The 72,089-nt window shown below is 38.8% G+C and overlaps 1 protein-coding gene and 1 long non-coding RNA gene across 2 annotated transcripts; one reads left to right on the forward strand and one right to left on the reverse strand.

Moving 5' to 3' along the window:
• The first annotated feature begins 6,970 nt into the window (after positions 1-6,970).
• LOC101151939 (uncharacterized) lies at positions 6,971-32,911 on the forward strand. Its single transcript, XR_008681248.2, has 3 exons — positions 6,971-7,251; positions 24,917-25,013; positions 32,593-32,911. It is a non-coding gene; the product is annotated as an uncharacterized lncRNA (long non-coding RNA).
• Positions 32,912-40,727: 7,816 nt separating this feature from the next.
• On the reverse strand, positions 40,728-44,490 carry TMEM229A (transmembrane protein 229A). Its single transcript, XM_019030623.4, has one exon. The coding sequence runs from the start codon at positions 44,480-44,482 to the stop codon at positions 43,352-43,354; it is 1,131 nt and encodes a 376-aa protein (XP_018886168.2). The 5' UTR covers positions 44,483-44,490; the 3' UTR covers positions 40,728-43,351.
• Between the last annotated feature and the right edge of the window lie 27,599 nt (positions 44,491-72,089).

Genomic DNA, 72,089 nt, shown 5'->3' on the forward strand with positions numbered 1-72,089 from the left:
AAAAACAATTTACCATTTGTTGCTTGTATATGACTAACTTAAGTTTGATTTAACATTAATTTAAAAATTAAGTATAAAAATAGTAGATACTGAAACAAATGTAAGCAGGGTGGAAGTACATAAGTAAATTAAAAAATTCTTTTGGACATTTTAAGCATATAAATAAACATATATAGTTTTATTTAGTTCACCAAAAATAGGGTAATATTTACAAATTGCTTTGCAATTGCCTTTGGTACACTGTTACATTTTAAAGGAAAAATTCCTTTGAGGACACAGATTTTTAAAAATTCTGTAAAAATTCTTGATATGCTTATATCATGTAAAGTTGTAGGGACTGCTTGCTTCAATGGAGCCTTGCTCTTTGGGGTCCATGGCTTCAGTCCAATCATGCCTACATATCACAGATCAATTCAACTTAAAAAAAAAATGAGTTACCCGCAGTCTTTCTAGAACAATTGTTTATAACACTTCTCCAGGAATGTATTTATTTATTTATTTCATTATGAATAATTTATTTATTAACAGTTCTTTATTGACCGTTTAGGTTGTTCCTTTTTTTTTTTTGAGACAGGGTCTCACTCCGTCACCCAGGCTGGAATGCAATGGCATGGTCTCAGCTCACTGCAGCCTCCACGTTTTGGTTCAAGCAATTCTCATGCCTCAGCCTCCTGAGTAGCTGGGATTACAGGCACGTGCCACCACGTCCTCTAAGTTTTGTATTTTTGGAGAGACAGGTTTTTGCCATGTTGCCCAGGCTTTTCTCAAACTCATGGCCTCAAGGGATCTGCTCACCTTGGCCTCCCAAAGTGCTGGGATTACAAGTGTGAGCCACCACAACTGGCCTTGTTTCATTTTTTATAGTTAAAAACAACACTTCATAGAGTGTTTAAAAAGTCAGAAACATAGGACTAATTTATTTTCAAACAATGTATTAGTAACATTTTGATACGATATGCTCAATATATTTTCCTTCAACTTCCACATACCATCTCAGGTAAGTGTCTCTAAAGCAATAAATCCAATAGTTAATCTAAAGTATGATATTAAAAATACACCATATTCTCTGTGTTTCCAGACTTTTTTTGGACAAGATTTGGGGTATTTTTACAATTACTTATTATTTCCTTGAATAGGCAGATATTTAAGCATTTAAAAATTGGGAAAAAATTCAGTGGAAAATAAATGCATGGCTTCCAGATCTTATGCCCTACATAGAAAGTAATACTTGGAAAGTGATACATTAGCTCAGAGCCATGATCAACCTTTTCCTGTGTAGTTTCTGGCTTTGGTGTTATGTTTATTTATTTATTTTTTAGAATTAACCATTTTTTATATATTTTTAATTTTTCCATAAGTTATTGGGGTACAGGTGATATTTGGTTACATGAGTAAGTTCTTTAGTGATTATTTGTGAGATTTTGGTGCATCCATCACCTGAGCAGTATAGAATGCATGATATTTGTAGTCTTATCCCTCACTCCCTCTGCCATTGTTCTCTCCAAGTCTGCAAAGTCCATTGTATCATTCTTATGCCTTTGCGTCCTCATAGCTTAGCTCCCACATATCAGTGAGAACATATGATGTTTGGTTTTCCATTCCTGAGTTACTTCACTTAGAATAATAGTCTCTAATCTCATCCAGGTCATCACAAATGCTGTTAATTCATTCCTTTTTATGGCTGAGTAGTATTCCATCATGTATATATACCACAGTTTCTTTATCCACTCATTTAGTAATGGGCTTTTGGGTTGGTTCCACAATTTTGCAATTGTGAATTGTGCTGCTATAAACATGTGTGTGGAAGTATCTTTTTTGAATAATGACTTCTTTTCCTCTGGATAGATACCCAGTAGTGGGATTGCTGGGTCAAATGGTAGTTCTACTTTTAGTTCTTTAAGGAATCTCCACACTGTTTTCCATAGTGGCTGTACTAGTTTACATTCCCACCAGCAGTGTAGAAGTGTTTCCTGATTACTGCATCCATGCCAACATCTACTATTTTTTGATTTTTTGATTATGGCCATTCTTGCAGGAGTCAGGTGGTATCACATTGTGGTTTTGATTTGCATTTCCCTGATCATTAGTGATGTTGAGCATTTTTTTCATATGTTTGTCGGCCACTTGTATATCTTCTTTTAAGAATTGTCTATTCATGCCCTTAGCCCACTTTTCAATGGGATTGTTTGTTTTTTTCTTCCCGATTTGTTTGAATTAAACCATCCCTGCATCCCTGGTATGAAACCCACTTGATGATGGTGGATTATCTTTTTGATATGTTGTTGGATTCGGTCAGCTAGTATTTTGTTAAGGATTTTAGCATCTATGTTCATCAAAGATCTCAGTCTGTAGTTTTCTTTTTTGGTTGTCTCTTTTCCTGGTTTTGGTATTAGGGTGATGCTGGCTTCATAGAATGAATTAGGGAGGGTTCCTTCTTTCTCTGTCTTGTGGAATAGCGTCAAAAGGATTGGTACCAATTCTTCTTTGAATGTCTGGTAGAATTCTGCTGTGAATCCGTCTGGTCCTGGACTTTTTTTTTTGTTGGTAATTTTTAAATTACCGTTTCGATCTTGCTGCTTGTTTTTGGTCTGTTCAGGGTATCTAATTCTTCCTGATTTAAGCTAGGAGGGTTGTATTTTTCCAGGAATTTATCCATCTCATCTAGATTTTCTAGTTTATGTCACTGAAGGTGTTCACAGTAGCCTTAAATGATCTTTTGCATTTCAGTGGTGTCAGTTGTAACATCTCCTGTTTCATTTCTTAGTGAGGTTATTTGGATTTTCTCTCTTCTTTTCTTGGTTAATCTTGCTAACGGTCTCCGCATGCAGCTCTGTCTGGAGCTCCAATCCAGTTCTGCCTCCCATCTGCCATGATCCCGAAATTGAAGTAGCATAAACACTTTTTATTTTAAGAATTGTGTATATATTTTAAATTATTAAATTTATATTATAACTAGGTCTCATGAAATGTGGGATATTGACCAAGAAAGAAAGGAATCCTGACATCTGGAAAGTGATATCTGGAAATGTTTGGAAGATTTGGAGAAAGCTAAACCTTAAAACTTAGAATCACTCACTTTTACTCCATGTCTTGAGGAAGTAATCCCTGCCTCTGACTTTCCTGAAAACAGTTGAACATTTCTCTTTAAGAAAGTGCTGCTTTTAATCAGTTATCAGAATGCAAATTTACAAGTTCTGAGGGATAACATGAAGATTTATATTATGAAAACAAAATGTTACAACCAGAATTGGCTAATTGATATATATATATATATATTTTAAAATTTCAGTATTGCATTTACTTATTCAGTGTAATAAATATTTATTAGTGGCTATGATGGCAAGGTATTGTGTTAGTTTCTGATCCTTAGACTTCAAGGAGAAAATGATATAGAAAGGCAGTCAGAAAATAATTCAATAATTTTCCAGCCAATATAAAACGGCATTTGTGACAAGTGCTTCCAAGGACTGGCCTGCTGATCCATGAGCAGCTATAATAGGAGGTTTGACTTATTGGGGGAAGGTTTCCCTGATGGGTTACAGTTAAAGTCGTCTCTTGATATTCATAAATGATCAGTTCCAAGACTCCCAAGGACACCAAAATCTGTGGATGCTCAAGTCCCATATATAAGATGGCATAATATTTGTATGTAAGCAACGCACACCCCCTCGTATACTTTAAAACATCTCTAGATTACTTAAAATATCAATACAATGCCTGTGTATTCGATGTAGTACTTGGTGTGCAGCACGTTCAAGTTTTGCTTATGGAACTTTGTGGGATTTTGTTTTCCAAATATTTTTGATCTGTGGTTACTTGAATCTGTGGATCCAGAATTCACAGATAAAGGGTCAAGTGTAATCAGGTTAAAAGACAGGCCGGGCACAGTGGCTCACGCCTGTAATCCCAGCACTTTGGGAGGCCGAGGTGGGCGGATCACGAGGTCAGGAGATCGAGACCATCCTGGCTAACACGGTGAAACCCCATCTCTACTAAAAGTACAAAAAATTATCAGGGCTTGGTGGCAGGTGCCTGTAATCCTAGCTACTCAGGAGGCTGAGGCAGGAGAATGGTGTGAACCTGGGAGTCGGAGCTTGCAGTGAGCGGAGATCCTGTCTCTGCACTCCAGCCTGGGTGACAGAGCGAGACTTCATCTCAAAAAAAAAAAAAAAAAAAAAAAGGCAAAGACAGCATTCCAGATAGGCAGGATAGTGTGTACGCACGTGCTATGATGGTGTTACTGGAAAGGGGTCCTGATTCAGACTCCAAGAGATGGTTCCTGAACCTCGCACAAGAAAGATTTCGGGGCAAGTTCATAAAGTAAAGTAAAAGCGAGTTTATTAGAGAAATAAAGAAACAAAAGAATGGTTACTCCACAGGCAAATCAGTGGTATGGGCTGCTTGACTGAGTATACTGTGAAAGGAAAATACATCTTGGGGCCCCCAAATTACTAAACTAAAGGGAAAAGTCAAGCTGGGAACTGCATAGGATAAACCTGACTCCCATTCTGTTCAAAGTCATCCCTCAGCTCACTGAGATAAATGCATATCTGATTGTCTCTTTTGGAGAGGCTAATCAGAAACTCAAAAAGAACGCAACCATTTGTCTCTTAACTACCTGTGACTTGGAAGGCCTCTTCCAGCTTTGAGTTGTCCCGCCTTTCTGGACCAAACCAGTGTTCATCTTACATATGTAGATTGATGTCTCATGTCTCCCTAAAATGTATAAAACCAAGTTGTGCTTTGGCCACCTTGGGCACCTGTCGTCAGGAACTCTAGAGGCTTTCACCGGCCTGCCTTCTCAACCTTAGCAAAACAAACCTCTAAATTAACTGAGACCTGTCTCAGGTATTCAAGGTTCACAACACTTGTAGTTATTCCTTGGTTATATGCTAAAAAAGGGGTGGATTATTCATGAGTTTTCCAAGAAAGGGAAGAGGATTTCCTGGAACTGAGGGTTCCTTCTCCTTTTAGATTATATAGAGTAATTTCTGGACTTAGCTATGGCCTTTATAAACTGTCGTGGTGCTGGTGGGAGTATTTTTGAGAAGGCTAATGCATTATAATTAGCATATAATGAGTAGTGAGGATGACCAGCAGTCACTTGCATAGGCATCTTGGTTTTGATGAATTTTGGCTAGCTTCTTTACATCATCCTGTTTTATCAGCAGGATCTTTGTGACCTATATCTTGTGCCAACCTCCTATCTCATCCTGTGACTAAGAATGCTTAACCTCCTGGGAGGGCAGCTCAGGAGGTGTCAGCCTCATTTTACCCAGCCCTATTCAAGATGGAGTCACTCTGGTTCCAATGCTTCTGACAGCGGTAGAAATAACACAGGTAGGAGGGATTTAAAGAACGTCACCGTAGCTAAGATACAGAGAACAGCATAGGGGTTGAGCAAGGTCCAATATGGGACTAGCTTTGTTAAGCAGCTTTGCTTGAAGTGATAAATCTTATTTCTTCTTCAAAAATTCTTTTGAGGAATTTTGTTTAATACCTAACAGAAAAATCAATAATTAAAAAATTATGGTAGATATCTTCAAGTCAACTTTATATTAAAAAATGTTCCTTCTTTGAAAGGAAACACCCTTTTCAACAGCCTTGGCTTTTTAAAATTTCATTTTTATACTTATCAGAGTTTTAAGAGTCAGATAGACAGTTCTAGAAGACTGAAAATACGGTAACTTGCTAGACTTCTCAACTGCTGCCTCCTAATTCCCACTTTCAGAGTCAATCATTTTAAATTATTTCAGAAGTTCCTTCAGGTATTTACCTCTGTTTTTCTATTATAATATGCTTATAGTGCTATTTCTTATTTTTTCATTTTAGAAACCATTCATTTTCTACTATTTTGTATACCATAAAAGATGAGGATTTAGCTCTCTCATATGCTGTGTATCATCTCTATACTTTCCTACTCCCATCCTCCCAATGTGGTTCTATCATATTATAATATAAGCACTTAATATTCTTCTGTAATATTGTTCTATAATAATTATATTAATATTATATTATATTATAAAATTATTCTATAATTATATTGTAAGCATTAATATTCTTCAAATTTTAATTAGCATTTTAATTGTGTTTTTTATGCAGTTTTTATACTTATCTTTTTATTAAAAGTAAACTAGCTTATGTTTTATATTAATAATTATATTTTTTATTTTAAAATGCATTTAAAAATAGAGTGAACTTAAATTTTATAATAAATAAGATTACATATGTTCGTAGATTTGGCAAAAACCATGAAAGTGTTATGGATATAATGCAAGTCTAAGAAACAGTATGTCGGGCCAGTGTTTGGCAAATTATGGACCTTGGGCCAAATCCAACTGGCTCCTGCTTTTGAAGTAATATATTATTGTAACATCCATTCAAACTATTTTCTGTGACTACTTTCTCCTACAGTGGCAGAGTGAAGTAGTTGAGACAGAGTCTGTATGGCTCCCAGAGCCTAAAATATTTACCATTTGGCCCTTTACAGAAAGTTTGCTGACCTCTCTCCCAGGCTATACTATGAAAGCATTTAAAAAAAACCTTAATCATCAGTATAATCATGACTCTATAAGGCAAAGATATATTTAACAAATTTGTCCTACATTGTCCCTTTTCTACATTCAAGATGGTTTAGTGCCTTTCTACAGATCTGGAGCATTCCAGGACACCTAAGGCTGGAGGCCATGTGACAACACTGGGCTATTATGAGAGTTTCTTTGTTTACTGTTTGACAGGACAGATTCTGTCTTCTCAAATTCTGTTTGATCAGAAATGCTGTAGCATAATAAAGGGAGCAGATGAATGACTGAAGCCCTACAGCTCCACTAAAGATTAGAGTAAAATCTGCACTTCAAAAGATCCTGGTAAAGCAGGGAAGGTCCTTAGCTTTCCATTTTAAGTGGGAATGAGACAAGGGGATGGGGATGAAAGAGCTGGGAGCCATCATTGCCAGATGCATGTTTGCAGAGCAGTGTGGGGATCACCTCATCTGTCCTTCAAGGTTCTGCAATGCTCTGCCTTCATTTTCCTTATCAAGTTAACAGATATATTCTGACTCTGTCTTTCGTGCTCAGTATTCTTGCAAGAGAACAGAGCTCCTGATCACCTGTGTGCATCCTTTGAGTGGATGGCAGCTGCATCTCTGCATTACAGCTAGTTAGAATGATGAGTCCTTGCTATGCCTCAAGCACTGTTTCGAGTGTTTGATGTCTATTATCTCACTTCATCCTCACCAGGACCCCATCCGAGGTAAGTTCTATTATTGCTATTTTACAAAAGAGGACACTAACACACAGAGAGATTTAGTAACTTGCCCCAAATCACATAGTTGTTACTTGGCAGAGTAAAGATTTGAATCCAGGATTTCACTCCATAACCTGTTTTAAAATTATTATATGAATTTACCTCTTTTCCAATCTGGATGCCCTGATGAAAGGAGAGTGTAAAGCCACACTCCGGTGCTTAGGGGATGGAATCTCCCTTGAAAGGGATAAACATGGTTAATGTTAATCCCTAAAGAGAACAGGGTTTATGCAGGAAACTGGGACTAGAAAGACTGGCCTTGGTCAGGCTGGAGAAGGAATTTCTGGCCCCCACACTTGGCCTTTTCCTCTCTAGGCTAGCCTTTTAGAGAGGCAAAGATTTAGACTTTAGTTCTTGAATGTGGGCTACCAGTCAGCCCCTTTACATGGAAATAAAGCCTTGAGCTCAAAGAGCATGTGGTATCCTGTATTTCAAATTAAATAGTTTCAAGTTACTTCGTGGATTAATTTCCCTTTTGTTACTCCCTGGCAAAGTCTTATTTAAATATCCTGGCCTCATTTCACTTGTGTTAAGGGGTATCAAAGGGAAGAGAAGATGGTGCATACTGAACCAGAATATCTAAAGGGAGAACTATATGCCCTGACTTTGAAACTAACATGTGGATGGCAACAGTGAGCTGAGAACTCTAAGGGGAAATGGGACTTTCCAGACATAAGTTGAAGTTACAAGCCAGAAACTCCTCCCACAGAAAAGCCCAATCGCTAGCATTAGATGATGAAATTGTGAGATGCAAAATGCAATAATGATGATGTTGTTCCCATTTAGGGACATGTTCACTATCTCCTAGAGAAACAAATATGAATCTATCCATCAAATAGTCACACACAATATATGTTAACCACAATACAATGCGATGTTTCATAACATCAGTATAAACAAAGAGGGTAGGGGAGGGGTGCTGTGAGTTATGCCATAGTGGTGAGGGGCAGGCAAGCTGGCTGAAGTGGGATAAAAGTTGCCGAGGTGGCTGCCTTGTCCGGGGTATGTACCCTGGGGTTCATTGTCGTGTGCTAGGAAACTTCAGGACACGGACACACATGAGGAGTTTAGGGGCAGAGGTTTAATAGGTAGAAGAAAAGAGAAAGAGAAATAGTTCTCTCTATAGAGGAAGGGGTCTCCGAGTGGAAAGGACCGGCCGGTGGCGAATGCACCGAATTTTATAGCCCACTTTGAAGAGGCGGTGTCTGATTTATGTAGGGCTCACAGATTGGTTCTATCAGGTATGACATTTACATAGTGCTCAGGGAAGGCTGGTTGCCCCACCCTAATCTTATTATGCAAATGGGCTTTCCAGTTGATCTGTGCCAACTTGTCTGCTTTGTACGGTACACGTGGCTGGCAGGGAAGAAACCGGGGAGCCGCCATCTTGGAAAGTCTAGTCCATAGTTCCTCTCGGCATTTGCCCCTGAAAGCTCCCAGCTTGTAGGCTGCTCTTTGTTAGAAAATGATTTGGGGCTGCTTTTCATTAAAAAGAAAAGCCTTACCGAGGACCCCCATACACTTGCTTCTGCCTAAGTGATTTCTTCTTAACTCCTATATCATTACTTTGCACAGAGACAACAGAAGACATACAGCCCAGACTGATCTTGTAGGACTGGGTAAGAAATTTTTAAGTGAACCAAAAAAAAAAAAAAAAAAAAAAAAAATGAAGGCGTTATTGCCAAAGTTTTAGTAAAGGAGTAATACGTGTGCTTTAAAAAGAAAAAAAAAAACCTGGAAGATCTTCTAGGACACATTGGAAAGAAAGTTGCAGTCAAGTACAAACTGTTGCAAATCTGCAAAAAGGAGGAACAGGAGAGCACAGTGCTGGGTGCCGCTGCTGGCCCTGTTGCAGGGAGGTCAGGGAAGATGAGACTGATTGACCACTGATTTGGCAACTGGAGGTCATTTGTGGCAGTGAAAAGAAAAATTTCCTTGAGTGGTAGAGACAAAACTTTTCTTCAAGAGAAAAAGAACAATGAGGAAGTAAAGACTGCATATATGGGAATCTTTTTCAGAGAGTTTTGCTATGAAGGCTAGCAGAGAAACAAAAGCTGTAGGAGATTTGTGAAGGCAGGGAAGTTTTATTTTGTTTTGTGTGTGTGTGTGTGTGTGTGTGTGTTTTAGAAGGGAGGGAGCTATTAAAATACATTTGTTGGCTGATAAGAATGATCCAATGGAGAAGGAAATTTGATGATGCAGGCAGTAGTGAGATTAATGTAGGTACAAAATCCTTTAGTATGCAAGAAGTGATTGGATGCAATGTGCAAGGAGAGGTTGGGCTTATATTGGAACCCTGATGTTTACTCTTTAAATAGGAGAAAAGCCAGAATACATGAATTTGTATTCATGATGCAGTGAGGTTGAAAGTTTGGTGGTAGATAGATGAGACATCTACTGTCATTCTTCTATTTACTATAAGCATCTAATTGCTTCTATTTTCTCAGTGCATAAGAAGTAGGTCTTCATTTGATGTGAGAAGGGGCTAGCAGTATCAGAGATCTGAGGGAAAAAGAGAAACTGTGAAATAGTAAGAGAACTACTTGACTAGGGAAAATTATTTGTATTGCCTGTCAGCGTTGAGGCCCAGTCTGGTTTTAAACTTAATATAAGGCCTCTTAGCTCCATTCTATCTCTCATTAGCTGCTCGAATGAAGGCATGAAATAAGCAGACAGTGGATTTCTCCACGTTTGAAATTTTGGAAATGATGTATAACAAGAGGGAGAGACAAATAAGAGTGGTGAGGGAATGTATACAAGGCACTAATTACGATGATGGATCGTGTCATCCAAGCTGAGTAGAATGGAGTGAGGACAAGAATTAGGTTGGAGGAGTGAGGTGCAAAAATAAGAGGTGATACCTCTCATGCTCACATGTATCAGGACCAGTCACCTAATTTGTGGGGCTTAGTGCAAAAGAAAAATTTAGGGCCACTCATTCAAACATTATTAGGAATTTCAAGAGCTGGGCATGTTGGAGTATGCCTGTGATCTCAGTTACTTAGGAGGCTGAGGCAGAAGGATTACTTGAGGCCAGGAGTTTGAGTCTGTAGTGTGTTGTGATTATGCTTGTGAATAGCCATTGCATTCTAGCCTGAGCAACATAGTGAGACCCCATCTCTAAAAAGAAAAAGAAATGAAATAAAATAATTTCAAGACAGTAACAACTGAGCATTAAATGAAGCATAGAGACTGTGTAAACATGGGACTGTGATTGCTGCAGAGGCCATAGACCCATGTAGCTGGCCCCGCATATGAGCATATCCATATATAAAAGTCTGTTTTTGAAAACCCATTTTTATTTTTTAGGCCCCAATAATAAATGATCAATTATTAGTAGTTAAAGAAAAAAAGAAGAAAAGAGGTGGTAACTAGAGAGAGGGGATGATGAAAATTAGTTTGGGAGAGACTAGCTGGTCTAAGATATAATCATGTTAGCGAGAGGACAGAATTACTGACATTAAAAGGCCAAAAGACAGAGAGGTGAGGATCTTGGTTGTATTAGTTATGGGGCTGTTACAACTCCTAGGATTTGTGACTTGAGTAGCATTGACAGTGGTGATGGGGAACCTGGCAAGATAGCAGATGTCTACAGCAAGAGGAGGGAATGGGAAGCTGCTCTGATGGCATAATCATCAAGGTTGCTGATAAAATGGGTAAGAAAAAGAAACAAAGGTTTGGAAATATGAACAAAGGGCTGGGAGGTTATTACCACACTTTCAGCCAAGAGGCACATGAAATGCTGCAGAAAAACTGCCACATCCTGAGATAGCTGCAGGGGAGGCTGTGTTTTTAGAAGAAAGTCAAGTTCAGTGGAGCAAGAAGGGGCATAGAATATTCAAAGAAGAGTTTGAGAATCTGTGAAGTTTTACTGATGACAAATTATGGCTTCCAAAGGGTACAGTGAAAGGGCTTGGGAGGTTAGGGATGGGTAGAAGGTGAAGTCAGACTAGCTTTATGAGGATAAGAATCCAGGAGATAAGGGAAGACCTAGAAACTTGGATTTCTTGTGAGTCACCAAGGAATATAGGAATCTAGGGGACAGTAAGATTTATCCTGATGGTTTCTTAGGTGTAGGTGATAATCAGGTATAAATTTTTAACTAAGTCTCCAAAAGCAACTGCAACAGAACCACAAATGAACAAGTGGGACCTAATTACACTAAAGAGCTTCTGCACAGCAAAACAAACTATTAACAGAGGAAACAGACAACCTATAGAATGGGAGAAAATATTTGTAAACCATGCACCCTAAAAAGGTCTGATATGCAGAATCTATAAGGAAATTAAATCAACAAGCAAAAAACAAACACATTAAAAAATGGGCAAAAGACACGTACAGGCAGTTCTCAAAAGAACACATGCGACTGGCCAACAAACATACGAAAAAATTCACATCAACACTAATCATCAAAGAATTGCAAATCCAAACCACAAAGAGACATCATCACACACTAGGCAGAATGATTATTATTAAAAAGTAAAAAATAAAACCAGATGTTGGTGAAGCTGTGGAGAAAAGGGAGTGCTTATACACTCTTGGTGAGAATATAAACTAGCTACTGTGGAAAACAGTTTGGAGATTTCTCAAAGAACTAAAAACAGAGCTACTATTCAACCCAGCAATTCCATTATTGGATATATACCCAAAGGAAAATAAATAATTCTACCAAATAAACATGCACTTATGTGCTCATTACCATGCTATTCACAATAGTGAAAACATAAAATCAACCTGGGTTCCCATAATTGGTGTATTGGATAAAGAAAATGTGGTACATATACACCATGAAATATGATGCAGCCATAAAAAGAATGCTATCATGTCCTTTGCAGTAACATGGATGCAGCTGGGGCCATAATCCTAAGTGAATTAATGCAGGAATGGAAAGCCAAATACTGTATGCTCTCACTTGTAAGTGGGAGCTAAATATTGAGCACACATAGACATAAACGTGGGAACGATGAGCATTGTGGACTACTAGAGAAGGGAGGGAGAGGGGTGTGGGTTGAAAAACTACCTGATTGGTACAATATTAATCAGTTTTTGCACTACTATAAAGAAATACCTGAGAATGGGTAATACATAAAGAAAAGAGGTTTAATTGGCTCATGGTTACCCAGACAGTACTAGAAACATGACTGGGGAGGCCTCAGATAATTTACAATCATGACAGAAGGTGATGGGGAAGCAGGCACATTTTACATGGCCAGGGCAGAAAGAAGAGAGGGAGAGAGGAGGCGCTACACACTTTTAACAACCAAATCTTGTGATCACTTACTGTCATGAGAATAGCACCAAAGAGGAAATCCATCCCCATGATTCAGTCACCTCCCACCAGGACCCACCTCCAACACTGGGGATTACAATTCGACATGAGATTTAGGTGGGGATAGAAATCGAAACCATGTCATTCCACCTCTGGCCCCTCCCGAATCTCATGTCCTTCTCACATTGCAAAATGCAATCATTCCTTCTCAACAGTCCCTCAAAGTCTGAACTAATTTTAGCATTAACTCAAAATTCTACAATCAAAATTCTTATCTGAGAAAAGGAAAGTCCCTTCCACCTATGAGCATGTAAAATAAAAAACAAGTTGGTTACTTGCAAGATACAATGGAGGTACAGGCATTGAGTAAAGACTCTCATTCCAAAAGAGAGAAATCAGTCAAAACAAAGGGGTTGTAGTCCCCATGCAGGTCTGAAAGCCAGCAGTGCAGTCATTAAATTTTAAATCTCCAAAATAATCTCTTTTGACTCTGTGTCTCACATCCAGGGCACGCCGGTGCAAGGGATGAGCTCCCAATGCCTTGGGCAGCTCTGTCCTTGAAGTTTTTCAGGGTACAGCTTCCACAGCTGCTCTCAAGTGCTAGTGCCTGTGGCTTTTCCAGGTTCATGGTACAGGCTGTCAGTGTATCTACCATTCTGGGGTCTGGAGGACTGCGGCCTTCTCACAGCTCCACTAGGCAGTGCTTCAGTGGGGACTCTGTGTGAGGGCTCCAAACCCACATTTCCCCTTCATACTCCCATAGTAGAGGTTCTCCATGAGGGCTCTGCCTCTGTAGCAGGCTTCTACCTGGACATCCAGGCTTTCACATACATCTTCTAGGGTTTTTATAGTTTGGGGTTTTACTTTTGGGTCTTTAATCTATCTGGAGTCAATTTTTGTATATAGTGTAAGGAAGGGGTCTAGCTTTAGTCTTCTGCATATGGCTTGCTAGTTATCCCAATACCATTTATTGAATAGGGAATACTTTCTCCATTGCTTTTTTTGTCAGCTTTATCAAAGATCAGATGGTTGTAGATGTGTGGCCTTATTTCTGGGCTCTCTATTCTGTTTCATTCGTCTATGTGTCTGTTTTTGTACCAGTACCATGCTGTTTTGGTCACTGTAGCCTTGTAGTATAGTTTGCAGTCAGGTAACATGATTCTTCCAGCTTTGCTCTTTTTGTTTAGGATTGCTTTGGCTATTGGGGCTCTTTCTTCATTCCATAAAAATTTTAAAATAATTTTTTCTAGTTGTGTGAAGAATGTCATTGGTAGTTTGATAGAAATAGCATTGAATCTGTAAATTGCTTTGGACAGTATAGCCATTTTAATGATATTGATTCTTCCTATTCATGAGCATAGGATGTTTTTCCATTTGTTTTTGTCTTCTCTTATTTCTTTGAGCAGTGTTCTGTAATTCTCATTGCAGAGATCAAAGAGAAAAAAATGTTCCTTGTCTTTTTTGATCTTTGTTGGTTTGAAATATGTTTTGTTTAAAATTAGGATTGTAATACCTAATTTTTTGTTTTCCATTTTTATCCATCCCTTTATTTTGAGCCTGTGAACATCACTATATGTGAGATGGGTTTCTTGAAGACCATTGGATCTTGCTTTTTCATCCAGCTTGCCACTCTGTCCCTTTTAAGTGGGTCATTTAGTCCATTTACATTCAAGTTTAGTATTGATATGTATGGATTTGATCCTGTCATTGTGCTGTTAGCTGGTTATATGTTGGCTTGTTTGTGTGGTTGCTTTACAGTGATAGTGGTCTGTGTGTTTAAGTGTGTTTTTGTATTGGTAGCAGCCTTTCGTTTCTATTTTTAGTGCCCCTTTCAAGATCTCTGGTAAGGCAGGTCTGGTGGTAATGAAATCCCTCAACATTTGCTTATCTGCAAAGGATCTTATATCTCCTTCACTTAGAAAGCTTAGTTTGGCTGGATATGAAATTCTTGGTTGAAGATTTTTTTTAAGACTGTTAAATATAATGTTTGTAATTCTCATTACAGAGATCTTTCACCTCCCTGGTTAGCTGTATTCCTGGGCATCTTATTTTTCTTGTGGCAATTCTGAATGGGATTGCCTTTCTGATTTGGCTCTCAGTTTGGTTGTTGTTGGTGTATAGGAATGCTAGTGATTTTTGTACATTGATTTTGTATCCTGCAACTTTGGTGAAGTTCTTTATCAGCTAAAGGAGCTTTGGGGCCAATAATATGGGGCCCCAATCTCTTCTACCTTATAGGGTTTCAGCTGAGAGTTTCACTGTTAGCCTGATGGGGATTCCTTTGTAGGTGATCTGCCTTTTCTTTCTGTAGCTGCCTTTAACATTCTTTCATTTTGACCTTGGAAAATCTGACAATTACATGTCTTGGGGATAATCTTCTTGTATTGAATCTTGCAGAATTTCTCTGTATTTCCTGAATTTGACTGTTGGCCTATCTAGCAAGGTTGGGGAAGTTGTCATGGGCTATATTCTGAAATATACTTTCCAAGTTGTTTCCTTTCCTCCTTTCCCTTTCAAGGATGCCATTGATTAGTAGATTTGGCCTCTTTACATGATCCTATACTTCTTGGAGGTTTTTGTTCATTCCTTTTTAACATTTTTTCTTTATTTTTGTCTGACCGTCTTATTTCAGAGAACCAGTCTTCAAGTTCTGAGATTCTGTCCTCAGCTTGGTTTATTCTGCCATTAATACTTGTGATTGCAGTGTGAAATTCTTGCATTGTGTTATTCAGCTCTGTAGATACATTAGATTCTTTTTTATACAGGCTATTTTGTCTTTCAGCTCCTGCATTGCTTTATTGTGATTTTTATTTTCCTTGGATTGGGTTTTGCCATCCTCCTCCTGAATCTTGATGATTTTTGTTCCTGTCCATATTCTAAATTCTATTTCTGCCATTCCAGCCAGTTTGGCCTGGTTAAGAACTCTTGCTGGAGAAGTGGTGTGGTCATTTGGAGGACATACGACACTCTGGCCATTTGAGTTATCTGAGTTCTGGCATTGATTCTTTCTCTGTGTGTGAGTGTTCATTTAACTGCAGTGTAGATTGAGTACAGTCAATAGACTTCTGGATCTTTTCACTGGGCTGAGGCTTTATGTAGGGTCTTTATTTGAAGCTGACTTCTTGTCTCTGGTTTCAGAGGTGGGTATGTTAGTGAGGTATTTTTGGTGTGGAAGCTTTGGGGTATGATCCAGCAGGTGACACTTAGGCCTATTGGTCAGTTGGTAGATTCTTGCTCTGTTGTGTGGCTCCCCTATATTTCCTCACAGTTGCAGCTGTGTTACCCCTCAGTGCTCTGAAAGTGTGGATTCCTCTCCCCATTGAGTGCTGGCTCTAGTTCATGACTTGGCACTCCTGAGCTGCCCACTGCAGCTCTAGGGCTATCGTAGTGTTTATATTCCTTCCCCAGCTTAGAGGCAGCAAAGCAAGGGACCTTAGTAGTGGCTGTGGCCAAGGGTCATTTCCTTGACTCCTGGGGGCCCCACCCCAGAGAGATGCAGGTCATCAATCACTCAGTGCAGTCAGTCCAGGATGGAGGGTTTGTGCTATGGACCCAAGCCAGGGTTTCCCTGTCTGGTGATGAGCCATGGGTGGTAGGGGGTGTGGCATCCATGGGAGATGAACTGGCCTCCTCTCTTTGGGTTGACTGCAGAATGTTGGAGGTGTGGATAAGACACTAAGGGCCTTTGCGCCTTTGTTAGTCCAAAGGTGGCAAGGGCAGTTCCTCTGCAGAGGCAGGGGCCAAGAAGCTTTCAGTTGCCCTTGGATGCTCTGTCCAGGGAGTTCCTGAGTTGGTGCTGGCTCAATAGCTCTGGTAGGTGGTGGCTGGAGGCCCAGGCCTAGAGGACCTGCCTGGTGAGGAGATATGGGAACATATCAGCTGACCACTTTTCTGTACGGCTGCTGCAGTATGCTTGGGGCCCACTCCAGTCTCTGGTCTCTGGTCACGTTGGATTTTCCAGAACCCAGAGGTGTCACCAGTGAAGTCTACAAAACAACAAAGAAGGCAGCCTGTCCCTTCCTCTGGGAGTTTTGTCCCAGGAAGGTATGAACCTGTTGCCAGCCCAAAGGCACCTGTAGGAAGTGTCTGGAGACCCTGGTTGGGAGGTCCCACCCAGTAAGGAGGACTGGGATTGGGCACCTACTTAAAGCAGCAGTCTGGCTACATTTTGGTAGAGCAACTGTGCTATGCTGGGGGATCCCTTCCACCCCAGGTTAACTCAGACACTCCAAAGCCTAAAGGTTGGAATGGCTAAGTCACCCAAACAGCAAAGATGGTGGCCCACCCCTCTGTCTGGGAGTGCTGTCCCAGGGGGAACTCAGATCTCTGTCAGTTAGAGAGCTTGGGTGGGGGTGGCTAGAGGCCCTGGTTGGGAGGTCCTGCCCAGTGAGGAGGAAAGGGATCAGGCACTCGCTTAAAGCATCAGACTGGTCACGTTTTGGTAGAACAGCTGTGCTGTGCTGGAGAATCCCTTCCTCCCTGGGTTGGCTCCGATTCTCCAAAGCCTGAAGGCTGGAATGGCTAAAGTGCCTGGACTGCAAAGATGGCTGCCTGCCCCTCCCGCTGGGAGCTCCTTCTTAGGGAGGTGCAATGGTGCTCCTGATAGCTGGCTGGAATTCTAAGCCAGTGGGTCTTACCTTGTGAGGTGCACTGGAGGTGGGAGTGGAGCCTGTGGGCTGTTGCTGCTTAGCCCCCTGGATTCAGCCTCATTCCTAAAGGTACGTACAGGAGCCTAACGTCCCAATTTCCACATTCTTAAGCTTACCAATTAGTCCAAAGTTATTTTTCTCTTAGAGAAACCACCTTCCTGGAACATTCTCTCCTCTCTCTCTCTCTCTTTCAATCTCTCCCAATCTCTCTTTCTGTCACCTTTTTTTAAAGTCTTTTCCTATCACCCAGGCTGGACTGCAGTGGCACAATCACAGCTCACTGCAGCCTCAAACTCCTAAGCTCAAGTGATTCTCGCACTTCAGCCTCCCGAGTAGCTGGGACTACAGGTGGGTGTCACCACGTCCAGCTAACATACTGTTTTTGTGCTGCAAATTGAACAGGCTGTGAATATGGGATCAAATAGATTAAATGTGCAAAGGTCATACAGCTAGTGTATGACAGAACTGGAACTGAAACGCAGGCCGTCTGTTCATTGCATTTCCTATTGGTGGTTGTATTGGTTATCTATTGCCAAAATAATGCTGTGTAACAAACTACCTCCAAATTCAGTGCCTCCAGAAGCATTTCCTTAATTTTTCTCATGTGTCCAGGCTTGGCTGGGCTTGACTGACATAGCTCATTAGAGGCAGATCTGTTCCTTTTACCTCCAGTCTAGCCCAGTCCTGTTCTCATGGGGATAGCAGGAGTGCAGGAAAACAAACAATTTTGCCAGTGCTTTTCCTTTTCAAACTTTGATCCTTACTTCCTCTTAATGTCTCATTGATCAAAGCAAGTCACATGGCCAAGGCCAAAGTCAAAAGGCAGGAAAATTCAGTCCACCCATGTAGTAGGGGGGAAGGAGGGAATCAATACTTATTGATAATAACTGAATCTACTACAATGCCTAAGTAGCAAGATATATAAATGACATGCAAGTCCACTAAAATGTCTAATGATTAAGAAATTAACTAACCTTATGATTTCTCAATTAGTTACTTTTTGCTAAAGCATAAGTAGTTTCCTCAGTTCTAACCACAAATTCTTACATAAAATATGTAAGCATTAAAATCATATATTAATACAGTATTAAATATATTTCAATAATATGTCAAAATATTTCAATTTGATTTTATTTGCTTTCTTCTCATTCTCCTTTATAGTTTCTGAATTTTGTGCCATATGTATGGCAAATGCATTTGAGAAATGAAATGTTATAAAAAATAAAAGTTTACTAATTTATTTGAACCTTAAAACAGAGCACTAAAGTATCTTGCTCTGAGACCATATCTATATTTAAATGGTAAAAACACACAGATCAGTTTTATTCCAAATTAGTATTCCTAGAGTTAAACTATATCCATATTTTTTACATTTATAGCAGGGCGTATTTTAAAAACACATGACTATAACATGCGAATGTAATCATTCCTTATGGGCCACCGAATAATAAGTATATCTAAGAAGAAAGCAAGGATATTTTAAAAGGTAAAAGGCTTGCAAATTTCTGTTTGAAAATTTTAAGCAAATTACTTTAAGATATGCTTGTCTGTGAAAAGTAAAAGTTCAGCTGTATAAATCACTTAATATCCCATGCAAAGTAAAAAAAAAAACTTGGACTAAAACATGAAAGTTACTATTATACATTTATATGTATTGTGTTTATATACACCTGTAAATCCAGTAGGAAATAGTCTACTACGAAATTTTCTTGTTTACACTTCTACAGCCTATGGCTAAACGGATTTTTCACTTTTTGTTTGGACAATGTGGAAGTACCAGGTACCAGGACTCTCCCTTGTCATAACTCCCATGTAGGTGAATGAATTGAGCATGGTTAGTCTGTAACAGGCTCTAGTATACATGCTTGGTGGGGTTAAAAAAAATAGAGATCCACTGAAGGATTCTCAGCCATTAAACTTGGGACTTTACCCAGCACCTCTGTGCCCTACTCTAAAAGTATCCATAACTTAGCTCTGATCACAGTGCTTTCCTGCAAGCTGCAATTAGGTGGGATGTCTTAGCTGTCTTGCTAAAAATATACACTTTGAAAGCTAGTCTTCAGCAGCCTGCGGGAGGATAAGAGAGGGTGAGGCACAAACAGTCTGTTTACCTTGCTCGGGAGTGCTGCTTGTGCTTATTTTCTGACCCCAGGTCCTGGCACTTGCCAGCACCAATCTTTCAATTCTGTTATGTCCTCCTAGGGAGAGACTAAAATTGCCCAGACCTGCTTTATGTTTAGATTACCTCTGAAGCCACTTAATTTGCAGTTGCCAATAGTTGCTTTGTCTTTCTCAATTACGCTCTAAATTGGTGTGAAAACATTAGGATTATTGTGCTAATTAAAATATCTTTTGCACAGCTGTACTTTGCCAGGAGTGGGTCAAGGAAAGCCCCATGGGCAGCCCCAAAGCCCCTCCAGGGAGCAGGTTTGTCATCTCAGGTGGCCCAATGTGACACCTTGAGGGGCTTCTCCAATGCACCTCACCCTCAACCACTACCTTGTCAGGTTGTCTGGGACCCTTGGTCTTTAAATATCACACAATATATACAAAACACCTTAGAAGATGAGACAAACCAGCATCTGGCCAAGTGAATGTTTATTAAAATAAAATACAAGAAAAATAACTTATGCAAGCTATCTAATACTGTAGAATCAGAAAGGTCATGAGATATTTTTACATAAGGTAATTCTATCAGCTTTGACAGTACTACGTTTTAGGATAAGAAGCTAGCTAAAAACGTGCAAAAAGAAGAGAACGAGAAAGAAGGAACAGGATGCGGATGATGCACTGTTTAATCTGTCATATACTTAAAGCTAAAAATCTTGAAGTCACAATCGTTCCTGTCAGGCCTCTGAGCCCAAGCTAAGCCATCATATCCCCTGTGACCTGCATGTATACATCCAGATGGCCTGAAGTAACTGAAAAATCACAAAAGAAGTGAAAATGGCCTGTTCCTGCCTTAACCGATGACATTCCACCATAAAAGAAGTGAAAATGGCCGGTCCCTGCCTTAACTGATGACATTACCTTGTGAAATTTCTTCTCCTGGCTCATCCTGGCTCAAAAGCTCCCCCACTGAGCACCTTGTGACCCCCGCCCCTGCCTGCCAGAGAACAACCCCCTTTGACTGTAATTTTCCACTACCCACTCAAATCTTATAAAATAGCCCCACCTCTATCTCCCTTCGCTGACTCTCTTTTTGGACTGAGCCTGCCTGCACCCAGGTGATTAAAAAGCTTTATTGCTCACACAAAGCCTGTTTGGTGGTCTCTTCACACAGACGCGAGGGAAACTTCCTATGCCCCTTTTGCCATATCCAGGATGTTTCCAGAGCCTACTTTCCAAATAACATTCTCTTCTGCCATAAGCTTAACTCAGGCTCTCAGCATTTCTTACTTCGATATTACAGTGACTTCCCAGGTTCTCTTTCATTTACTATGTCCCCCTGCTAATAGGTATAATTTTTCTAAAACCATATCTGGTTACAGATGGTTCACTTTCCTGTTTCAGTTAATACCCAATATACTCAGGATAAATTTGACCTCAGCATGGTAAACATATCTTTTCATAGCCTGACCCCTACGCCGGTTTCATCACTCCTACCTTGATTCTACCTCCTTGCTTCTGATTGGAACGTTCCATTACGCTCCATCTCTATGCCAGTTAAGTGTTTATCCATATGCTTGGTTAAACAGAGAATTTGTGAAGGATTCTGTTTCTTATTCCCTTATAGGTACAGAGGGGATACTCAATACATAGCTACTCCCATTGATCAATTTGGAATTATGGTATAATTCTAATCAAACTTTAAAAGAAGTCTTACAAGTGTAGAATTTTGAGATAAATGAGAGTATTTATGGAAGCTAAAGTGATTCCTGACTCCATTATAGTTTGGATGTCTCCTCCAAATCTTATGTTGAAATGTGATCCCCAGTGTTGGAGGTGGGGCCTGGTGGGAGATGTTTGTATCTTGGGGGTAGATCTCTCATGAATGGCTTGTGCCATCTCCTTGGTGATAAGTGAGCTCTCACTCTGAGTTCACATGAGATCTAGATCTGGTTGTTTGAAAGTCTGTGGCACCTCCCCTCCCCACTCTCTCACTTCCTCCTGCTTTTGCCATGTGAAACACCTGTTCCCACTTTGCCTTCTGCCATGAGTAAAAGCTCCCTAAGGCCTCCCCAGAAGCTGAGCAGATGGCAGCACCATGCCTGTACAGCCTGCAGAAGCATGAGCCAATTAAAATTCTTTTCTTTATAAATTACCCCGTCTCAGGTATTTCTTTATATCAATGCAGAAATGGCCTAATGCACCCCAATAGGTAAAAATATACTTAAAATTTTCTATTAAGAAGCAGCTGGTATTTAAATTAAATTAGATCTGGCCCATGGGAAGGAAGAGGGAAAGTGCAGTCTTATATACAACAGAGAAAACATGTTGTTAGGAAAAGGTAATGGCGGCTGGGCGCGGCCTGTAATCCTGTAATCCCAGTACTCTGGGAGGCCGAGGTGGGCGGATCACGAAGTCAAGAGATTGAGACCATCCTGGCCAACATGGTGAAACCCTATCTCTACTAAAAATACAAAAAATTAGCCGGGCGTGGTGGCAGGCTCCTGTAATCCCAGCTACTTGGGAGGCTGAGGCAGGAGAATCGCTTGAACCCGGGAGGCAGAGGTTGCGGTGAGCCGAAATCGCGTCATTGCACCACTCCAGCCTGGGCAAAAAGAGTGAAACTCCGTCTCAAAAAAAAAAAAAAAAAAAAAAAAAAAAGTAATGGCATTTTTTTATTGTGATTTATAAAATAAGTTTTCATCCCTGATAAATCATAGCTATGGATTTCATTAATTTAAGAGCAAATTTTTAATGGGAAGTGAATTAAAGAGTCAGCTTAAACATTTACATATTTAATTTTAAATTAACCTACTTAATATCTGTGTGAAAATTTTACATCACTATTTCATTGGCCAATAAAGAGAGAATTCAAAGATGGATGAATACAAAAAGATAAGATTAAATCTGAATTTATCTGTAGACCAACATGGACTGATCCCAGGGGAGTGGATCATTCACTAATCAGTAGTAATGGATCACCTTAGTGTCCAACTGGTTGGCACCACATCTAGGTCAGTACATTCCACAGAGAAGACACAGGAGGGAGCAGGGAGAGTTAAAAGGCCTTCAACAGAGGAAAGCCTCCAGCAAGAAAGAGAAGAAAGCGATTATGGGACTCTAAAAGGCACCATCAGATAGGGGAATACATATCCTGTTGTTTCTGAACAATGGCAGGCTTTCTTTTCAGGGTCTCATTCGTTTCTATTCCACATATTCATTGATATTAAAACCTGCACTTACACTCATTTCCTTCAAATTCATAATTTTGTTTTCATTTCAAAGTTTGGTCTCCTAAGGACTTCACTACGTGAATACAGAATACAGAAGACTCTAACAATGTAAGGGTTTGAATTTCAGACTTACTCAGTCAGTTTACATTTCTTCATTCTTTTCATCTCCACTTTTCCAATTTTCTCCTAGTCTCATAAGGAGAATAAGAAATGCAGTGGTGTTAAGAAGAGTATTCTATAATGCCTAGTAAACGCCAGGCATGCAGATGTAGCCGAGTTTGAAAACATTTTAATGGGTTGTTTAAAAGTTTTGTTCTGATAAAGCCACAGCTTGGCGGTATGAAGCTCTTCCACTAATCAGATTATATCAAAAACTGAAAGTTGCAAAACTGTTTCTAAATTTATGTCACATACTCTCATTAAAGAGAAAAGAATTATTGTGGAAATGATATCTATCATTAATTTGCTTAAATAATAGAAACAGGGGCAAAACCTTGTGTTTATAGCTCTGACACAAATATAAAACTTAAACGAATCTATACATTAATATAAAGCAAGCCATAAAGCAATAATGTTAATTTAACATGATGGATGATATTGCTTGCTGAAAGTCAATTACAGATATTGGGCGTAGAGTAGGAAGATGTAGCTTCGGATATTGTCCTCTGTTTGATCTGTTTCTATGCATCTGTTCACATAAATGTTGTATTTCCACAATTCACTAGTATTGGTGCCTTTGAGATGCTTATAATGTTGTTACTTCAAGATAACCAAATCCACTGAGTAATCAAAAAGGCCAATTTGAATGAGATGGTACTAGGCAACTCTGAAAAGCTGTTCTTTTGTTTAGTTGAAGATAAATTTGCATGTAGTGTTAATTAAACTTACTTGGATTAGTGATCTAATTAAATTATTACCACATTTGAGAACAGAAAAATATTTTTGGTGCTAATAAAGTGAAGTGATTTGGCAATTCATCCTGTAGAATGAGTATGGTAATCGTTCATCTGGGTTCAATTTCCCTGTAATATCATGTACATTGTGATAAATCAATTTTCCTGTCATGCACCTTAGTTCATTTGGTGTACCTTAAAGTCATTAGCTTTTCACTTGGCACAGCCTCAAGAGCGACCCCCATAATAACTAAAATTATAAACATGGGCAATAATATTACAATGCAAAATTATGAGATACAGGACTTAGTTACATCAATAAAATAAAAGTGCAAAGATTAACAAAAAAAACCTTAGAAATGAGAAATGACAACCTTCAGATCACATTTTACAATAAGCAGACTTCCAAATTAATCCATCTTGGGGAGGCCTTGTGACTCTATGGTGACATTCTGTCTCTCAGTAAATAATAAATTCCTCAAATGGTTGTACTGATCAATGTATAACCTGCAGACACTAAATAGGATGCTGATTTATTTTAAGATTCGCTGAAGCATGAAGTTCTGCTGATGGTCCTACATGTAGACATTTTTAGCCCATATGATGTTGTCTGTAGCCGATGATTATGCCTTTTGTATTGTACTCTCTAATGAAGAGGGGACAACTACATATTTTTTCTTTAAAACTTTCTTTCTTTTTTTTTTTTTTTTTCTGGTGATAGAATCTCTGTCACCCAGGTTGGAGTGCAGTGGCCTGATCTCGGCTCACTGCAACCTCCGCCTCCTGAGTTCAAGTCATTCTCCTGCCTCAGCCTCCCCAGTAGACAGAATTACAGGTGCCCACCACTACAACTGGCTAATTTTTATATTTTTAGTAGAGATGGGGTTTCACCATGTTGTCTAGGCTGGTCTGGAACTCTTGACGTCTGGTGATCCACCCGCCTTGGCCTCCCAAAGTGCTCAGATTACAGGTGTGAGCCACTGCATCTGGCCTAAAACTTTCTTATAAATATCTTTCACCTTGTGACAGGCTGTGGAACACCCCCAGCTCTGCTGGTGTGTCTTCCTGGGTCAATCCTCACATTTGGCTTCCAATAAACCTTTATGTGGCCGGGCGTAATCCCAGCACTTTGGGAGGCCAAGGTGGGTGGATAACCTGAGGTCAGGAGTTTGAGAACAGCCTGGCCAACATGGCAAAACCCTGTCTCTACTAAAAGTACACAAAAATTAGCTGGGCATGGTGATATGTGCCAGTAATCCCAGTTACTTAGGAGGCTGAGGCAGGAGAATCGCTTGAACCGGGAGGCGGAGGTTGCAGTGAGCCGAAATTGCACCACTGCACTCTGCCTGGGCGACAGAGTGGGACACCATCTCAAGAAAATAAAATAAATAAATAAATAAATAAATAAATAAATAAATAAATAAATAAATCTTTATGAAATTATTTCTATCTCAACAGCCTTAATTTCAGTTGACAGTAACTATTGGATCCCCAGGAATATGTCTGCATATCTGGGGAGAAAATACTATTGGAGGGGAACAGAAATGCTACTAAGGTAAGTTTTTGTGATATACACATATGCATTATATAAAAATATATCAATATATACAAATATTATCATTATTATAAAAATATATGATTATATAAAATATATACGATTTTTCTAGTGAGAAGTAGGCTTGCTGTAACTTGCCCTGAAAAAGACATTTTCTTTCATGGAAAAACAGCTACATGATTTGACTGTGGCAAACTGACTTTTCTTTATCTGGAGAAGAGAAAAACAACTCTGAAGACATGGCAACTAAAATCCTTTGAAGACTTATTCAATTAACGAATTGTAAAAGAGGACAGTTAGAGAAATGAATCCAAGCATAGCTGATTGTCAAGTAATGCCAGCTTCAGAGGAGCCCTGGAGTTTAAGTGATAAAAAAAGACATGATAAGAAATGGTAGGCTCATCAGTTTAAGTGGTAAGCACTGATAATTCCCACAAAGAAAAGTCAAAATCAGACAGAAAAATCTATTTGGACCTCTAAGAGCTTTCCTAGGAAGTATTTGATTCCAAGCCAAATGATTAGGCTGCCTTTGTTCTACTTTAATTTGAGAATAAATCAAGAATTGAAAAAGCAATAATTCACAATCTTAGGCATTTAATGACCAGTTAGTTGATAGTGGCTAATCTAATTATTTTTCTACTAGACAAAATTTGATAAAATGCTGCTTTAATTTCTTCTTCAATGTGATGACTGTGGTAAATTAAAGTTTAGTTCAGACAGATTGAATTACATAGAAATGGGCACAAGTAATGTAAACTACATGATTTATGATTTGGCTCTGTGTCCCCACCCAAATCTCATCTCAAATTGTAATCCCTACGTGTCAAGGGAGGGACCTGGTGAGAGATGATTGGATGGTGGAGGCGGATTTTCCCCTTTCTGTTCTCGTGATAGTGAGTTCTCACAAGATCTGGTCGTGTGATAAGTATCTGGTGTTTCCACTGCTCCCTTTCTCTCTCTCCTGCTGCCTTGTGAAAAAGGTGCTTGCTTCTCCTTTGCCTTCCGCCGTGATTGTAAGTTTCCTGAGGCCTCCCGAGCCATGCAGAACTGTGAGTCAATTAAATCTCTTTTATTTATAAATTACCCACTCTCAGGCAGTATCTTTATAAGCAGTGTGAAAATGGACTAATACACTATAAGACGGTTGCATTAGATGTCTATTCCTTCTGAAGACTGAGGGAATGAAAAGAAATGAATATAAACTATAATTTCAAAGATGTGATAATTGATTACTGGTTCCATATACAGTAGGCAAGAAGGAATAGGTTTTTTTACTCTTCAATTTTGATACTTTTTGAATAAGTTTATGTCACAGGCAAAAGGGCTGTTGTAGAGTTACCAAGAGTAGGAAGATTACAGTGAAATATGGGATAGGTAGAAGATTAGTTGATACATTTAGGGAATGTTTCCCAGAGCATATTGTGTGAGAGGCCAAAACACAAGACAAAATGAAAAAAAATCAAGAAATCTATTCTGTACTCAAAAAGTTTGGGAAATAGTGTATGCTATATCAAGCTCTTGGAAGCTCACAATGAGCATTAGCTAACATGATTTCTGGTAAGTTCTACAGTAAGGAAACGTCTTGAATGTTTTTAAAATCAGTTTCTTAGATTTATTTGGATGTCAAACTTTTTTATTCCCAAGTGCTGATTTAGGGAGAAGCAGCTACAGGTTCACAGAAATCCAAGAGGAAAGGAATTAAATCAGTTTTCAACTTAAAAGTTTGTTAATAGCAATCTTATATACTTGCTTTTTTTTGGTTTTTAGATGCCAAACACTGTCTAATAATCTGGGTTATCCGAAGTTATTTAAAATACCTTTTTTTCTGAAATTCTTTTCTGAATTAATTTTGTTTAAACTGAACTGAAATATTTTGATTACAAATTACAGTCAAAATTAAGGTGATCATAGACCCAAGTAAAAGTGGTACACTTTCAGTAGCCTTAATGGTAATGATCAACTTAAGAAAACACATTTTTTTTCAGTTTTTTATTTTTCAAAAGTATGGGTTTATGGTCTGAATTAAGTCTCCCTAAAAGATATGTTGAAATCCTAACCCCTAGTACCTCAGTATGTGACCTTATTTGGGAATGGGATTGTCGCAGATGTAATTAGTTAAGATGAGGTCACACAGGAGGTCACACAGGTGAGGGTACTTTCTGGCTGATAGACTATGTCTTTTTGCTGTGTCCTCACATGCTGGAAGGGATGAACCTGTTCTCCGGGATCTCTTTTATATGGGCACTAGTCCCAATCATGAGGGCTTTGCTCTCATGACCTAATCACTTCCCAGAGGCCCTACCTGCTAATACTATCACACTGGGGACTAAGATTTCAATATATGAATTTTGTGGGGACACAAACATTCAGCACAGCAACAGACAGAGAGAAGATGACCATGTGATGAAGAAGGCAGAGATTGGAGTGATACATCTACAAACTAAGATACGCCAATGATTGCTGGTAAATACCGGAGGCTAGAGGAGGCAGAAAGGATTCTCCCCTGCAGGCTTTAGAGAGAGCATGGCACTACTGACACCTAAATTTCAGACTATTAACCTCTAATAGTGTCAGATAGTAATTTTTGGTGTTTTAAGCCACCCAGTTTGAGTCACTTTTTCTAAGAGCCCTGACAAACTAATACATATAGACTAGAGCTGTAGAATTCAATACAGTAACCACTAGCTACGTGTGATAACTTCATTTTAAATTAGTCAAAATTAAATAGAATTTAAGATTTAGCTCCTCAGGTACACTACCTCTAGTCCAGCTGTTCAGCTACCACATATGTTTAGCGGACATTAAATAGTGCAAATGACATTTGTCATTACATAATATTCTGGACAGAAGTGGTATAAAGCTGATTTTCAAATTATCTATCAACATTTAACTGGTGTAGTGAGTGGGCCTATTCAAGAAAGTTTGGTAATGGAAAACAAAGTGGCTTTGTATAAAGACCATTTTGAATAGCTAACTTCAGCCACTCACCTTTTCTATTTTGAGTTTTGATCTCATTAAACTATGTTGGGTGCAGGTTGACCCCTAACAGAATTCCTTAACATTAAGATACCCATATTATCTCAAATATGTAATCTGTGTGGTAAAGTTAAAAATCTGGAATTTATTTATCTTCATATGGTACCCATGTTAAGGTACCTGTATTTCCTCAAATATATAATTGGTGTGGTAAAGTTGAAAAATCTGAAATGTATTTATCTTCATAAAATTCACCTCATTGCTTCAACAGAAAGTTTTCTTCACTCAAACTATTTTCATTGTTTTTCAGAGGCTAATGATTTCTAACACAAAGAATGATACCAGGGATGTGTCTCTTTACTATGTTGTGCTTTAATTGGAGAAGGAACACACTGAACATTTAAACTACCGACAGTGGTTCCTTAGAAGGACACTATTTCCCTCCGACGTTGTATCTAATTGCCTGATTTGCACACAGCTTCCAAAGTAATATAAGATTATCTGGACTGAAAAAAATAATTCATTTGCCTAAGAAAGCCAAATACCTTGTTATCTGTGTTATCTATTTTATGCCCTAAAAAGCAAAACATTGATAAGCACATTTGGAGTTATTTATAGATCATCTAGAAATACAATTAGGAATTCATGCTTCCAAAATGAAAATAAATACCCCATAAACTTAATGGAAATGTAGTTACCCATTTATGATACACCATTTATAATGCATTGAAAATTGATTTTGTACTCCTGAATATCATTGGTCAAATATTTTAAACTCTCATCTCAAAACATGTTCCATGAAATTAAGGAAATTGGCTCTGAGTATAGTTGCTCTCCAAGGCCTCTGTCTCAGCTCTCAGAAAGGCCTGGAGACAGAGTGTCTGTGATTAGATGTTTGCAGAGAGCTAATTTTCTGAGTAACAAAGTAGACAGACTCAGAAGAAAAAATTAAAATGGTGGGGGAGGAGGCTGATTTAGCAATCTGTGTACAAATTCTAAGAAAGGTTAAAATTAGGCATAGACAAAATAGAGCTCCTCCCAAGAGACAATAAAAAAGCAATGACAATGGGATTATATAACATAGTCCAAGGATAAAACTAAGAGGATGCTCCCTCTTTCTCTTTTTTGGATGCTCTTTTCCCCTGCCTAGTGACACAGCCCTGAACTTTCTGAGGGACATATAATGTTGCCAAAAAAGAATGCTGAAATGGAGTGTTATTGCTGTCTCTTACTAACTGTGTGGCAGGGGAAGTCTCAGTGGCTTTATCCATAAGTTGTAGATAATAATAATAATGATAATAACAGTTATCACACAGGGTCTTGGTTGGAATTAAAAGAAGGAATTGAAAGTGCTGTAAATGGAATTGTGTTCCCTCCAAATCCATATGTTGAAGCCCTAACCTTCAATGTGACTGAATGCGGACATAGGGCCTTTGTAGAAGCAATGAAGATTAAATGAGGCCATAAGAGCAGGCTTCTGATCTGATAGGATTAGTGTCCTTATAAGGAGAGACACTGAGGAGCTCAATCTTTTTCCACCGTGTGAGGACCCAGAGAGAAGATGACTGTCTGCAAACCAGAAAGAGAGGCTTCACCAGAAAATAACTCTGCTGGACTTTGATCTGGGGCCTCTAGCCTCCAGAACGGTGAGGAAAAAAAAATTACTGTTGTTTAAGGCACTCAATCTATGGTATTTTTGTTATGGCAGCCTGAGCCGACTAATACAATAAGGTAGGTAATCAAGGTGTCGTGTCAGACTTGCTTGTTTTTTATTCCTAGAGCATTCCTAGTGTCTGTTTCTGTTATATAGCAGGTGCTCAACAAATCATTGCTGAATAAATGATTGAAAAAAATACAAAAGTTAGTCATTACTTACGGATTTAAATTCCCTGTGAGTAGAGCTGACTTCAGAAGCTTTCTCTGGGTTCTGCATTGGATTGTATAAGATGGGCAGCGTGGAAATTCAGTGCAGTGCTAGCTCTCTATGTCTTTTTCCCCTTTCAATCCTATGTTGCTTTTCTGTCAGTGTGGATGTTTAGAGAATGCAGCTTGGTATCCAGAGTGCCTGAGTCCAAATCCTCACTCTACCCCTATGGCCTTGGGAAATATAGTCAGTTCTCCTGTGTCCCATTTATAGCATATAGAAAAATGGAGATAATAACAGTGCCTACCTCATCAGATTGCTATGAGAATTAATTATGCTTAGAAGATAACTTGTAAACTCTCAATAATGTTAGTAGCTATCAATTATTCTTAAGCATGCTTTAACCGTGAGACTTTATGTCCTTTTTATCTTTTGTATCTTCAACTTCTATACTGGGTTGCATTCTTTCTCACCAGGATTTATATTCACACAAATCTCCCGATTTAGGATATAGAAATTCTTCCTTGACTCCACACACATGTTGAGCTACAGGCCCCATCCTTTTTTTCCACTATGTAATCAAAATTTCAAACAAGTCATTTATGCCATTGTCACCATTTTGTCAGGTCACACTCCTCAATATATTTCTGTACTTTGCCTTTCTGAATATCCTGAAATACAATGGTCATTGACCTTGGTCTTATTTTAATTTTATGCCAAATTTGATGATATTGAACACATGCCCCTCCTCTTCCTCCTCTCCTCTTGCTGTGGTCTGAATGTTTGTGTCCTTCAAACTTCATTTGTAGAAATCCTAGTCCCCAATGTGATGGTACTAGGAGGTGGCCTATGGAAGTTGATTAGATCACAAGGGAGAACCCCTCATGAATGAGATTAGTGCCCTTATAAAAGAAGCCTGAGAGAGCTTGCTTGTCTCTTTCACCATGTGAGGACACAGCGAGAAAGTGCCATCTATAAATCAGGAAATAGGCCTTCACCAGACACCAAATCTGCCAGTGCCTTGATCTTGAACTTCACAGCCTTCAGAGCTACAAGAAATACATTTTTGTTATTTTGTTAAGCTACTCAGTTTGTGGAATTTTGTTACAGCAGCCCATAAGGACTAAGATGCTTCCATTGTCAGTGACACTACATTCTATTGGTCTTGCCCATCTGACTGTATTTATTACTGTATTTCTTGCAGGCTTCCTGTTTTCTCTTACTTTGGGAAATTCTCAAGTCTCTGAGTCAACATTCACTGACATCAAGTCCAGGAGACTCAAAATGTCACTGTGGCCCTCCAAAGTAGAGACTTATGGAGGTCAGGTGGCCAATAAAGTTTTAGGTCAGGTCCATCTTACAGCGGGTGCAGGGGGTTGCTGAACACATTCTGTGATTATTTCCCCAGTTCCAGAATGCATAATTGGAATAGACACACTTATCAGTTGGCAGAATCCCCTCATTGGTTCTCTGACCTGTTGAGTAAGGGCTATTACTGTGGAAAAAGCCAATTGGAAGTCATTAGAATTGTGTTTATCTAGAAAAATAGTGAATCAAAAACAATTCCATATCCTTGGAGGAACTGCAGAGATTAGTGCCATTATTGAGGACTTGAAAGACACAGGGTGGTGATTTCCACCACATCCCCATTCAGCTCTTCAGTTTGACCTGTGTAAAACACAGATGGGTCTTAGAGAAAGACAGTGGATTATCATAAACTTAGCCAAGTGGTAACTTCAATTGCAGCTGCTATACTAAATGTGGTTTTATTGCTTTAGCAAATTAACATAGCCCCGATACCTGGTATGTAGCTGTTGATCTGGCAAATGCCTTTTTATCCATACTTGCTGATAAGACACACCAGAAGCAATTTGCTTTAAGCTGGCAAGGGCAGCAATATACTTGCACTGTCTTATCTCATGAGTATATTTACTCTCCAGCATTATGTCATAATTTAGTTGTCAGGGGTATTGATTGACTTTCCTTTCTTTGATTGACTTAGATATCACACTAGTCCATTACATTGGTGACCTTTTGCTCATTGGACCTAGGATCAAGAAGTAGTAAATACTCTAGACTTGTTGGTAAGGCCATTTGTGTGCCTTAGGATAGAAATTAAAATTAGCAAAATTTAGGCACCTTCTCCCTCTTGAAAATTCTAGGGTTCCAGTGGTGTGGGGCATATTGAGATCTCTCTCCTAAGTAAAGAATAAGTTGTTGTATCTGGTCTACAACTCCTACACCAAAAAGAGGCACAACAGCTAGTGACCCCCTTTGTATTCCACATATTCTAGTATGTTACTCTGGCCCATTTACTGAATGACCTAAAAAGCTGCCAGTTTTGAGTGGGGCCCAAGACAGAAGAAGGTCTTGCAACAAATACGAGTTGCTGTGTAAGCTGCTTAGCTGCTTGGGCCACAGTGACATTTTGGGCCACCTGGACTCAATGTCAATGAATGTAGTCTCAGAGACTTGAGGACTTTCCAAAGTACAAGAAAACAGGAAGCCTGCAAGAGATACAGGAATAAATACAGTCAGATGGGCGAGAGACTCAGAGATTGTGGTGTCATTGACAACTGCAGATCCAATGGTGTTTGAAATGTCAATGGCAGATAGGGATGCTGTTTGAAGCCTTAAGCAAGCCCCCATAGGTGAATTGTACTGTAGGGCCTTAGGATTGTAGAGCAAATCCCAGCCATTCTCTATGCATAGCTCCTTTTTTTTTTTTTTTTTTTTCAGAAATAACTCTTGGCCTGCTACTGCTACTGTGTCATAGTAGATACTGAATGCTTAACCATGGTTCACCAAGTTACCATGTGACCTGAGCTGCCCGTCATGAACTGGGTGTTATCTGACCACCAAGCCACAAAGTTGGGCATGCAAACCAGCACTCCATTATCAAATGGAAATGATATATATGTGATTGGGCCTGAGCAAGCCCTGAAGGCATAAGTAAGTTATATAAAGTGGCTCAAATGCCCATGTTGCCCACTTCTGCTACACTGCCTCCTCTCTCCCAACCTTTACCTATGCTTCATGGGGTTTCCTTATAACGAGTTGACAGAGGAAGAGAAGACTTGGACCTGCTTTATAAGTGGTTCTGCATGATATGTAGGTACCACCCAAAAGTGGATGGCTGTTCCAATACAGCCTTTATCTGTAAGGACTGTATGAAAGAAAGGACAGTGATGAAAAAAAATCCTTCCACATAACTTTGAGCAGTGTACTTGGTTGTTCACTTGGTTTGGAAGAAGGAATGGCCAGATGTGTAATTATGTAACAATTCATGACTGTGGCCAGTGATTTGGCTGGATGGTCAGGGGCTTGGAAGGAATATATTTGGAAAATTGGTAACAAGAAAATTTGGAGAAGAGGTATGTGAATAAAACTCACTGAAAGGGCAAAAACAATTAAAGATATTGGAGTCCCATGTGAATACACACCAAAGGATGACATCAGCAGAGGAGAATTTTAATAATTAATTGAATAAGATAACCCATTCTGTGAATACCAGTAAGCCTCTTTCTCTCACCACCCCGGCATCACCCAGTGGGCTCATGAAAAAAATGTCTATGATGGTAGGAGTGGAGGTTATGCATGAGGTAAGCAACATAGACTTCCACTCACCAAGGCAGGCCTGGTTACTCCTGCTGCTGAGTACCCAATTTGGCAGCAACAGAGATCAACATTGAGTCCCCAGTATAGCACCATACCCCAAAGCAATCAGCCAGCCAGATGATGGCAAGTTGATTACATTGGGCTGCTTCCATCGTGGAAGGGGCAGCATTTTGCCCTTATTGAAATAGATGCTCACTCGGAATATAAATTTGTGTTTCCTGCATGCAATACATCTGCCAAAACTACCATTCATGGAATTACAGAATGTCTTATCCATTGTCCCGGTATTCCTCACCGCATTGCTTGTGATCAAGGAACTCACTTCACAGCAAATATAGTATGACAATGGGTCCACACTCATGGAATTTACTGGTTTAAGCATACTTTCCTCCATCTTGAAACAGCTGGCTTGATAGAATGGTGGAATGGCCTTTTGAAGACTCAGTTATAGCACCAGCTGGATGACAGTGCCTTGCAGGGCTGGGACAAGGTTTAGCATCATATGAATTATATGAGTATTTCTCCCATAGCCAGCATTCATGGGTCCAAGAATCAAGGGGTGGACCTGGATTACACATGGTGACCCACCAGCAAAGTTTTTGCTTCCTGTTCTCATGACCTTATGCTCCACTGGCCTAGAGGTCTTAGATTCAAAGGGAGAAATGCTTCCTTCAGGAGACACAACAATGATTCTATTGAACTGGAAGTTAAGACTGCCACTCAGTTACTTTGGATTCCTCATGCCTCTGAATCAACAGGCAAAAAAGGGAGTTACTGTGCTAGCTGGGGTGATTTATTCTGACTAACAAGGGGAAATTTGGACTGCTGCTTCACAACGGAGGTAAGAAAGAATAGGTCTGGAATACAGGAGATCCCTTAGGGAGTCTCTTAGCATTACTATGCCTAGTGATTAAGGTCAGTGGAAAACCATAGCAACTGTCCAGTCCAATCCAGGTCTGTAATGACCCAGACCTTTCAGAATGAAGGTTTGGTTTACACCACCAGGTAAAGAACTATGACCAGCTGAAGTATTTGCTGAAAGCAAAGTGAAGACAAAATGAATAATGAAAGAAAGTAGTTATGAATACCTGCTGTGCCCATGTAAACAATTACAGAAATGAGAAATATAATTGTCATGAACATTTTCTTCTTGTTCCATTCAGGAACACACAATGTTTTGTCCTGAATGGAATCCTGGAAAAGGACATTAGGTACAAACTAAGGTAATCTGAATAATGTGCGGGCTCTTGTTAGTAATATAGGTACCTAAATAATAACAAAAGACTCATACTAATGCAAGATGTTAATGGGTATGTAAGAGCTGTGTACTATCATCACAGTTTTCTTGCAAATCTGAAACTGTTCTAAACAATAAAATCTCTTTTTAAAAATAAAAAAATAAAAATAGCTGCAAACTGAGCAAATCAGTCTTTAGAGAAGAGTCACATCATAAAACATACTCTTTCCAACTAGTTCACATGAACATCAGTTTTTCTTTCTAAATTCATGGTTCAGAAATAATGTTTTTAACGGTAGCTAGGTTCTCTGACTAGCCTACAAATTTAAAAGTCCACCATGTAGTTAAACTCTCTTAGAGGGCTAACTGAGCTTTTTGCCTGGGTAAAGAAGCTGCTGAGCAGAGGAGAGAAAAATATGAAAAATTAAAAAATTCCTACCTCTTTTTCTAGGCACAAGGTGATTCTTGTATATGTTCTATAAATAAATGTCCTATTGAAATCACATATGCCACCTGGTAGTATTTCTAAGTTCTGCTTCCACTATTATGTCTGACATAAACATTCGGAGCCAACAAAAAATTTCTGAGCATCTACTCTTAGCTATGTTCTTTACTAAGTGTTGAGAAAACAGGGAAAATGACATTACATCTAATCCCAGGAGAAGAGAGCAGGAAAATAGAAGAAACAAAAGAAATGAAGAGTAAATTCAATGGTAACTTTTCCCTTCTTCACTCTACTTGCTGTCACTTCTCTCTAACTCACTTTCAGGTCCTAGTCATGCAGTACTGGAATAACAGAGATCCATGTCCACTATCTTTATATGAATGTATAAGTGCATAAAGAGGACCAGCTGGCTTAATGGTAGTTCACTGGAAGGAGACCTAGGGTATTTCGAGAAATGAAAATTCAACTGAAACAATGGCAGGGTTGAGCTGCAAAAATGGCCAATCGTGTGTAATGTTGTTTCCTATTTGCAGAGATAAAATTTCTAGACCAAGTTGGAAATAGCTTCATCATTATACTTTATTACATATTGCTGCAATATTTTGGGATATTTAACCTGGAGTAAGACAATTATGACACACTTGGAAACTTTCTTCAAATCTTTGGTTTTTGGTGGATTATAAAACATGCTGCTATAAAGACACATGCACACGTATGTTTATTGTGGCACTATTCACAATAGCAAAGACTTGGAACCAACCCAAATGTCCAACAATGATAGACTGGATTAAGAAAATGTGGCACATATACACCATGGAATACTACGCAGCCATAAAAAAGATGAGTTCATGTCCTTTGTAGGGACATGGATGAAGCTGGAAACCATCATTCTCAGCAAACTATTGCAAGGACAAAAAACCAAACACCGCATGTTCTCACTCATAGGTGGGAATTGAACAATGAGAACACATGGACACAGGAAGGGGAACATCACACACCAGGGCCTGTTGTGGGGTGGGGGGGAGGGGGAGGGATAGCATTAGGAGATATATCTAATGTTAAATGTCAAGTTAATGGGTGCAGCACACCAACATGGCACATGTATACATATGTAACAAACCTGCACGTTGTGCACATGTACCCTAAAACTTAAAGTATAATAATAAAAAATAATCTTTGGTTTTTGGTTTGTCCATGAATTGAAAACTCCGAAAAATGACTGAGTTACAGATGTGGTCTTATCGTTTGGACCTTTCTAACAATCTAAGCTATAGAACAAAGAAACACATTTTCTTGGGAGATCTGAGTAAGTACAATGATCTCTGTCATTGGGAGTGATCATGAAGATGATGGATGGACACATGTCCAAGATGTTCTAGAAGGAATTACCGTATAGGCTGGGAGTTGAACTAGGTGACCATTAGTTATCTTCTTAAGCTCTAAAGTTCTGTGATTTTAGATTTTCAAAAAGTTGTGGTGTCTTTACTCATGCGCTGAGTAGACACTTCAATAACACTATTATTAAAACTTTCATAGCATGCCCAATAACATCATTACACAAAAAATAAACTCAGAAATTCCACTAAATAAATATTAACTCAATAAAGTATACATTTGGTATTCTGTCAAACCTAGGGTGTGCAGTGTTTCCTAAACCCAAAATTTACTTCGGAATGCAAATCTGCTGGAAAGATATAGAATAACATTCACATATTCCAATTATTTTACCCATAGAAAATTAACACATGTGCCCTCTATGGCTATCGAATAGTATCCTTCTCAACTGATCTTCAGTTTCTGCCTTAATTATTCTTTTGTTTCTGTTTTGTTTTGTTTGCTTTAAATATCAGCATTATGGGTAAGTACTATGATGAATTTTATTAAACTCTTGCTTTTAAGTATTTGGAATCTGATTGCTCTCTCTCATACACCAGGGAACTCTTTTATTTATTTTTTCTTCCTCTTCATTCATTGCTACTAATGAAAGGATTAGACTAAAATAGTTCTCCTTTAGAAGTGTACAAGAGCCTATTTAATTTTGTTTTTGTCCTAAAAGTTAGTAGGTAATCATAACAAAATGATATAAACTTTCTGCATGTTCTCAATATTATTTTCCCCCAGTAATGACTTTTCAATAATTGAAGTTTGGAATCTGAGATCCTATAAGGCTACTTTTGTTTTTGTTATGGATATCAATATTTTAATAAAATATCTTGTATATAGTATAAACATCTGTTGAAATCCCATGAAAAGTGGAGCTAATTTTCTCCTTAATATGGTAAGAACAATTTCTTGGATGGACTGTTGATCGATGGAATCTTTCACCCTTCTTTGGCTAGCTCCTTGTCTCTGTGACACCTATGGCCTCTCAATTTCTTTCTTGGTACAGCTGTTTAGGTCTGCGAGGGTAAGTTACCAGGAAACTTCACCAGGTGATGTTCTGTAGGTTGACCAGAGCAGTTCGCCAAAGGCTTTTCTTGGCTTGAACCAGGTTGAGACTCCAACGACTCAAGCCGAATGTCTAGAATTTAGTCTTCTAAACCTGCAATCAATGTATTTTTTTATTTTCTGAGGTAATATAATTATGCTAAAAGCTCTCAAAGACTTGCTGCTTAGACTCTACGAATGAAGCATCATTTGAAAAGCTACAATAAAGAAAATAAAGAGATCATAAGTATCATGACAAAAGAATGAAACACTGATTTTTTTTTTTTTTTTTGATACAGGGTCTCACTGTGTCACCCAGGCTGGAGTCCATCAAAGCTCACTGCAGCCTTAACCTTCTGTGCTCAAGGGATCCTCCCACTTAAGCCTCCTGAGTAGCTGGAACTACAGGCATATGCCACCGAGCCTGGCTAATCTTTGATTTTTTTGTACAGATTGTCTCCTTATGTTGCTCAGGCTGGACTCAAACTTCTGGTCTCAAGCGATCTTTCCATCTTAGCTTCCCAAATGGTTGGAATTATAGGCATGAGCCAGTGTGCTTGGCCTGATTTTTTTTTTTAATGAGAAAAACGTTCCTTAAGAAAAGTTTCATTGTAGTAAGTAATCAGGATGAATAGCATATATTAGCTCCGAAAAACTTTGGAAGCCTTCTTACTTCACTGAAAGTGGGGTTTATCAACTCAGCTGCCAACGGCTTTCCTCCCATTTAGCCTTTGTGTGAAAAACACAATTAATACTTTCTTGAGTAGTACAAGCTGAGCCGAGAAACCATCTTTCAGAGGTGTAAATTCTTGCCTTGGGTGGAAGGCTGGATGTTATTAACTTTCACAATTTCTTTCAACACTTGATTTTCCTCAATCGTGGTAAAGACATATTATTTATTTTTCTTTTTAGTTGGAAAAGTTGGTTCACGTGACTTTTGCATTTTGTAGAATTTTTAAGAGGTAAGATGAAAATTAAACATTTGTGCGTGTTAAGGATCCATGTTTCTCTGTCAGATGTCTGGTAATTTGCTTGATGATTTTTGCAAAGATAATTTAGAAATTAAGGAAACCATTCTCTATGTTTTTCTTTACATTAAAAGAAAAAAGTCTCCAATAAAAAATTTCTCTATCCACATCACAGGTTAATTTACAATTTCAGCTGCTGGTGGCTGGCTTGAGGCCTCAATGTTAAAAATGAGAATGAGGCTAATTCTAGTGAATAGAGGTCCACACAGACAATTGCTATCTTTGTTCCATGCTCCAGTACCAAGCCTAAGAATAGGAAAAAAACTAAAAACACCCTGGAAATGTAACAGAATCATATTTTGCTGCCATCTTTCTCTTCAGTATAAGCTGAGCATGTGTTTGATGCATAGCGGTTTGGGAACTATATACTTTCTTCTTACTTTCCTTCAGTAAAGGAGCTTAGCTCCATTAAGCATTGTTCAAGATAGTGTATTTAAAATTAACATAAAAGGTAAAAGATTTTAATGCCTTTTAATATACGGAAAATTGATTTTATTAAAATGCTTTAAGATACTACAATACAATTACTTATTTATCACTCTAACTCTGTATTGTGAGTGTAGCTTCCTTTCCAAGTATATTGATTTTTTTATGTGTTTTGGAAGTAGGAAACGAACCAAAGTAGTCTATCAAAATTCTCATTCACCGTCTTTCTTAAGCAGAACCAAGTCCATCATGCCGACGGAGACTATTTCAAGAGTAGAAATTCTTTTTATTCAAAGGGGTAGGATTAAACAATGAAAGACAGGTTATGTTTTTCTAACCTGTGTTTTGCTGAGCTGAAGCATGAAATATCAAATATTTATAATAAAGTATTCATAGTTAAGTACACTGAATCATTAAAATGTTGGAAATATTGAAATGGATGATCGATCTTATTGGAGTCCTTGTGTGATACAGGAACTTCTGTATTTACTGTTAACAAGATAAACTCAAAAGGTTACATTCCTTTTTAGATTCAGAGCTCAAATAGAATTGATTTAAAATTTAAAGCACTTCTAATAAGACATTTCAGCATTACATAAGTTAAACATGGAGAAAAAAATAAATTACATTTATGCTTTTCTATTAATACATTTCTTACTCTAAGTTGTTTACTAGAACTCAGAATAAATGTCTCTAAAGATTTAGTTTTAATTTTTGGCTGCTTAGCTCTTACAATGACATTTATTCTGAGTACCATATTAAATGTGTAGTAATAATTATATGTATTTTTCCTAGCTTGTGATATGAGGTATCTTGCATTTTGGCATATTATTCTGATTTTAGAGACAGGGTCTTGCTCTGTTGCCCAGGCTGGAATGCAGTGATGTGATCTTAGCTCACTGCAGTCCTGTACTCTTAGGCTTAAGTCATTCTCCTGCCTCAGCCTCTGAAGTATCTAGGATTACAGGCATGTGGCACTATATCTGGCTAATTTATTTTTTAATTTTTTTGTAGAGATGAGGACTTGCTATGTTGCCGGTTTGGTCTTGAACTCTTGGTCTCAAGTGATTCTCCTGCCTTGGGTTCCCAAAGCGTTGGGACTGCAGATGTCAGCCACCGCGCCTGGCCTTATTCTTATAAACTCAAGATTATCTGAATTCAAGCAAGGTACTGTATTTCACAGCATCACTGAAATATAAAGATGTATCATCTCGGGATAAGAACTAGGCTGATGTCAGTTATGCATCCTGCTATTAACTCCCTTGTTATTTAATACCATGGAATAAAAAGGCAGCGTGAAAGGTTTTTTGCCACTATTGCCTGGCTTTTATTGCAGCTACTCTTGCATCTATAATAGTGGAAGGGAAGAGCAATATGGATTGTAAAATGAACTCCATAGAAGATCCACTGTGGTCAGTAGATCAAGGCATGACAGTATTGACGTTAAGAATGGACACTGGAGTCCAGTATATACGGATTCAAATCTGAATGCTCAGTAGCTGTATGACTTGGGCAGTTACTTAACCTATTTGGGTTTGAGTTTTCTTGTCTTCATCTGTAAAAGTAGGGCTGTTAGAGGTTTAAGGGAATATATGTGCACATATATATATTAAGAGATATATATGATATATATAAATAAAATATATATCTATCCCCTTGAGATATATATATGAATATGTGTATTCCCCTGAGATATATATGAATATATATATATTCCCCTAAGATATATACATATATATATTTTCACATATTTCTTTACACACACACACACAGACACACACCCCTTAGAAGAGTTCCTTGTAGGTGGTAAGTGCTAATTAGATATTAACTATCATCACATTGCCGTCTCATTTCTGTATTTGAATTACTAATTAGTAACACAATTGAATGATCTGATGGTTCCTTCTTTTCCCTGGTTTTTCCTTAAAGGATCAACGGTTGCAGCAAAATGTCACATTTAAGAAGCTGAGTAAACACAGAATGAGAAGCCCTAAAGCGAGGTGCTGTGTTAATAGACAGGCTAATCACTTCCTGAATACATAAGAACTAGCTCTTTGTAGAACTAGCAGAGAGACTGCTAACAGGTTTTTGTTTTAGATTGATGGATTGATTTTCCAGGAACAGGCCTGAGGAGAGCCCTCGTAAAAATTGCCTCTCACAGCCTATTGCAAATAAGTATAATCTTACATAAATCAAAGCACTAGTACGTAAGTATCCCAAGGACAGAGATTTTGTCTGTGTTGGTTCACAGCTATATCCACAGAGTTCAGGCAAGTGCCTGGCAAATAGTGGAGGCTCAGTAACTATCTCTTGAGTGAACTGAATGAATGAAAACCTTGACTTTTCCTTTAAATAGGATTAACATTAAAAGCAAAACAAAACAGCATGCTTTCCTACTTCCTTGATGGATTTCTGACCCTAAGAATGCTGTTAGGCAAGTAAGAAGGGCTGGAGAGCAGCATGTGAAGGGCACAGTGCAAATGTGTACATTTAGCAAGTATTTCAGAAATCTCGGATTTGGTGAAGTATTTGCTGGAGTGTGTGGTGTGATGTCACACTTAACTCAGATACATGTGTCACATTTGAATTACAAATATTCTGTCCAGCATCTCCCTAACTTGAGTGACTATGCTTATACTTTTTTCTACACAGGGTTTTCATAAACCTTTGATCCTTGACCAAGTGTCATAGAGAACTTTTCTTAAGTGAAACTCTCTGCAAACAGTTAGCTTATATTTAAGTTTCTATTCAGCTTTGAGTATAGTATTTTGGCTAAAATAATGTTTTGCATGGTCCATTTCACAGATGAGGTTGATTATATAGCATTCATTACTTTTAATTTAGCTTACAACCTCAGATAGTGGTTTAAAATATATAACACTCATAACTATGTCTAACTTAATCAAATTTAAATTATTTTCTACTCCTGTAGCAAACATTTTTTGAAAACAGAAAAAAGTCCCTTTTTACAGCATAGGCTCGCTGATAATTTGAATAGAAAACCACTCATTTCTATACATGAAATTTTCCTGATTGCCTTTGTAATAAAAACTGAGAGGATATTCGTCATCCCTGGCTGAGCTGCACTGAATTCTACTCTTTTATACATGTAATAAAACAGCAAACAACATCAAAATACATTATTAATTAGGCATGAATTTCTTAAAATGGTTTACATCATTTCATTTAACTTCAGAGCTTGCAGACATTAATAGTAAGTCACCACAAAGCTACCATTGATTTATAATGCACATTACCACATCAAGCCTGGCCCAAGGACTCTGGGCCCAGAAGGAAAAACAGCCATGGCAGAAATATGCTGAAAACATATCTGTATTCACAGAAAACAATTAGGCTTAATGTAATTAGAGTGAACATTCAGGTTCATTTTATTCAAAGGTAATGTTTCTGCCCTTGAAGTTCCATGTAGAAAAGGGTCCTTGGAGTTAGAACACTGTGGAAGGTGATATAATTTCACTTGGCCCTCGGCTATGTAAGGTAAACATTTTACATTATTGCACAGTAACAAAAATTTACAGCCATAGATAACACAGGATCTGATCAACGTTAACACACCTGCTGTTTAAGGCTTACCCACATTGGAAAGCAATCATTTCCAGGATGGAGATCAAATATCTTAACACAGTGTCACCTGTGTGAGTTGCTAGAAAAGACCTCTCATTTAAAAATCTGTTCATAGAACGTGCTTTCACATTTTTCAGCCTCTTTTCACTTGTGTGCTAGACGGAGGCACTTTAAGAGCTATTAACTGTAGTCTCAAGAGTACAAGACATTGAGTTTCTTCAGTCATTGGTAAATATGGCAAGGAATTAAAATGAAATTAGATTAAAAAGAAAGTAAACAAATCACTGAATCAGAAAATTTAGCCAAATCTTGTAAAAATCACTGGTCTCTGATTTAAAGATCCCCCCCGCCAAAAAACAAACAAACAAACAAAAAAAATTAGTAGCTGTCACTCATCTATTGCCAGATGGGTAAACACTACTACATCATTCTCATGTTAAGGTATAACGGTTTTGCTGTTTGGGCTTGTAAACGTTTGGGCTTGTAAACGTTTTAAAACATTGGCGAATAAAGTACTTTGAATTATGTTTCGAGTAGTGTTTCAAAGTATATTATACACGGGTTTCAAATAGAAAAACTAAAAGGTGGAATAAAACAATTTGGAAGAGTTTAGTAAAGCGTATAAAAATTAAAGGACTAAAAAACCCACTTCATTTTAAATGTGTAAAAATAAATCGCATCCATTCGTGGGAATCCAGTGACTTTTTCCTTTTCTTTCTTTCTTTTTTGGTTTTAGTTAGCTGGTACGTACTGCACCCTCCACAACACGTTGGAAATTAGGTCCTGGTACACACTAAGGAATATCCAGCCAGGTAAATACATGAGGGTGATGAGGCCCATAAAATTGAGCGGGTAGTGAGAATAGTCCCAGGAACAAGCCCCGCACGTGCGGAGTCCCAGACCCCAGGACAGCTCCCACACGTAGATGAAGATCACGTAGATGGGCACCCGCTTCCAAGTGCCCCAACCGCGGCTGTAGTGGAGGTGGAAGTAGAGCTTTTCCACCACGAAACTGCAGCTGCCGTACATAAAGAAGGACCAGAGCGACGTGTGGCCGCTGGTTGTCCCGTCCCCCTGCCCCAGTACGTTGAAGAAGAAGGTGAAGAAGATCTCATCCAGAAAGCCGTGCATTCCGAAGAAAAGAAAGCGGGGTAGGTCGGGCAGCCCCTGGCTGGGGGCTCCCCCGGCGCCCCTGGGGCCACGGGGTCGTCGCCGCCGGGCTCCGGCCGCAGCAGGGACCCGGGCGCCGGGAGGGACGGGGAGCGCGCCCCTCCGCTGCTGCTGCTGCTGCTGCTGCTGCCGCCGCCTCTGTCGCCCGTACCGCAAGCGCAGGAAGCGCTTCAGGAACACTTGGCAGTGGTAGAGCGCCAGCACGTACTGCAGCGCCAGGTCCAGCGCCCCTGGCGCCACCGCGACCCCCGCCCCGCCGCCCAGGCTGAGTAGTAGCGCCTGGCCCGCTAGGGTCTGCAGCCCCACGTGGGCCGAGGGGTAGAGGAGGAAATTGAAGACGAAGGCGTTGGGACAGCGCCGCTGCTGCAGGTACACCTTCTCCAGGGCGAAATGGGTGAGCGAGTGCAGCAGGCAGCGGTAGGGCGAGGAGAAGCCTAGCATCCGCAGGTCCGGGCTGCGGGCGAAGCGCCGGGCCGAGGACACCAGCACGTCCAGGGTGATCCCGTGCATCCCGTAGAAGTAGAGGCGCATCCAGGCGGGCAGCGTGGCGCTCTCAGCCGGCGCTTCAGCAGCGGACAGCGGCTCCGGGCAGCCGGCTGCCGCCTCGCTTCCTGGCCCGCCCGGGGCCCCCGGACGCCGCGCCGCGCCGCCCCTCCGTGCGGGGCCCTCGCTGTCCACGTCGCTCCCCCCCATGGGCTCGGAGGCTGTCCGAACGCCCGAGGCTGCACCACCGCCGCTGCCGGGTGCGCGGAGCTGCAGGGCCGAGCGGCCGAGCCCCGCGCCGCCTCCTGGCCGCTGCCGGCCCCCGGGGGGCGCGCAGGGAGCTCCGTCCCGGCCGCGGTCCCGCGGCAGCGGGGGCTGATGCACTCAGGGGACTCGCGGGCCGCCCGGCTAGCGGAATCCCCCAGCCGTGGCCCCGCTGCGCCCTCCCTTCCAGTCCCGGGCGAGGTGCCGCCCGCCCGCGCCCGCTCTAGCTCTCACCCTGCGCGGCCTAACGGGCACCGCGGCCCAGCCAGGGGAGGCGGCGCCGGGGCTGTGAGGGGAAATGCAGAAGCTTGTGGAAGCCCCATCCCCTCTGCTGCTTAGCCCCGCGCCTCCGCTGCAGGCTCTGGGAACGTAACGCGAGCAGCGGCGGCCCTGCCCCCGCCCTGCCAATGCCCCTCTCCGCCTTCCTCGACCTCTCCCGCCTTCTCAGGCCGCCCCCACTCCCCGCCCGCCGCACCGAGTCCCACAGGGTCTGCTCGGGAAGGCCCGGCCCTGCTTCTTCCTCCCGGTGCGCCCACTCAACACAAGGGCTCCGGTCGTGCCGGGGGCGCTTGCTGGGCGGAGGCACTGAGTGGAGAAACACCTAACAGGTGTGACTGCAAGTTGATGGGCATTCCCTGCATCGCGGCAATCAGGGCCAGGGCCTGGCTGGCGGAGACGAATGGCTGAGAGCCACGGGCTGGAGGCTGGGCTCAAGACCAAAATATGGTGCTGTATTCTTAATGTTCTTATTCAAAGCCAGCTGTGTCCCAGTCATAGAGAATAAACTCGAGACTCCACGCCTGCCCGCCCCTGCGTTACCCTCCATCTAAATTGCTGCCGCGGGGCCTGATCCACTTTTCCAATCTATTTCTTGGCCCATCTACTTTTCTGGGTTTACTCAAGGCCAAGGACAGAGATTCGATGTCCCCCAGAATTTGTGAAATGATTTCAGGCCAGTTGGGTTGGGTTGGGGTGTGGAGAACAGGAAATGCTTTGCTCTAGCTACTGTGGGGTCTCAGGTGGAGAATAGTACCTCGTCCTGGCACACCCCGCTGCTGGGTTCTTCTTTTGGCAGAACTAGGTCATCCCAGAAATGGAGAGTGACATAAAGGGCCAGGGTTTATCTTTTTCTATCTTTTCCCTCCCTCCCTTCACGTCTCCCCTCTTCTCCCTTCCCTCATTCCCTATTTCCTCCCCTCCCCTCCCCTCCCCTCCAATCCCTCCCTCCCTCTCTCTCCCTTCCTCCCTCTTTCTCTCCCTCCTTCCTTCCTTCCTTCCTTCCTTCCTTCCTTCCTTCCTTCCTTCCTTCCTTGCTTCCTTCCTTCCTTCCTTCTTTCCTTCCTTGGTGGAGAGAGTGGAAGGGGTTCAGAATGTTGGTGTGTTGGTTCCACCATTCTCTCCAATTTTGAATCAGTCTTGGAACTGGAAAGAGCCTCGGGGGTGAATTATACCGATTACCTCCCTCTTTCTCCTCCTTCCCCCCAAATTCATGTGCGGATAGATAACAGTTCTGTGTTAGAGTTTAGATCCTCCCTTGATGAAAGGCTTTCTGGGGAATTTTTTTTTTTTTCCTTCTGGCGAATAGACATAATGAGGCTGATCCTCTATTTCTAAGGCAACCTCCTCCTCACGCTGTCTCCTTGCCTATTTCAGCCCCTCACGTTCCAATCTGTGGTAGCTAAGTTGACTGTGAATTAAGAGAAACTTTCATGTCAGGGACAGGAATGTCAGGAAGTTTTCATGTGAGGGACAGAAATGTCAGGTAGCAGGTTCATCAAACTTGTTGCAAACCAGGTTTGATCTAGTTGCCCAAGTGCCTGAGCAAATGCAATGAAGGGAAATAATGTAAACATTTTTGTGAGCACCTTGCTATGCCTACACTGGGAAAATAAAGGGTTATAAGATGCTCTCTTTAAGAGGTGTGTAATCTAGTTAAAATGATAATAATCTATTATGCCTTCATAAAGCCTACTTATGATTATTATCAATAATAACTGATCGTGATCATTTAATAGTAAATACTAGATGTTTGTACTACTAGATTAATGTTTGAGTTTTTATTTCATTAAATAAACTCAATCCTGGGCCCAATTTATCAGATATTACAAACAAATGCACTGTTTCTCCATAACTGCTATTTAGACAAGGGAAAGCACTTCTTCATAATACCATAAATGTAGTCATTCAAACATGTATATGCTAACTTGCTATATTAAACCTGAATTGTTTTCAAATAGCAAATTAAACTTCAAGGGCCCAAGTCTTCTATTTATTCTAACTTTTCTTAAGGATGCAAGGAAAATCTTGAAAATCTGTAGTCCAACCTAGAATTCATCCCAGGGAGTGTAGGAAAATCTTTTGGATTAAAAAAAAATTAGAGCTTTCATTTCTGTATTTTTAATTTCAGCATTTAAAAATTTCTATTTTGTATACCTTATATATTTTATAAATTACACAGTATAATAAAACATGCATAAAATTTATGTGTGTGTATATATACATATGAAACATTAAATTTTTTAATGAGGAGTATTTAATAAAAAGTTTGGGCTCACTACTGTCCTCACAGTAGTTCTCTATCAAGTGGGTTAGACTACTAAAAATCTTCTCATTCTTTTGGTTCTTTTTCTGAAATGGTTTTCCATTTTTCTGAGGAGAAATCATACAAAATATAAATGAACAGTTAGAAAAGCATAGTAGAAACTGCAGCTATGATCTGTTATTCTCTCCATGTTTCTTTTATATTTTCATTGTGGCCTCTTCTTAGTTAGACCATTTTGGAATGTGAGTGAAACTAACTTAAAAAAGTAAACAAACAAACAAACAAAAAAAAACTCGGCATAAGACAAAGTATAAGAAAAATGCTCATGGTATATATCACCTTTAATTCTTTTTTTTGGTCTCATTTAAAAAATCAGTATTCTGTGCCATTCTTACCCCAGCAATGATGCCAACCTTTGTTTTTGCTTTATCATCACATTGTTCTTTTTGTTTTACGTGCTTCATTGCTGTATTTCTAAAACTATTCTTCATTTTAAAACTGCAGGATAGCTTTAGTGATCATCATCATTTTATATTAAAAATCCTCACATTAGAGTCTCTATGAACATAAAAAGATTAAAAGCATTTCTTGCTGGTCTTTGCAGCTGTATGCTGTCGGGGCCAAGGGAAAACCTTCCTCTTTGCTCTGTGAATGTTCACTGAAAATCATGGACAAGAGGCAGATTAATTGGAGAAAAGGCTTACAAATTAATGTGTACATGGAGGCCCTCAGAGTGAAGACCTGAAGATACAGGGGGAATTGTCTATTCTTTTGCTTAGGTTCAACAAAGTATGGACAGTTGTGTCTGTACATTTTGTCCAAATGTGATTGGACAAAAGAGTATGATCTAAGGCTAACAGACTGAGTGGGGAAAACTCAGCAAGGCCTGTCTGTCGAGAATCTTCTTGGCCTCCCTGAGCATACATTCCCTTCTTCTGGGTATGGGGCAGGACACTCTCTGGAATGGGGATCTTATGACCATAGTCAAAAAAAGGTAGGTTGGATAACTTCTTGATGGCCAGTGTTTACACAGAAAGGCAGAGGGAAAGTTAGAGTAATAGTTTTAGGTTTTTGGCTGGCTTTGAGGAAAAGGGGTTTTGGTGACTATGGCCTGCCTTGGGGAAGAGGGATGCTAGTTTCTGTGGCTAGCCTGGTGGGGAATGGGACTGAGAGATAGAGGGGAGGTGAAGGTCAGAGAAAAACTTTTGTTTCTCAGGCTGCTTCCGAGGCTTTCATTGTGGAGTCTTGTTTTATGAGTCCCAACATTGCATTAGGTTGCAAAAGTACATCTGTAAACCCAGCAAATTTGGGAGTTGGTGGATATGAGGATAAAGGGAGTTTAAAAGTAAGAAACAGGAAACAACAATGAAACAGCATCATTGAGATTCCTTAGGTCTGGGGGCAGCCATTCAAAGAATACTTTGGGATGTTTTTCATCTGTGGGAAACACAGGCGTCTTTGACCTCAGGGACTAAGAAGCTGTTTGGGAAACCATCTCTACAATGGTGTAATATAGTTCATGTGGCATAAATACTGACTGGCCAAGTTGACTATAAACTGGTACAACCCCTGGAACAAGGGTCATCAGTGTGACCAAGGAGAAATTTGAGAATTAGTACAAGGGCCCTTCGGAGGCTCACGATCATCTTTAATGAATTGTTGCCTAGTGGCCATAGGTTCAAGGTTGTCTTTTAGATGGATGGCAAGCCTGAGATCTTTCATTGCATACCAGAAGAACAGAAGGCAGGTGCATGGAGAACACAACATTAAGAAGACAGCTAAAGAGAAGTTCAATTGGGTAAGACATGAATGTAGTGATAGAGAAAACAGCAGTCATATTAGCAGTAGATATACAAACCCACAAACCTTTCTTTTTCCTTTCTTTTTTTTTTTTTTTTTTTTTTGAGACAGTCTCTCTGTCTCCCTCTGCTTCCCAGGCTGGAGTGCAGTAGTGCCATCTTGGCTCACTACAGCCTTGACCTCCTGAACTCAAGTGATCCTTCTACCTTGGCCTGCCAAGTAGCTGGGACAACAGGCATATGCCACCACACCTGGCTATTTTTTTATTTTTCATTTTTTGTGGAGACAGGGTCTCCCTATGTTGCCCAGGCTAGTCTGGAAGTCCTGGACTCAAGTGATCCTCCCACCTTGCCATCTCAAAGTACTGGGATTACAGATGTGAGCCACCACTGTGCCCAGCCTAAACCTTTCTTTCTTTCTTTCTTTCTTTTTTTCTGAGACGGAGTCTTGCTCTATCGCCCAGGCTGGTGTGCAGTGGCGCGATCTCGGCTCATTGCAAGCTCTGCCTCCTGGGTTCATGCCATTCTCCTGCCTCAGCCTCCAGAGTAGCTGGGACTACAGGCACCTGCCACCACTCCCGGCTAATTTTTTGTATTTTTAGTAGAGACAGGGTTTCACCGTGTTAGCCAGGATGGTCTCCATCTCCTGACCTCGTGATCTGCCTGCCTTGGCCTCCCAAAGTGCTGGGATTACAAGTGTGAGCCACTGCACCCGGCCAACCTTTCTTATTAAGAATAAAATTATACGCACATGCTTATCTCTCATATACTGTAATCATTAACTAAGAAGGAAGACATCCATCCAAGAAGGCTTTCAGTTGTTGAATGTTTGCTCCCTAAAAATACCACCTAAGTAACTAATTTGATAAGGCAAAGCTAAGTTTGTGGCTTAGCATGGTAAGGGAGCTCTCTACCTTGAAAAAGTTTTAATAGCATCTTGGAGAGGGAGGGTGAAGTTGGGCTATTTATGAGGTTTTTGGTGCCTGGTTTAAGATGGGTTTTTCAATATGAGGGCTTGATGAAAGTTGGGTAATGATTATGAGATATTGGTTTATAACTGGTGGATGCAGCAAGGACAAGGTTTTGTTGTTGTTGTTGTTGTTGTTGTTTTTTTGAGGTGGAGTTTTGTTCTTTTCTCCCAGGCTGAAGTGCAATGGCGCGATCTCGGTTCACTGCAACCTCTGCCTCCTGGGTTCAAGCGATTCTTCTGCCTCAGCCTCCCGAGTAGCTGGGATTACAGGCACCCACCACCATGCCCAGATAATTTTTGTATTTTTAGTAGAGATGGAGTTTCACCACATTGGCCAGGCTGGTCTCGAACTCCTGACCTCAGGTGATCCACCCCCCTCAACCTCCCAAAGTGCTGGGATTACAGGTGTGAGCCACCACGCCCAGCCAAGGACAGGGTTTTGAGGTGAGGGTTTCAAAAAAAGTGTTGAGAATAAATGGTAAACTTTTATCTCCCTGGGCCAGGGCTTCTTGTAATAATAGTACAGTTGTAGTATTACAAGAATAATACTTCATGTATGATTACAAGATGCCCTGCCCCAAGGAAATAAAGACATTGTAATAGTAAAGCCATGTTGAAGAAGATGGTCAGATTGTAAAGTAACATTCATGTAGACAATAAGCTGTGTGGGTGTAGGTGGTTTTAGGTTTGCACAATCTAATTGTTTGGAATTCAAGAGGAGAATAGTTTGAGTAAGGACAGGTAAAGATAATTAAGAAGTAGGACTGACACTCTGAGTTTACCTAAAATAATGCTCATCCCAGTGTGTGTGGTAGAGGGGAGGGCAAAGAGAGAGAGGTTTATTGACTGCAGTAAAACCATACCTAAAGATATAAAATGTTTGTATGCATATACTTATAGTTTCATTTATTTTACTTACATCTTCTTTTTAAATTTCTTTTGTTATATACTAAAGTTTCAAATTAAAGAACTCCTGTATGTTGCTTAAACATCAGGGAAGGCAAATGGACTGTCAGGAGGAGACTATTAGTGCTTGAGGTTAAATGCAGAAAGATCATATACGAGCATGTAAACTTTTTTGGATATGACACTGTTAGGGGATCATCTTGGAAATCTGCCCTGTTGTTCCTATTGTATATCTTTACAAAGCTCTTCTTTTTACCATACTCCTTTTATTCCTTCTTCTGATAATTTAATTAATGGGGAGGCATGTTGATATGAGGAGTTTCCTTCCTTTTCCTTTTGTACCTCTTCCTCATGGCTCTTGTGCCCTCATAAAATTATTAATTTTTAACTTCAGGCCTTCTCTTCTGTTACTTTTCTGTCCCTAGAATTTCTTGGAGCTCCTATTTTTCACCAGGAAACATTGCTTCCGTTGAGGGTTGTTTCTGAGATTTCATGGAGAGGGGCTCCTAGGGAACAGATATTGAATAAATTATTTTAATTCATAGAGATTAAGGAAATGAAAGGTAATGAGTTGCTTTGGAAGAATTTGCTTAAAAAAGAAAATTTCACCTAGAGCAATATTCAGATCAGGAGCACTCTTTTTGTATAATTTCTGCCTGCCTGCCAGTGCCTCACCCTGAGTCTGCCAGGGAGATTTTTTTCCCCATCCCAGTCAATTCCATTATGTTTTCAAAGGAAGTAGCTTATTTGGAATAATAATGCTTTCTTACATTAGGGGTTTACTGGTAACATAGAAGCTTTGTGAAGAGAGACTTTCACAGTTAATAGATACCACTTATTTGAATATCTACATATAGCTGTGCACTTTGCATTAGTAATTCATTGGCATTAGTAATTCACAGAACTGTTCTCTCTCTCCCTTTAAAGATGTTGAAACTGAGGCTCAGAAAAATTACTTGCCCAAAGTCTTATAGCTAATAAATCTAAAGCCAAAGCTTATGAAGCCATTTCCACTTGACACCAAAGCTTTCAGTGAGTGCTACACTGTGCTACCTCTTCACATCATAGTGAAGTCATCTTGAATGAGTTGTAGTAGCATATTTGACATATTTGATAAGAAAAGAAATCAATTCGTTTACAGTTCTTCTAGTGCATACTAACTTACCCCCAACTCCTCCCCAGTCCCTCCCTTTCTTTTGTTATCATGAATTCATTTTATTTTATTTTATTTTTTGAGACGGAATCTCGCTCTGTCACCCAGGCTGGAGTGCAGTGGCATGATCTTGGCTCACTGCAACCTCCACCTCCTGGGTTCAAGCAATTCTCCTGCCTCAGCCTCCCGAGTAGCTGGGACTGCAGGTGCGTGCCACCATGCTCAGCTAATTTTTTTTGTATTTTAGTAGAGTTGGGGTTTCACCGTGTTAGCCAGGATGGTCTCAATCTCCTGACCTTGTGATCTGCCCACTTTGGCCTCCCAAAGTTCTGGGATTACAGGCGTGAGCCACCACACCTGGCTTATGCATTTTATTTTAATCAACAATATACATAGTCATTTCATATTTTTTTCTGCACATTTACTTATTTTATTCCATCCTTCCTTCTGGGGTTCTTCACAAAATAGTAAATGGCTATGTGGAAGGGGTTGCTGTCTGTTACCAATGTGAGAATAAAAGATGTTGGAAATTAGATAATATGAAAATGAGTATGTAATGCAACAAGTATTCCTCTCAACTGTTGGTACATGTTACTAGACAAGGAAGTTAAGCAAAACCATACCCTGCTCTTCCAGTTGTTAACACTCCTATTCATGATTATCATCATTTTAAAAAGCTTGGCTGGGTTCAGTGCAGTGTCTTAAATACATTTGCATGTGTTCTTCTATTTAACAGTCCATTTGTACCTGCTGAATCCCCAAAACATGTTAATATTTTCTGTATAGAAAAAGTATACAAGTAACTAAACATGATTGCTAATCTGGAGACTTTGGAAAGATCCACCCAATTTTTCAAAGCCTCATCTGGCAGTGAGGTGTGATGGCAGGCAGATAAAGGTAACTGAACAAACACCTCAGTCAAAAATACAGTTTATGATACGGAAATAAAGTCTCATGAATTTTTGGACCCTGTCTTGTTTCTCACATTTATTAAGCCTCTACTGCTTTCTAGTTATTCTGATGTGAACTGAAGATCCAAAGCTGAGTACATGGATCTTGCCCTCACTGAAATCACAGTTTAGGCTGAAGTGTTAATTTTTTAATCATTATGAGCAACATAAGTTCTGGATAGAGAGAGATGTATACAGCACAGTAGGTGTGCAGCTTTTGGGGGATCTGATTTGATGTCAGCACGCAAGGACTGCCAAGTCCCATTCTCATAAACGAGCCCAACAACTGATGTCATTAATACACAGAGCAGGACAGAGCAATTGAGGTTGTTTGTTAACCTTACCCTGGTCTCTTGTCTCATAGTCTGCTATGGAGGTAGGTAGATAGGTAGGGCCAGTGAGATTTGTTTGCTGCTTCAAGTGGAACTACATTAACATCATAATGAAATATCTTTCCTCTTACACTACTGTGATATGAAATCCAATCTTCTCTGGAGGCTGATTTATTTTATTTTATTTTTATTTTTTGAGACAGAATCTCACTCTCTCGCCTAGGCTGGAGTGCAATGGCACGATCTCGGCCCACTGCAACCTCCGCCTCCTGGATTCAAGCAATTTTCCTGCCTTAGCTTCCTGAGTAGCTGGGATTACAGGTGCCTGCCACCATGCCCAGCTAATTTTTGCATTTTTAATAGAGACAGGTTTCATCATGTTGGTCAGGCTGGCCTCCAACTCCTGACCTCAAGTGATCCCTGTCTTGGCCTCCCAAAGTGCTGGGATTATAGTGGAGGCTGATTTTATGGTAAAACTTAATTAATCACCAGGAGTAAAAATAGTATATTTTATAGTTTAACACCTAGTTATTGCATTTCTTAATTTTTTTAGTCATTTTCTTATTTTATCCTCAATCTTGTGATGACAGGGCTATTTTTATAATTCATACTTATCCGGTAAAACCAGAAAATGTGGCTTACTAAAGTACACATGCACTGTTAGTGGCAGAGTTGTTTCTTCTTTAAAATCCAAAAGCTCCTTCCGACCACACTGCCTCTCTGAAAAAAGTCACCTGCCCAATGAAGGGTTCCAAGTACCCACATTGGTTGCATGAAAGGACCCACTAATCAGGGCTGTCTTAGTCTGTTGAGGCTGCTGTAACAAAGTACCATAAACTGGGTAGCTTATCGACAACAGAAATGTTAATTTCTTGCAATTTTGGAGTCTGGGAGTTCCAAGGGCAAAGCAGCATCGGATTTGGTATCCAGTGAGGTCCCATTTCCTGGTTTGTAGATGGCACCTTCTAGCTGTGTCCTCAGATGCTGAAATGGGCTAGGGATCTCTCTGTGGTCGGATTTATAAGGGAACTAGTCTCAAACCTCATCTAATCACTTCTTATAGACCCCACCTTCTAATACCATCACCTTGGGGGTTAGGATTTCAACATATAAATTTTAATGGGACACAAATATACAGACCATAGCAAGGGCTCAGAGAAGAGGAGGTTTTTCTTTTTTTACTTAAATTTCCGAAGACAGGTGAAGGAAGGCTAAGTCAGTCTTACTGGCCCACAGCCTGGATTTCTTAGACCCTCAGGTGAGGGTGTAGCTCTTGCAGCTCAGAGTACTCATTGCCCTCCTTAGCTGAGCTACTGGCTCTGTTTCCAGCCAACTAGTAATTTTCTTCCTTTAGCTGCAAGTTATCAGGCCCAACCTGTGTGAACATGTTTCTTCAGAAACTGGTCATGTTGGTGACATATTGCTACTTTCCGTAATTGCGATTGATTGCTGTAACTCTTGCCTTAAATCATGTATTTATTATATTTATATTATATATTAATCATATTTGACTTATAGCTAAATAGTAACATATATTTAATATATTTTATTTATTCAACAATTATTGACCACTTCTGTGTAATGCTTGTACTATGTCTGGACATACAAAGTAAATATAACAAAGTCTATGTTCACTTGATATTTAAAATATAGGTTGTTGCAAAAGATATAGTTACTTATTGAAGAAACTGGAGAGAAAATAAAAAGTAAAACAAATACATACTACCCACACAGGCAACCCAGAGCTGTCTACTCTTAATGTTTTACTGTATAGCCTTTGACAATATTATAGTATCACCAAAAGGAGATTATATTGTGTTCCTTTTGTAATTTATAATTTGTTCTTGTCGTTGATTAGAAAGCATCTTTTTATTTGATAGTTTGCTACCTCATCATTTGTAATGATTATAAAGAATTCCTTTGCATAGATATTCTGTAATTAAGTTAGCCAGTCCCCAGAACCTTTTGTTATTATGAAATTCTATGTGGTAAGCATTCCCTTAGTCATCTTTTTCAAGCAACTATATTTATTCACCTAGAATGCACTCCTTAACCTTCAGTTGGAGGATTAAACACATCCACATTTTAAGGCTTTAGTTATTGTTACTAAATAGCTCTCCAGAAGCCTTGCTGGAACCTTTGAACACTTTAGTAAAGTAAATACAGGTTGAGTATTCCTTATCTGAAATGCTTTGGGCCATGAGTGTTTGGGATTCTGGATTTTATTGGATTTTGAAATATTTGTGTTATATTTACCAGTTGAGCATCCCTAATCTGAAAATCCAAAAGCCAAAATGCCCCAGTGAGAGTTTTCTTTGAGCATCATGTTGTTACTCAAAAAGTTTCAGATTTTGGAGCACTTCAGCTTTCAGATATTTGGATTATGGATACTCAACATGAATTTTCCTCAGATGGGACCAGGGAGTCATGACTAGAAAGAGATGGTCTTCTAGTAGAACCTTGGTATTGAGAATATATGTTTGGTGTGTGCAGTACTATGGGTTGCACTGAGTGGACAGTAATAAAGGTAACCTTTGAAAAAATTAATAAGGTTAAATAAAATATATATTAGTTTGAATAATATACTGTTACTTCTATCTCTCCATGTATAAAATTCAATTTCTCATCTCTCCCTCTAAAACAAATACTTCCTTTCCTTCCCTTTCTCTCTTCCTTCATTTCATTTTGCGTGCATATGAACATTTTTGTACCAGCTATGCCACAACCAGAACATGGTCTTCAGGTTTCAGCAGTTTGCAGTTAAGTCAGGGACATGGGTAAGTAAACAGTGACCACAACACTGAATAATAAATATTATAGCAGACAAAAAGCACTGAGTGTATTTGTGCATGTGGGAGGGATCCTGACTGCAATTGAGAGAGCTTTGTTAGGGTTTTCTTATTCTCCTAATATACTAACCTTGACTCCTTAATATCTCTTAACTCCCATATTCAGCAGTTGTTATGTCCTGTCTAACTTTATTCTCCAAGATTTCTCTAAGTGCATTTTCATAATCTGTTGTCTCCTTTCCATTTTCAGTGCTATCACCCTCATTCAGACCTTTATCACCTCAGCCAGGACTATTCCATCACCAACCTAATTGATGTACCCAGAACAAATTTCTTGATCCTCCTCTGATCTGTGTGACCCTCCCTAAACTAGTACTTTGAAGATTTCATTACCTTGGTTAAAAATCTTCAAAGGATTTTTATGACCTATTATGGAAAACCCAAGCTCCTTAGCTCAGCAATCGAGATCAAATAGTGATCTGTTTTTCCAACCTTATTTCTTTTACTTATCTTCAATAAACTCCTTTGGACCCCTCCTACTTGGGCAAATCCTACCCATTCTCCAAGGCCTGTTCATATTGATACACTCTGTAAAGCTGGGTCTGACTATATGTACCTGGCTGAAGCATTCCAGTTGTTGGTGCATCACATTTAACAGTTCACTATGCTTTTATTGCTATTCTGAGTTTTTCAAAGTATCTCATGTTTATGTTTTGTCGTATTGAAAACTTACTTGAGTTACACATACTGTTGAGATCTCCTTTATCTCCTGGCACAGAAACTTGCACAAAGAGATCATTCACATAATGTGGAATCTGATATTGATTTAAATGAGCTGCTGTTTGGACAGGTCTTGAACTTCCTTGATTAGATTATGTGTAAATATGATCTAGTTATATTGACATGAATTAGCTTGTGTTTTGTCTTTCCTGTTCTCTCACATTTTAATTCAACAACCAGTGCTGAAAACATCTAGCTGGTCTCCCAGTAAGCTCTTCTTTTATTGCGTCATCCTTTCCTCTCACTAGGGAATTCCAAGGAAAGCAACACCCTTTCTTCCTCCATACCAGGCTGCCTAAACCTGCTATCATGTAATCCCAGGAACATTTTTGTAGAATAGAAAAAATATGGCAAGGAAGGGCAGAAAGGAAGAAGGAAGGGGAAATGTGTGGAAACACATAAAGCAGGTGCGACTGTTCCCGGCCCCTCTCACCATCCCTCACTCTCACGTACGTGGTACATATAATTATTGCAACATTCTTTCCCACAAAATCCAGACTTCACCTCAGAATCCTATTTAGAGTGATCCAAGCAGATATATCATGAGTCAATAGGCATTGGCCAGACAAAGAAATCCTACTAATGTTCCCATTCTAGAATATATATGGGATCTTTATCTCTCCTTAGACAAATTAGATGTATGTAAATTTACATTTATTGCATATATTCTCATGATTTGGATAACTGCTTATTTTATAAAAGTTCTCTCCCTTGTAAGAAAATACAGTAGAGGTCTTTGGGATTGCAAGCTTTCTTAGTACATTAAATGGTTTGAGTTACACATAAGTATTTTTGAATATTGAGTAACAGTGAATTCCTATTTGTGACAAAAGTTAAACATCATTATCAGGAGCTAGAATAAACAACTAGAAAATAAATGGGTTAGAATTTGTGCAACATTCTTACATTTTCAGTCTTCGGCATTGATTTCAACAAAAGTATTAGCGTACCAGGTGTATATTTCTTAGCAGAAATCCAGGGTCAGTCGATACTGTTTGTATAGACACAATTTCCTTTTGCATTTGTATAGTACCTTATACAGGTGTCCTGCTATTCATTATCTCATTGGTTCCCTGTAATAATGTGTGGCAGGCAAGAAGTATAATTTACTGATAGAGAAATTATAAAATAGGGAAATTTCAAGAATTAAAATTACTCTATAAAATAGGGAGTATTACAAGAATTAAAATAACTCTAAGGGAGGCTGGGCACAAGTGTAGTTTTGTTCTAAAATTTAGCTTTTATTTGATTTGGAAAATATGCAATACTTTCATATCTTTAACATTTATAAGGCACAAAGGCTAGGCAGAGAAAAACCTCCGTGTAATATCTGTCCTCCATCTACCCATATTCCTTCTGGGATAATATTATTAGTATAATATTAATTCCTTGGCTGTTCATGTAGAGACATTCTATACAATATATGCTTGTATTTATTCCATATGCAAGTGAATAGAAGCCCCCATACCATTTTTATGCCAATACTAATATGCTGTATACTTTATTCTGCACCTTATTTTTTTTCACTTATTAATTTTGTGTAGAAATTATTTCAGATCTATACATAAATAACTCTTTATCAATTTGTTTGAAAAACTGCTTAATGGTACTACATTGAGGGAATCATTACTTATCTAACCAAGGTCCCTACTGATAGGCATTGAAATGGTTTTAAATCCTTTGTCATGGTAAAAAATGCTGCACTATAAAAGCCTTAAACATAAGTCATTACTCGTGTAGGAGTATATATGTTAAGGATAAATTTTAAGAAGTGAGGCTGTTATGTTGTAGGGTAAAAGGATGTGTACATTTGTAGTTTTGATAGATATTGCCAAATTGTCCAAGAAACTGCATCAATTTGTGCTCCTACCAGCAATTAGGAAATGGCCTATTTCCATACACCCTTGCCACAGACATCTTATTATGCTTTTTGATATTTGCCAATCTAGTAGGGTGAAAATAGTATCAATTGTAGTTTTAATTTTCAATGATCTGATGGTATTATGAGTGCAGTGGGGCATTATAGAGAATTTCTTATAGTGAAGAACTATTTTTGTTTTGTGGACTGTCTGTTTGAATCCCTTTCCATTGGGTTAATAGTCTTTTTAAAATTTATTTGCAGTAGCTCCGATTTATTAGAGAAATGTTTTCTTCTTTTTTTAAAAATTATACTTTAAATTCTAGGGTACATGTGCACAACGTGCAGGTTTGTTACATATGTATATATGTGCCATGTTGGTGTGCTGCACCCATTAACTATATACCTAATGTAAATGACGAGTTAATGAGAAATTTTTTCATTGTGTGAAGCACAAGAGTTCTTGAGTCTAAAGTGGTTTTTTTTTTTGAGATGGAGTCTTGCTCTGTTGTCCAGGTTGGAGTGCAGTAGTGCAGTGACAGCTCACTGCAACTTCTGCCTCTTGGGCTCAAGCAATCCTCCCACCTCAGCCTACCAAGAAGCTGGGACCACAGGCATGCACCACCACACCCAGCTAGGTTTTTGTATTTTTTGTAGAGACAAGGCTGAGTCCAAATTTCATCTTCCCACCACTATATTAAACAAATAAACAAAACATAATTTATAATGATAGTGTCTCAGAACTTGCAGATCTTCTGCACTATTTATCTGTTTGCATCTAATAATACGCCCTATTGTTTATTTCCCTGTAAGGTTATTTGTTCTCTGAAATTAGTTTACAGTGTTGATGAATTTCAACTTCCCTTTAATTTTCCTTATTTCTGGAACTTTCCAAAAGTCCACTGAAAATAATTTTACCTCTAAGAGGACTCCGTGCCAAAAGACATTTTCCTTTTCTGAAACAAAGAAAGTAATGTGAAAAACTCTTTGTCAAGCCATATATACTGCTAAATTTGCAACCACAGACAGTATTTAGGTAAAAGATTGGGAGAAGAATCTTAAAGATTTCCACTGTAAAGTGGGAATAATTTAGTGTTGATGTTACAGGTAGATAGGCATGACCCAGACAGGAGAGGGCTCTCCCCCAACCCACCGGGAATGTCTGGTGATGGTTCGGCAACAGAGAGACCATTTCCTGATGGTACACACCTGTTAACATCAACACGTTAATTGAATACGGACCCCAGAGAGAAGCAACTTCGTGGGGATGCACTTTAAGAGACAAAAATGGCAAAGTATGACATCCAGGTACACGCCACTGGAAAAGGGAAGAAAGCCTCAGATGGGCTTGCATTTAACTTCCTAAACATACTGCTTGGCATGCCCAGGTCCAAAGGGTAAGGAAAGCACTGCGCATGCGGGAAGCCCACCCTAGGGGAAGAATCACGGGAAAGAGGAGAGCGTATGAAAGTCCTAGGATCAAGGCTGAAGACCCCTCTTTTAGCTCTTTTTCTCTGTTGGACCTTCAGGCATCTGGTTGGGTTTCTTCCAAGTGAATTTTCCTTTCTTTCCTGTTCTAAAGACTTTTTAATAAACTTCCACTCCTGCTCTGAAATTTGCCTTGGTCTCTTTTTCTGCTTTATGCCCCTCAGTCGAGTTCTTTCTTCTGAGGAGGCAAGGACTGAAGTTGCTATGGACCCACACGGATTCGCCGCTGGTAACTCAGGGTAACTTGGATCTCTGCCACCAGTAACATTGGGATATTAAGACTATAAAGAAAGGCGTAAGGATTCAGGGTTATATTTGGCCTTCAAAAGAGAATACAGAAATAAATTAAATTCTCTTAAACCACCTTTAGGATTTCACAATAACATGGATCTCTCTTTTGAATCTAAGCATTTTGGATGCCCAATTTTTTTTTGGCTGTCTGTAATAGCAAGCTGTTTTGCCTCAGCTCCTTCCTTTTCAGACCTAACCCATAGTAATCGTCTTGCTCTGAATTTACCTCTCTAGGATGGTGTATCCCTTCCTGTCTGCTGATCCACTGGGGCTGTCCCAGAAAGAGAACTACAACGCTACTCCTTCCCATGCCTTCCTTGTCCACAGGTAAATTTTATTGGATTATGGCTAGCCAAAAACAAATTCTGAAAACATAAAGAATAGATTGTAATTGACAAACCCTTTGTTTTCAGGTTATTCATGTCAGGTTTCAGCAATAACACAAAGCTCTCTTTGTCCTTGAAAAACAGAAAGAACCTCTTAACTTATCAAGTATTTAAATCTTCTCAAATATGGTGGGGGGTCTAATGCATGAATCCTGGCCTGGTACATGGAAAGTGCTGTGAAAAAACTCATTCTCAAGCCCCATATGCTGCTAAATTTGCAACCACAAATAGTTCTTAGGTAAAAGATTGAGAGGCATTAAAGAATCTGCAAAGATTTACAGTGGGAATAATTCAGGGGTTTGGGATGTTAAGACTGAAAGAAAGGCATAAGGACTCAGGGTTATATTTAGCCTGCAAAAGGGAAGTTGCCAGAGAACTTTAATAATGTTTCTAGGTCATAAAATAAACATGAAAACGATTGTGCCTTATAGGCCTTTATCTGTGGATAAGGGAAAATGAGTACGTAAAACATGAGGAAGAATTTAGGGTGGAAACAAAATAACACTTTGATTGAATATGTTCCTCATTTAAAAATAAAAGTGCACTTTTTTCTACATATATTATACTTTAATAAAAAGTTACAAGACAAATTTTCATATGTGTGGGGTTGCTTTGGAATGGTCAGAGAGCTAGATAGTTTCCTAAAGTTTGGTGATCATGAGTGTGGCCTCCACCCTCAGATTTTTTTGACTAAATGCTAGCCACACTGCTTTCTGTTTGTATGACCTTGGGCGAACCTCTATCCTAGCTTCTTCTTGCCTCGTTTCTAAAGTGAGATAATGAGAGTATTCATCAACTAGTATTGTTATGGGGATTAGATAACATATGTGTCATAGTTATAATTTGTTTTTCTTTTAAAAGGCAGAACATTCAAATATTAGTGGTCTGAAGAGACAAATTATTTTTCTCTCATGAATAATTTCTAGTACATGTCTTGAACTGGCATGGCACCACTCAGTTTCTGGTATCCAGATTCTATCTCATCTGGATGCTTTATTGTATATGACTTACATTCCAAAATATGTATATGCCTATTCTAGCTGTCTAGTCATTGTCTGCATTCTAGCCATCTGGAAGGATAAGAAGGTTCTTTCTTGAGAACAGTACCTGGAAATTGCACTTTCATCCCCAGCCCATTGGTCAGAACTTAGTGGCATGGTGGCACTTAGTCACTGGGGAGGCTGGAAAGCATTGTCTTGATTCCAAGTAAACTTATATCAAGCCACTAATCATGGGTTCTATTAGTATAGATGAAGGAGATTAGTATAGATAAATGTAGTTGTTGAGGGAGAACAGATATTTAGGAGTTAGCAACTTCTGCTATAATGCGCAAAATGCTTAGCACAGAATCTAGCAATAAACAAAAACCCATGACTATTGTCATTGCAAACTTAGATTCACAATCTAGTATCCCATCAGCTGTTTTCATCTCGTTGTTCCACAGGCACTGTCAACTCAACATTTCTAAAAATGAAGTCATTATTTCACTCTGTATTCCCTCTCTTCCCCTGTTTACTTACTCAGAGGACATCCAAAAGCTTCAGCTTTTGTGTTCTTAGTCTTGGATAAAGGCTTCACCAGCCATCCCTCTTAGAGTTTTTTCTCTACTACCCCTTTAGCTTCACTCAATACATCTAATCAGTTTCAAAGATCAGTGGTTCTCTTTGGGAAATGTCCCTCAGACACGTCCTCTTTTCTCCACTCTCACTGTCCATTACCTTCACAACTCTTTAGAATGGTTCACAAGGCCCTTTATAGTCTGACTCCAATTTATTACTCATCTCAACACATCTCATACTCCAGCTACCCTGGGTGAAAAAGATGAGAAGCAAATATTTTATTTTATATTATTTAATTTAATTAATTTATTTGTTTGACAGGGTCTCACTCCAGTTGCCCAGGCTGTAGTGCAGTGCTGTGATCTCAGCTCACTTCAGCCTCCTCCTCCCCAGCTCAGGTGATCCTTCCACCTCAGCCTCCCGAGTAGCTGGGACTCAGGCACATGCCACCACACCCAGCTAATATTTTTGTATTTTTAGTAGAGACTGGGTTTCGTCATGTTGCCTAGGCTGGTCACAAACTCCTGAATTCAAACAATCTGCTCACCTCATCCTCTCAAAATGCTGAGATTACAGCCATGAGCCACTGTGCCCCTCCTAGAAGCAAATATTTATATTTTGACTATTTTAGGCAAAGTTTGAACAAAATATTTACTTAATAAAAGATTTAATTTTTCACAAAGATTGAGATGAAAAATTCAAGTAAGCAACCAGTTTTATATTGCTATAGGCAATGCAACATCCAAAAACCTTTTCTGAATAGAGGACTTCTACATGTCTCCCAAAAAAATGAAAAATCTGCTAAGAAATAAAGGTAATCTACATTCTATTCACGTGGGTCATTTATAATCCTCCCCTTAAAGCTAACAGACTCACATGAATGTGAGAACATTTGAGAGTTACTAGCTTCTTTTCCATATTTTCTCCCATACTCTGTTAAAGATTTGCAAATGACCCATACATGAATTACTCTCTTGTGATAAAAATAAACTTGCTTTGTAAGCAGTTAAGCCCTAGCTATTTGGTTGTTACAACTTTTTTTTTTCCATTTTTTTCTTGTATTTATCTTAGACTGTCGTAAGTTTTTTATCACTTTTCTTTCTTGTCTGTTAAATGTTGAGAATTTTTTCCTTTGCCACTGAAGAAAAATCAATCTGTAAATGAAAATAGATATGTAAGCCAAGTTATTAATGAAATTTGGCTAATTTTTATAGACCCACTCTAGTAAAACCTTTTACCTATTTCAACTTTAAGGTGTGGTTGAGTTAGAGTGATTCTGTTATGTAATGATGGAATTTGACCTGATGTATTTCAGTTCAGAGTTACTCTATTTGCACTTCCAATCTCTTGATTTTATGTGTCACATAAAGCATATATAAGTAAACATATATCTTTGTTGACTAAAAGAAAAAATGTTTCCCAATCTATAGTCTTATAAGCCACTAGCAGGTATATATTTTTTATGCATAAAAGAAATGAAGGAATTTATCATTTCTATGCATATTTATTAAAATTTACTATGAAATTTAAGATATTAAGATAAATTTATTGAAAATGGAATACATTTTCAGATGCCTGGACCACCTTCTTTCTCTAGTCCCTACTGTATTTTAGATTATTCTTTTGCAGAATTTTTTGGGAGGATGAACTCTTCCTATTGTAATCACATGGTAGTAGAACTAACATTTTATTAGTTTCCTCTAGAACACAGTCTTACTTGATTCTTAGAATTATGCATAAGAATTATATTTTTTTCCTTAAACCAGTTTGCTTGCCTTTCTTGCATAGTATGTAGAAGGGAGAATTTGATTATAAACTTATCTAATTATCTTTTAAAATACAAGTAAGACTATTTCAGAGTTACAACATTTAATGGAAATACATCAGTAAGCTTTAAGGGCTATTTGCAGTTTGAGATAATTTTTAGAAGCCTCTTTCTCAACAGGAAACAAGTGGATCTTTTTGCAATAACTTTATCATTTAAATTATCAAAATGATTTCAAACCATATCTCTGTCAAAGATTTGTTAACTCATTTAAATGTCTGCATTGGCAGATCATGAAACAACAGTATAAATACTTTGTATTTGTATGTATATGTATATGTATATATACACATACATGCATAGATACATGCATATATACACATGTGCATAGATACATGCATATATACGCATATGTATATATGCATATTTAATATGTATATTAAAACCAAATACGCGTATTATTCAACAAATTGATATCCCCCTGAAATAACCTCCATTCTTTTTTTTTTTTTTTTTTGGAGACAGAGTTTTCACTCTTGTTGCTTGGCTGGAGTGCAGTGGCACGATCTCAGCTCACTGCAGCCTCCGCCTCCTGGGTTGAAGCAATACTCCTGCCTCAGCTCCCAAGTAGCTGGGATTACAGGCATGCACCACCACGCCTGGCTAATTTTTTTTTGTATTTTTAGTAGAGACGGAGTTTCACCATATTGGCCAGGCTGGTCTCGAACTCCTGACCTCAGGTGATCCTCCTGCCTTAGCCTCCCAAAGCGCTGGGATTACAGGCATGAGCCACTGTGCCGTGCCTAACTTTCATGTTTATTATAAATGCAATACAATGAACCCAGGTCACTTTTTTTTTCCCCCGAGACGGGGTCTTGCTTTGTTGCCCAGGCTGGAGTGCAGTGGTGTGATCCTGGCTCACTGCAACCTCCACCCCCCGGATTCAAGTGATTGTCCTGTCTCAGTCTCAAGAGTAGCTGGGATTACAGGAGTGCACCACCACACCCGGCTAATTTTTTTATTTTTAGTAGAGACGGGTTTCACCAAGTTGGCCAGGCTGGTCTGGAACTCCTAACCTCAGGTGATCCGCCCACCTTGGCCTCCCAAAATGCTGAGATCACAGGCGTGAGCCACTGCGCCTGGCCCCCAGATCACTTTTAAACAGAAGACCACCAAGTATGTGCAACTTGTTATTTCTTTAACTATCTCCTAAGCATTTTTTTCTATTTTCTTTCAATCTAAGAAATGGAAATTCTGTTCTCCACCTCTCCCTTTTTAAAACCTAGAGTGATCTAAATCATGAAAGCTAATTGTTGAGGAAAAGATGTCTGCTTTTACTCCAGCATAAGAATCTCATGGGAAAATAAGTCATATGCAGATAAATTACAGTTGCCCAGATGAGTCCAGTGTTTACAAATTTACCTCTTTATTAAGCCCTTTCCATGGAAATTCTCTCCTTTTCTAGTGGGTTCTAGGTTTCAGTCCTCTAAATTTATATTAGAATGAGTTTTCCAGGAATTATCTGGCCACCTTAATAAAGATATGGTTTTTACCTTTCTGTTTTTCTTACCAGAACCCCTGGCACTCTCATCTTTCTGTAGGCAGGAAGTTTTAAGTTGTCTGCACTCTAAATATTAAATGTATAAACGGAAGAAAAGAGGAGGAAAAACATATTCACTTATAGGTGACGTGGTTGTCTACTTGGGAAACTCAATAGAATGAATTTCAAAATACTATCAGAACATAAGATAATTCATATGGTGTACTGCTATAAAGAAATAAACTGATATGTTTACATGTCAGCAACAACCATTTAAGATGTAATTAAGAAGAATCTCATGGAAAACTGTAAGAAAATATATATTGTAAAATAATCACAATTGACAAAAAATGTGAAGGCAACGCCCACAGTATTATAGTAAAACTACAAAAGTTAATTAAAAGACAAGGAGGAACATTTGAATAATCTGTGAATAAATGGTGAGTCATAACTGTTTATATATGTTGATATTGTAATGCCAATGTGGTGATGTAGTTACGTTATTATCTCTAAATTAATCTTTATTTTTTTCCAAAACGTGACCAACTTATATTAAAATGTGAGATTTAGTGAACAAAACAGAATAAAAATAAATAACTGACCAAATTGAATATTAAAATGTATTATAAAACTAAAGTATCTAAAGCTCCTACGAATAGATTGATCAGTGGAAAATTAACAAAGTTTAATAGTAGGCTTAAGAATATATACAAAATAATGTTTGCCTGAAAGGACCTAGAAGCAGTTACACTCCTCTAGCACACCTACCATTCATTCTCTATCAAAAGAACTAAGGATTCGGCCAGGTGTGATGGCTCATGCCTGTAGTCCCAGCACTTTGGAAGGCTGAGGCAGGCAGATGGCCTGAGGTCAGGAGTTCGACATCAGCCTGGTCAACATGGTGAAACCCCGTCTCTACTAAAAATACAAAAATTAGCTGGGTGCAGTGGCAGGTGCCTGTAATCCCAGCTACTTGGGAGGCTAAGGCAGAAGAATCACTTGAACCCGGGAGGCAGAGATGGCAGTGAGCAGAGATCGTGCCATTGCACTCCAGCCTGGGTGACAAGAGCAAGTCTTCGTCTCAAACAAACAAAAAAACAAAAAAAAATAAAGAACTAAGGATTCTTGGAGAAACATCTGATCCTAGGAAAGCCTGGGACATCCCGCCCCAGAATGCATAAAATGTATTCAAAAGGAGCTGGCTTGATGTGGCTCCCACTGGCCACACTGGGAAAATTTATACATCAAAAAGAGTAATGGTAATGTATTATAACACAATGAGTAATAATAATAATGATTATAATCCATCGTGCTACTTAGAAGAAGAGAAAGGATTGGGGGAACTCTTTTTTGGAGAACAGTGCAAGCTAATATGTGTTAACATATAGATGTAATTAGAAAATGATCCTGTTGCAATCCTCTGGATAATAATTGATTCAAACATGGATCATCAGTGGCTACTAAAACCGTCTGGTGAATGGTGTAATGAACAGAACATTCACATGGTCTTAAAAGTATCACAGCACAGATTACTTACGAAGGAAAAAATGTACCTTTAAGTGGAGCAATCTAGAGCTCACCACCATGCCACACACTCAAACTTAACATCACCAATAGTGAACCTGCTGATGGGATGCAGTAAGAAACACATAGTATTATCCATGTGCTATTTTTATCAAAACATTTATGTTGAATCAAATCTAGAAGACAGTGGCCTGAAATTAAAAAAAAAAAAAACTCAGGGTAATTAAAAACAAGGCAGGGGGGAATGTTCTAAATCAAAAGAATTTAAATGGACATGTCAAATAAATGCAATATATGAACATTTACTATAAAAACATCTTTTAAAGGCATTTTGGAGACCATTGAAAAAATTTGAATATGGATGCATATTAGATGATACTATTTATTTATTGTTATGTTTTCTTAGGTATGATAACAGCAATGTGGTTACATTAGAGAATGTTTTTAATTTTGAAAATTCATGCTTAAGTATTTAGGAGTGGGGAGAGAAGAGAGATCAAGAGAGCAAGGAGAAAATGTTAACCGGTTAGTCTAGCAAAGGTTATTTGAGTACTTATTCTACTATTCCTTTAGGCCTTCTGTGGATTTTAAAATACTCAAAATGTTGGAAACATTTTAATGTTTAACAATTATTGCATTTCAAATAAGAAAAAGGACACATTAGTCAATTAATTGTATTTTGGCAGCTGGAAAAGAAAGTTCTTATGTTCCTAATTGCTGTCTTACCCCAGATGATGGAATGTTGAATGACAATCTAATGAATGACTAAAGTTGACAGCACTGCCTTTGGAAGCTATTACTGCCAGAAAAGAGAAGTGATATTACAGGATTTGACGGGAAGGCAAAGGAAGGGAAGACAAGAAGAAGGAGAAGAAAGATTTTATAATCATCATAATAACAATAGTACATGGTCATGCATTGCTTAATGAGAGGGATACATTCTGAGAAACGTGTTATAAGGTGATTTCATCATTGTGTGAACATCATAGCATGTACTTACACAAACTTTGATGGTATAGCCTACTACACACCTAGGCTGTATGGTATAGCCTATTGCTCCTAGGATACAGACCTGTACAGCAAGTTACTATGTTGAATACTGCAGGCAGTTGTAACACAATGGTATTTGCCTACCCAAACATATCTAAACACAGGAAAAGTATAGTAAAAATAAAGTATAAAAGATAAAAACCAGTACACTTAGCATGAATGGAACTTGCAGAACTTGAAGTTGCTCTGGGTGAGCCAATGAGTGAGTAGCAAATGAATGTGAAGGCCTACGACATTACTGTATACTATTCTAGACCTTATAACCAATGTATACTTAGGCTTACTACACTTACATAAAAAATTTATTTCTTCAGAAATAAATTAGTCTTAACTTACTGTAACGTTTTTATTTTATAAACTTAATTTTAAAAAACTTTTGACTCTTTCGTAATAATAGCCAAAAATACAAACACATTGTACAGTCATATAAAAGTATTTTCTTCCTTTATATATTTACTCTACAACCTTTTTTCCTATTTTTAATTTCTGTTATTTAAAAAAAAATTTAAAAATGAAGACACGAACACATTTATTAACCCAGACCTACACAGGGTCGGGATCGTCACTATCATTGCCTTCCACCTCCACATCTTATCACACTGGTTACACATAAAACATTATCAACCGGAATTTTTATTATTATTTCCTAATTTGCAAATGAGGAAAGAGGGTCAGAATAGTTAGACATTTTCCTAAGGTCTTGTCTTGGAGCAATAAATGTAGAGCTGGGATTTGAATCCAGGCCTGTGTATCTCCCAATGCTGAACGCTTGCTGCAAGATAAGACACTTGGAAATTAATGCTTGAATTTAGTTTGATGTTCCAGTGGCTGTATGTTTATAAGACTAAAAAATAAAATGCCAGTCAGTGTGGAAATTGGTATCTGCTGAATTGAATGCTTTAAGTTATTTAGGTTTTCCCCACCTTCCCTGTCCCTGAAACAGGTACAACCAAAAGCTTCTTATTCTAATCAAACTAACACTAAATTATTTTTCTTCTGAATGATGACTATACCTTTCCCAGACAATAAAGTCTTTTATTTTCTGTAATTTCTCATTCTTTCTTTTTATACACTACAAGGTTGTTATTATTGAGAATTCAGGTCTATTAATAAAAACAGTTAAATTTATTCTGTACACATTATGTGTCAAAGTGTGCCAGATTATTGATGTATATAATTTCATTTAACACACATTAGCATCTAAATATTTAAACATTTAAACCACTATTTGATAGGACTAATCAACAATCCTGTCAAATAGTGGTTCTCAACAATTTTCCCCCCAGGGAACATTTGACAACGTCTGGAGAGAATTTTGTTTTTTACGACCAGAGGATGTACTGGCATCTAGTGAGTAGAGATCAGAGATGCTGATAAATATACTACAATACACAGAACAGCTCCTTACAGCAAATAATTGTCTGATACAAAATGTTAACATCGCCAACGTTGAGAAACCTTGCTATAAAGTGTTACGGTCTCTGTGTTATAGATGAAGAGGGTTCAGGGAGGCTTAGTAACTTACCCAAGGTTATGTAGCCTGGGAATGACAGAACCAGGCTTGGAACCTAGGTATATCTTGATCAAAGTCCATGCTTTACCTCGTAGGAGGCAAAGAGAATTTCAGTTTAGAGAAGGTGAAGATTAGTACATATATGCCAAAACCATATAATTATGTGAGAGGATAATTAAATGAAAACATATCATTGTCAAATGGATTGCTTAGCGAAAACTTCTGAGATGCCTAAAGCTTTGATTTGAGATTTTGATTTTGATTTAGAGAAATAAAACTGTAGTGATGATAGAAAAAGTGGATTCATTTTTTTCTTTCATTTAATCACTTCAGTTTTTTCTTTCTGAAAATGTTGTTACTGGATGTTAAAGCTTGGAAAAAAGACCTAGGCAATCGGATGAAATTATTCAGCCTTCTGGGAAAGAGGATCAACAAAGAATGTTTCATCGTGACTTCACTAAAAATAGACACATTATAATGGAACCAAATTGATACCAAGAAAGACTTAATATTATAGCGATAAACTGCCTGAAATGCTAAACAATCTTTTAAATGAGTTAATTGCAGTTTAGAACATACAAATAGAGCATTTGGCTTATTAAAAAACAAGGCAGGCTGCTTAATGGGCTTATTTTAAAGGAACCTTTTTGCATTTCTTTCTCTATTCAGCTAAATATAATATACTAGGGGATATATTTACAATCTTATATATATATCTCATGTAAGTAGTTTACAGAGACTGAACCTAAGTATTTTAGACTTTTATCAGTGAAGAGGAAATAATCTTTCTTCTGAACCATTTCCATCATATTTTCATACGGTATTTTCATAGTAGAAAGTGAACAATATGGCAATTAATATAAATGGAAAATGAAGGACACATCAGATCTTATTGGTATATTTTGGAACTTGGGAGACAGGTGGAATAGTGATATTTCTAACTGTAGGGTGGGGTGTAGCTTGGAGATGAGGTATTTTGACCAGGAAGACTTACTCCAAGTGTAATTTCCTGATCTACCTATACCAGTTTATGGGAACGTACCAAACATTGACACAGTACTTGAAAACTCACTGCAGAGCATTTACAAACATTATTATTTTTGTTGTCCGTTTCCTCTAAATTCTGAGCTTTGTGACGGCAAGATTTCTGTCTAATTTTCGCAGTATTAGGTGTTTCTTTAATGAATTCTTGGATGTCCTGGAACATTCTTTTCAGATCCAAGGAATTTATCTAGTTAAAAGAGATCTGTAGATAGTACAAACAAACACCTAAATGGGAGAGGAGGTAGATGTGTAAGCAGTTTGTGTAGACAGAGAAACTGAAACCGAGAAAACAGAAGAGAATGGACATAGACTGAAATCAGAAGTGAAATAAGAAGCTAAAGATCATTACTAAGAAGCATTAGTGAACAGGCCATAAGAAAACAAAGGCCCTATTTGAATCTATTTTTGAATCAACCAAAGTCTGTAGAATAAAAGATGAACAGGAATCTGAACACGTTCCTTTTCCTCTGCCTGGGTTATGCTGTTCTCACCTCCTCTAGCTGAGATGTATTTAAGAAAAAGTGAGCACTTTGTGGCTATGTTGATTCTTATGTATACTGTGCCTTTCCATTTTGAAGTGAATGTATCTGGAATGTAAGTAGTTTGTTTTAGGACAGGTTTTGATAGCCTTTACTATTTGTAATATAATTTTTTAAACCTTTTTATTCATCAAGAAAGTATTGCTTAAATAGGCAATGGGCACCTTTCTGCTTATTGAATATATTTTAAACTTATTTCATAAATATTTGGTCATTTATTTATAGTATACTATTAGAATAACCCAGTACTTTAAAAAAAGGTATGAAGAGCTCAAAGAACTAAAATATTATAGTCTGTATTACATTATAGTCTGTCTTGCAAAATGAGGTCAGTGAGAAAATACGTACTTGGAACTTCTGAAAAATGTGAGCAGGGAGAAGTCATTGGAAGGTAAACTGTAATGAATGAATAATTGAAATATCTTCATCTGAGTCTGCTCAGTAAATCAGAGTTGCTTGAGAAATTGTTTTCATTGACCGATTGTTTTTTGGGTTTGGAGAGAACAAAATGTGTCCAGGTAAATATGGAAGCAGCAAAGGCCTCCAGTAAAAGATAGAGTCAGAGGATCAAACACATTGTTGTTGCTGAATTATGAATGGCACAAGGACCTGGTGACCGGTTAATTCCTTTGGTTGGATTTTGGTGTGACAGAGAGCCTTCTCTGCTCCATGATCACAGACCTGCCATTGGCTATTGTAGATATCAGAATCTGAAAAGCATTATTAATCTTGTCAAACCTTATATTGCTTAAGAAAAATTTTTGCTCTGGAATCA

This window comes from Gorilla gorilla, chromosome 6 (genome assembly GCF_029281585.2).
Source record: "Gorilla gorilla gorilla isolate KB3781 chromosome 6, NHGRI_mGorGor1-v2.1_pri, whole genome shotgun sequence".
Classification (NCBI taxonomy): Eukaryota; Metazoa; Chordata; class Mammalia; order Primates; family Hominidae; genus Gorilla; species Gorilla gorilla.

What these genes read in the sequence shown, in the direction of transcription:
- TMEM229A (XM_019030623.4), bottom strand. Translation starts at nt 44,482, where the DNA reads ATGGGGGGGAGCGACGTGGACAGCGAGGGCCCCGCACGGAGGGGCGGC.